Here is a 72,089-nt window from a genome sequence, read left to right as displayed (position 1 = left end):
CAGAGTTTCACTATGTTGGTCAGGCTGGTCTCGAACTCCTGACCTCATGTTCCACCCACCTCGGTCTCTCAAAGTGCTGAGATTACAGGCGTGAGCCACCGTACCCAGCCTCCACATTTGCTTTTGTACAGCACTTGCTTCTCATTAGAGCAACTATCAAAAGCCAAACTATTGACTTCATTTTGTTCTTTTTTTACCTTAACACGAATGATTCCTGTTCAGAATCTTCTTTGCAGAGCTCTAGATGGTTCTTAGCAATGCAAATTAACAGAGTAGCTAATAGGGTGATACTGCAGGTATCAGAGCAATAGGTATGAAAGCAGGTCCACACTGTGTTATTTATTTTATTTGCAAATGGTCATTAAGAGACATGGCATGCATCAAAATATTTGCAAACCAACCCTAAAGGAGATACATACATATCTCCTTTATATGTATATATTCACACACACATCAGTTCAGATGTATCACGCTATATATTAATAATTTTTTATCAATATTGGAAACCATTACATTTTAATGTAATTATTCATCTATATCATATTCAATATGTTTAAATATTTTACTTTGTGATTCTATTGCTTAGATAGAAAAAAAGGGTTATTTAACTAATGGAATAAAATATATGTTGTGTGGGGATCCTGAAGAACAACCTCAGGTTTAATAATTCACTGTAAGGACCCCGAGAACTCAGAGAAGCTTCTATATTCATACTTATGACTTATTGTAGCAAAAAATACATTATAAAAACAGTAAAGGTAAAAGGTGTATGGGTAAAGTTCAGGAGAAACTAAGAACAATTTAGTAGTTTTTAAGAGGCACTGGTTAATTCTCCTAGCAACACATATGAGTAACCAGGGAAGCACACTCAATCATTGGTATCCAGGGTTTTTATTGAGAAACAGTCACATAGGCAGGCAGAGTCCCATGTGACTAACCTTACTACTCAGTCTCCAGGCCTCCGGAGGTCAGGCTGATACAGAGAGGCTCAAATCCTCGAGCTTAAAAAAATAGGCATTCATCATTAATCACATGATTAGCACAAACTGTCAGACTTGCCCAGGGTCTTGGGTATACAAAAACTCTTCTACCAGACAGACAATTCCAAGGGCTTAGAGGTTATCTCCCAAGACCTTACCAAGTTCCATCCTTTTCCTGGGAATGTGCAGAGTTTAAATAACCCTGGCTGGGTGTGGTGGCTCATGCCGGTAATCCCAGCAACTTGGAAGGCTAAGGTGGCTGAATCACTTAAGGCCAGGAGTTCGAGACCAGCCTGGCCAAAATGGCAAAATTCTGTCTCTACTAAAAATGCCAAAAATTACCCAGTTGTGGTGGTACGTGCCTGTCATTCCAGTTACTTGGGAGGCTGAGGCATGAGAATCACTTGAATTGGGAGGCAGAGGTTGCAGTGAGCTGAGATTTCATACCTGCACTCCAGCCTGGGCGGCAGAGAGAAACCCTGTCTCCAAAAAAAAAAAAAAAAAAAAATATATATATATATATATAAATACCAACAACTGTGCTTCACTTCAGATTATTTTTGTCAAATCATTCTTCCTATCCTATTTGTTCACTATTTAATTTTTAATCCCCAGTTTTATATCTCTTCACATTTAAGAGCTTTATTTTACACCTTCTTCCCTCTTTTTGGCATTAGTCAGCTAATTTATACCTTATATACAACATGCTCTTTCAAATTCATCGAAAGTATTGATATATAAAAAACATATCTCATATTGCACATATAACTAGAACTGGAAAAATCAATGAGCTTTTTTTAAAGCCTGTCAATATTGAATTTCAATATGGGCTTAAAACAGGAAGATACTGACTCCTCAAACATATGACTTCCTATTCTATTTTTCTTTCTTACTTGATTGATAAGTGGAATTGTCATCCTTCATATTTTTAATACTAAAAATTACCCACAGTCTGACTGCAGCTGATTTGAAATTGGAGAAGGTGGAGAGCCACCACCACTGCCACCACCAGGAAATTCTGTGTTGAACTCGCTGGAGGCGATGTTTCCATAAATCAAAGAAGAATCAGTGTCAAATTAGAATTATGTACTATCAGGCTTTATAATAATTTCAAGGAGAGAAGAAATGAGGAGGCACACATGAAGTAAAGAGAGGTCAAAGACATCACATATGGCTCCCAGATCCTTCTTTTCTGTATCACACTCTCTGGGCCAGAATAGATGATACTTCAAAGGAGGTTTGCAGGTCCTCTCACAAAAAGAAGAACATTTAGAACATAAAACATGTCCACTCATATCTATATGTACACCCAGACTACACAACATTTGTCAGGAAACCTTACTTCATTAATCCATAGATCTTGGATTTGGTTACCATAAACAATCCTAAGCTAAGGATATCCTGCTCAAAGTATCCTATAGATGAGGACTCCCACACTAGCAAATATCGCTGGTCTATTTACCATAAGATCAGTTAACAGACTATTTACAAAGAGATTAGACCAGCTCACCTGGTCTTCTTTCTTTCTCCAGGAACATCTTTTTCTCCATCCCAATTGTAATCAGTACTTAGGAGAGAATTGAATTACAGTCCTGATGCTTAAACTTCTTCATCTCCATTTTATAATTTCAGAGAAGGATATGGAAGAAAGAATGTTAGGGATTTATTCTGCATTACTATTAATCTACAAATCTAACATTTTTATTTCCTTATGTACCATGTAGTTTTAACAAGCGATAATGAGCATGCATTGCTTATATAACGGAAAAAATCAAAGGAGTATTTTTCTTGTCTCTGTTAACTGAAACTCTTTATGGGCACAGAACAGTGAGAAACTGACTCTTCAAAGACATAACTTCCCATTATAAATTTTATTTCTTACTTGAATTAGCAATGCAATTTGTCAACCTTCAAATTCTAAAAACTATAAATAATCCACTGAAGTTATTAGTAAACTTTTCCTTTAAATTAATTGCTAAATAGCTCATTAACTTTTACATATATAGTATCTGCCAATTTGTTAACTCATTCATTTCCTTTTATAATAACTTACACAAAAAACAAAGAGTAAACAAGATGTGATCCTTCCTTAAAAAATAATGTAGGTTTTTAGAGTTTTTAACATGCTTGTTCTTTTTAATATTCTTTGATTTAGTGCATGACAGTTCATAATTTTTCCACAGATTGAATAAAATGCTTAAAGTTGAAAAGTAATTTATAAGTATTCTTTGTGCAATCTACCTACTTTACATACTAAAAACTAAATGGTTAAGGTAACAGGACTTTACACAGTTCTACAATGTCTGTGTTCTCGGCATCTTTTATGTAGTATCTAGCAACTCAAATAATTCCTGAATTTGCCATTGTGCTCTCCAAATTACGTTCTATTACTTATTCAGTTGCTCCTAAACTCAACTCAACATATTGATTTTAATTTAAATAAGATTTATTTAAAAACCTCTGTGTATTCTCCTCCTTATCCACTGAATGTATCATAAATTATATGCATCATATTAGGCAGTAGAGAGTGACAATGCCTTGCTTTTAAGCAACTCGGGAGATTGATGTAATATGTTTAAAAATATTGCTTTAAATCATCTAAAATTCTCATCTAATTTTTAATTTAGAAATGTCACAAACTGAGAATTCATATAAAATGAAAAGATGATGTGTAATTGAAGTGAAATTTAAATCAGAGAAAGTACAGTTGAATGTAGGGAAATTCTCATTAACTTAAAGCACTTATTAACTTTCTGTTTCCTTTGTATATATACACTGAATACAGAGATGATTAATGCATTATGTGCATCATCTTTCTTGTTAATTATATTCTAATGTAATCTCAAATGACAGTATAATAATGATACTGTATATGTACAAAGTCTATTTTCAGACAGCACTGCCACTTTAGAATCCAATGCATATCCTCAAAACATCAATTTGTTGGATTCTTAAGCACATAAAGTAAGTGGATTTTTATTCCTAAAGCTAGTTGGAATATTTTGGTAAATAAACATAAATTGCCTTATTGGTAGGAGTTATTTTGTAAATATTTTAACTAAATACTTCACTAAAGTATAATTTAGAGAAGTATTTGAAAATTATCCAAATAGATTGAAAAAAGAAAAAATATATATATGTGTAAAATCTGGTTAGATCTAGTTTTGTATTTCTTAATATTGAACTTATTTAATATTTACCAAATATATATTTAGCATCCATCATGTGATAAGCACCACATCAGGGACTGAATACTGCAGAAAACCAAAGTCTTACTCTCAGGGAGTCACTGTCCCAGTGGAAGGAATAGGCTAAAATTCCCAATTTATAGTATAGTAATATAAGACCATATATTGTGTTTATACAGTGGCCTATGAGAACAAAGACAAGGAGAACTGAATTTATCCAAGAGGTTGATATCAAGGTGAATATTATCTAAGGGAATATGAGGGCTCACAACTCATAAACAGAGACATGTATTTTTCTATTATGGAAGTTTCGAATTTAAAATAAGGGCCGACTTAACACTACTATTATCATTTCTATTCAGTGCCTTTTAGCAATACAAACAGACATTAAATGGAAATAAGTGTATATACTGGAACAGAGAAAAAAGTATAAAATAGGTAAATGATCTGATATTACTACTAATAGAGAAGAATATTTTTCTCTGTAGGACTCAAATGAACAAAAAAAGTAAAAAAAGAAACACTGTATCTTGTATTCTATAAAAAATTAAATCTAATCTTTTAAGTAATCACTTTTCCTGTTGGGTATTAGAGGAGAACACTTTGAACTTGAACACTGGAAACTTGAAGTTTTGTCTAGTTTAAAGGCTCTCCTTTGGAAAATTCAGCCTCTGTAAGGTAAATACTACCCAACTCCTCATCTCCAAAAGGCCACCTGGTTGTATTTGTGAGAGCAGGTGGCATCAATAATTCCATGACTGGGAGGAAAAATGGGAGCTACAAGGGTCCATACTATTTTCTGTAGCATGCTGATCTGGTTATTGGACTGGGGATTGCTGCAAACAAGTCCTGATATGCTGTTAGGACCAATGTGTCACTATCTACTACTTATGTATCTATTCCCAGCTGTGTATCTCTGTTTGCAAGAGAAAAGCCCCTTTGTTCCAACTTCAAGCCTCTGTTGGTTCACCAGTTCTCTTAGCAAATTCCTGTCCCCTTACTTGGTATTGTGACTGTTTCCTGATTCTCTATGTGGAATACTAAGACATGTGGAGTGAGAAGTTCTACTTAAGTCTCTGTCTTGCACGTTTCCCTGTGCTGCTATTGTCCAAATTTTCCCAGGCAGGCACCAGTGCTAGTATAAACTACTTTCATTATTTTAGTAATTTTAATGTTAAAATATGACTATGGTGTAAGATATCATCTGTTTCCTTATGTAGAAAAATTCCCATATCTAAACACTAAATGTGTAATTATTCGAATGTTAAAAAACCACCATCCTGTAAGATTCTCTAAAATAAGGATTTTGGTGCTCTCATTTACTATAAAGGCTTCCAAAAATTAGTTGTTCCTTTTTAAGCTAAATAATTTCTACTTTCCCACTGAAACTTCAAAATTTGGGCGACTTTATAGTTACCCTGATTGAAATGCTGACTTTTCTTACAAGGTCACACACATAGAAATAGTTGCCTGAGTTTAAGGCAGATTGCTATTTTTTCAGTGATACATTAACACTTCTAACTCTACAAAGATTGGCTTTAGTGTCAATGCTACGCACATGCATAGTAGCAACTGCCTAGTGATATCTCTATCTTCAAGAATAGTTCTTCTGTATCACTGATGTAGCAATGGAATGTCATTATTAGTTATGATTTTTTAAATAAATTTGTTCAATTTGGAGCTTTATATACTTGTGGAAATAAAATTATACTAAATTAAAATTAAAATATACATATGCAATAACTCAAATATATAGTATACATATATATTTATGAATGAAATATATGTGCTATAAATGATAATTATGATGAACCATCCATTTATACTTGATTTTCTGGTTTCTTTATGTAATTTGTAAAAAAGTTAAAAAAACACTTTTTTAAAGTATGGGTTATAGTAAACTATTATATTGTGACATCATAATTTTATTTTTATTATGATTTGCGACAGGATAATTTAGTAATGGTCTTTGGAGTTTGAAAGTTCTAGTTTAAAGTCTAATTTACAATACGTTGACATAAGTTTCCTCAACCATAAAACTGGGTATCTACCCTGTAAGTTTTCTTTTATTATTATTCCTGAGCATAAATGGTAAATATTAGCTTTAAAATAGTTTGCTAACCCAAGCAACTGCAAGCTCTTCTTTCAAAACTTACATTACTTATATTTGAGTATAAGAAATTTACAGTATGATTTCTAAATCAAAAGACACAACTAGTAAGTTGTTCAGCATTAATGCTCAAAGAACAGCACATTCATCTCACAGTCATAGAAACACAGTCATTTCAACTACTAAATGCAATTAAAATCTAGAATTATTTCTGCTTCTTCGGAAGTAGAGAAAAATCAAATATTAATAAGCTTAACAAGAAAAACTTGGATAATCTATAAAACCATATTTGTTTAATCCATCAGAGAGCTGAGAAAACAAAGCAAATTAATGAAATGAAACCCAAAAGATGTCATGCTTCTCTCCACTGAGATCAGTCATGTAGATTATTTCACCTTGGTAGTGTATGAAAGGAAGAGATAGCCACACAGAGACAAATAAGGAAGAATTTTTAGCATTCTTAAAGATGAAGTGAAGGCTAGTGGCTAGTATGAAAGTCTAAAATCCCTGAGATCCCAGAAACAAGGAGACTGTACCTGCTTACCAACTCTCTTACACAGTCTTCCACAGACTGCTTGGGAGAAGTACTACTAGGGGTATGACAGAAGATCTGAGGGAGACCTCCATCATGACTCAGGCGTGCAAGGGGTGCCTAAATTTCAAGGTAAAGTAAGAGAATATTGTGATGAGCTTGATTATTTGAGTATCTGGGGACAATCAAGGAAAATAAACACAAAATAACATTATCTGACCGAAACTTTGTTGGGAGACTTTTCAGAGATAGTGGAATGGGGCCACCATCGTGAAGGGCAAGTGGGGAGGACAACTCCCAGCGAAGGGGAGACAGGTCATGCCATTCAGCAGCATGGTGGGGAGTCTCTGGATCAGAGAACTCTGAAAGGCAGCAGTGGTTCGGGGTCATTTACAGCTATAGATTTTCTCTAATCTGTGGCCAGCCGATGTTGAGTGCAGTTTCGCAGGTTATAAAAAGCAGACAGGTGCTAAATGGATAAACACATTTTAAATGGGACTATATTTAAAGCAACTAGATGCGTAGGGATTTGATTTTGGTGCTGGCTGGCTATGTGCTCACAGTCTTCAATTGCTGTGGGGAAGTAAACAACATAGGGACTAATATGAATTGGCCATCGTCAGGCCATTTATATAACCAATCTAACGAACGTTGTCTGTACTCTAAGACCTGCATGAATAAAAGTGGTTTGCTATTAATGGAGAATGAATATGCTGTGCCCTGGAGCTTGCTCTGATTTTAGTCAAAAGCTACATGTGGATTTGATAGGTGTCATTTTTAGACAGAAGTTTTCAGGAACCAGTGCATGATTCTTCTGCTCTTTCCAACTTCCATAATGACAGCTGCTGTTTGTGATGACTCAGTTGGCTTCCATGAGTTAGCTTAACATAAAACAGAACACCAACAAAGTCAAAATGAATATTCAGTGTGAGCAAGAAGTATACCCTTGTTCTAGGCTACAAAGATTTGGGACTTGTTTGTGGCCACCACATGAACTACCCTAATATGGTTCAAAAAATGTAAATGGATTTTAGTTCTAATTCTGATTTAGTCATTTGTTAATGAAAATTTAAGTTGCTATTTTACCAAGAAGATGTGATTTGTAAGCAATTGGTCATAACTGAACATTTTTATAACTCCCATTTTGACAATAGAAATAATATTGAGGCAGGGATATTTTTATATGTGCTAGTCTTTTCCACTGACAGCCTCATCATCACTACTTATAGTTTAAAGATATTATGTGAGTCAAGCTTGCTTTAAATTCTCAACTTTGTATAACAAGTGGCATTTTTAGCTCCCAGTCCAGACATAATTTTGCCTTATGCTTACTCTAAATTTTTATCACAAGCCATAAGCTGTTCTGTTGATAAATTTATCACAGGATAATATTTGTGTCTTTAAAATTGTAGTGAAATTACAAATAAAAGATATTGAGATACCCTTTAGAAATATTAAAATACAGAATATATTGTAACTGTTCTTCACTCCAATAATGCAAAAGAAAAGGTTATATTTCTCAATGAGGATTTTGCTGTGTATTGTGAAGAAAATGGCAAACGAGGATAAATTCTATAAATGTTTGTTGACTACCTCGTCAAATATATTAGAGTGTCTTAATATTAATTTACTCATCTTAAAATTCTACAAAGCTTTTTTTCAAATAACTATTAAACTTTTTCTTTTCCTACTCATCTCTACTTCCTTATTCCAAACCCATTATCTTAGACCTGAACCACACAAAAGTTCATGGTTTTCTTAAACATTGCTACCTTTCCAAGGACTTCCTTTTTTTTTGTTTCAACTTCATGCTCAAAAACTTCTAATCGTTACTATAAGACAAAACCCAGTTGGAATCTCTCTCTTCACCCCATCTATCACTAGAATATAATAGCCTATCACTTTCCAAAATGAATTTTCTTTTCCAGAAAATTTCAATTCCCTTCTCTCACCATTCTTTCAAAATACTCTCCATCTGATAAACTTGTAAGCTCCATGAGGCTGGGGAGTCTGGTTTTAGCAGCATAGTGTTTTATAGGTCACGGATGCACATATGTATTTGTTAGATCTCTCTATTTGGAATACCCTGAATTTATCAATAACTTTGTTTCATCTGATTTTAGAATACCAATTGCCCTTCTGGGTTCAGTGCAGAAATGACATCGTATGCTGCTGATGAAATGATTAAATCACACCTAGATGCTACTCAATTTATAACCAAATTAAATACATTTTATATGGTTAATTCTGTCTGTTTATCAGAACTTTACTTATAGAGGGGGCCAATTTGAGTCATATTTAAAGCCACCGTTCAGAATATCTTTAAGTACTAATAATCTTGAGAAAGAAAAGCATCTGCTTCATCTTGAAGCCAGTCACATTTACAGTTTTAAATATAGCATGAATTTCGTAGAAAGGCTCTTGCTTTACCATTGCATAAATTTCAGATACATGAAAACACAGTTCTAATTAAAGGATAAACCCTGCATTTCCATCAATAAGAGGACTGTTGAAAGAAACTGATTATTATGGTAGAGCCAAAGAAAATATGAGCTTACTTTGAGGTATAAGAAGTAATATATAATGCGAATCAAAAATTCAGAACAAATAAAAAATAAAACATATGAATTAAAAAATAAAGTTGCTAAACAAATTTTGAAGATAATATATTTTTCAGCCAAGTAGATCATAACTAAAATATTGATTAAATGTTTTACTTTTTTGAGACGGAGTCTCGCTCTGTCGCTCAGGCTGGAGTGCAGTGGCCGGATCTCAGCTCACTGCAAGCTCTGCCTCTCGGGTTTAAGCCTTTCTCCTGCCTCAGCCTCCCAAGTAGCTGGGACTACAGGCGCCCGCCACATCGCCCGGCTAGTTTTTTTTTTGTATTTTTTAGTAGAGACGGGGTTTCACCGTGTTCGCCAGGATGGTCTCGATCTCTTGACCTCGTGATCCGCCCGTCTCGGCCTCCCAAAGTGCTGGGATTACAGGCTTGAGCCACCGCGCCCGGCCAAATGTTTTATTTTTATAACCAAAACTTTTAAGACTTTTTTTTTTTACATTTTAACATCTCTATAAATGGTAGAATTCTTATATTGATGATTCTTATATAATAGATATATTTATCATTCTTTTTAATACATAAAAGAATGGCTTTTCTTATAGACTGCAACTTAGATTTCACAAAATATCATAAATATGTTAAATATTTTAGGGTTTGTAGTGATAATTTTATAGCATATTATAGGTTTCATGCAGGATAACTTAATTTCTAAAACATTTAACTTAAAATTGTATAACAAAATGTGTATAATTTATATGATCAAGGAGAATTCTCAATAATCTATTTAAAGCACTAGTTCTATATCTGTAGTGAGCATTCCAGGAAATATTAGCACCAAAGCATTTCTGAAGCATCTTTAAAAAAAACAAAATAGTTGTGTGAAATGAGGCAGTTTAAATATTTTACTTTGATATTATGAAATATTAATGTTCAAACACCCACAAATGGAAAGAATAAGGTCAGCAAAAGTTGTGAAAGACAAAAGCCTCACTTATAAACCTATCTTTGAAAATAGAATGTAAGGATTTACCTCCAATAAACAAACAAACAAGCAAACAAATAAATAAAGTATATAAATTCATTCTGTAATTTAAGATTTAAATATTGAAATTTGCCTAAAAATATTCATGGATATTGTTTTCAGTTTAGAGGACTATATTCCAAAAGCAGTGAAAATTAACTTAAAAATATGTTTTAAAACTTCTCATGTTTTTACATATATAAATGACAGCCAGATTTTTCTTCTTCATCCCACCTAGCATTTTTTTCTACTAATTACTTGAGTCATATTCTAAGGTTGTTGTGAATTTTTTTATGATTACATTGGAATTTTCTTTGACTTGAAGGCTTATATTTCTAAAATACATTGGCAAAAAAGCTCAACTATAACCCAATAGCAAAAATCCAAGACTTTTAAATTATTTTTATTGCATATATTGATAATTGCCATCAATGTTTAATTACATTTAATGCTATGTTATAAATATAATCAGAAATGATGAGGGAGATATTACCACTGACACACAGAAATATGAACAACCAACAGAGAATATTATGAACACCTATATGCACACAAACTAAAAAACCTAGAAGAAATGATAAATTTCTGGACACATACAGCTTCCCGTGATTGAACCAGAAAGAAATTGAATCCTTCAATAGACCAAAAATAAGTTCTGAAACTGAGGCACTAATAAATAGCCTACCAACCAAAAAAGGCCCAGGGCCACATGGATTGAGAGTTGAATTCTACCAGATGTACAAAGAAGAGCTGATACCATTCCTACTGAAAGTATTCAAAAAAATTGAGGAGAAGGAACTCCTTCCTAACTCATTCTGTGAGGCTAGGATTGTTCTGATACCCAAATCTGGCAGAGATACAACAAAAAAAGAAAACTTTAGGCAAATATCCTTTATGAACATCTATGCAAAAACCCTCAACCAAATACTGGCAAGCCAAATCCAGAAAAACATCAAAAAGCTTATCCACCATGATCAAGTAGGCTCTAGCCCCAGGACGCAAGGCTGGTTCAACGTACTTAAATCAATAAATGTGATTCAGCACATAAACAGAACTGAAGACAAAAATCACATGATTTTCTCAATAGTTACAGAGAAGCCGTTTGATAAAATTCAATATTCATCCATTTTAAAAACCTCAATGAATGAGATATTGAAGGAACACACCTCAAAATAATAAGAGCCATCAATGATAAACCCACAGCCAACATTATACTGAATGGGCAAAAGCTGGAAGCATACCACTTGAAGACCAGAACATGACAAGAATGGCCTCTCTCACCACTCCTATTCAACATAGTGTTGGAAGTTTTGACTAGGGGAATTAGGCAAAACGATAAATAAAGGGAATTCAAATAGAAAGAGGGAGTCAAACTATCTCTGTTTGCAAATGGTATGGTATTCTATGTATAAAACCACATAGTCTCAGCACAAAATCTTCTTCTATTTTTTTTTTTTTTTTTTTGAGACGCAGTCTCGCTCTGTCATCCAGGCTGGAGTGCAGTGTCGCAATCTCGGCTCACTGCATCCTCTGCCCTCCTGGGTTCAAGCGATTCCCCTGCCTCAGCTTCCCAAGAGGCTGGGATTACCGGTACCTGCCACCATGACCGGCTAATTTTTTGCATTTTTAGTAGAGACAGGGTTTCACCGTATTAGCCAGGATGGTCTGGATATCCTGACCTCGTGATCCGCCTGTCTCTGCCTCCCAAAGTGCTGGGATTACAAGCGTGAGCCACCATGCCCAGCTCCAAAAGCTTCTTAAACTGATAAATTCAGCAAAGTCTCAAGATACAAAATTGATTTGCACAAATTACTAGCATTCCTATACACCAATATTAGTAAACCCGAGAGTCAAATCAGGAATGAACTCCCATTAACAATTGCCACAAAAAAGAATAAATACCTTGGAATGCAGCTAACTTGAGACATGAAAGATCTCTACAAGGAGAACTACAAACCAGTGCTCAAAGAAATCAGAGATGACACAAAGAAATGGAAAAAAATCCATGCTCATGGATAGGAATAATCAATATCATTAAAATGACTATACTGCCCCAAACAATTTACAGATTCAATGCTATTCCCATTAAACTACCATTGACATTTTTCACAGAACTGGAACACACTATTTTAAAATTCTTGTGGAACCAAAACTCCATGGTACAAGAACAGACACATAAAACCAATGGAAGAGAATAGAGAACCCAGGAATAAGATTGCACACCTACACTATCTGATCTTCAATAAATCTGACAAAAGCAAGCAATGGCGAAAGAGTTCCCTATTTAATAAATGGTGCTGGGATAACTGACTAGCCATATACAGAAGACTGAAGTTGTGCCATATACAAAACCCCCTTATGCCATGTGCAAAACCCAACTCTAGATGTATTAAAGAAATAAATATAAAACTTAAAACTATAAAAATGCTGGAAGACAACCTAGGCAATACCATTCAGGACATAGGCATGGGCAACGATTTCATGATGAAGACACTGCAATTGCAATAAAAGAAAAAATTGACAAATGGGATCTAGTTAAACTAAAGAGCTTCTGCACAGCAAAAGAACTATCAACATGGTAAAAGACAACCTACAGAATGGAAGAAAATTTTTGCAAACTATTCATCCAACAAAGGTCTAATATCCAGAATCTGTAAGAAACTTAAACATATTTATAAGAAAAAACAACCCCATTAAAAAGTGGGCAAGAGACATGAACATACTTTTTAAAAGAAGATAAATGTATGGCCAAAAAACATATGAAACAAAGCACAACATCACTGATCACTGGAGAAACGCAAATCAAAACCACAATGTGATGCCATTTCATGGCTTTTAATTAAAACTCAAAAAATAATAGTTGCTGGTGAGGCTGTGGAGAAAAAGAAACACTTGTACACTGTTGGAGAGAGTGCAAATTAGTTCAGCCATTGTAGAAGACAATGTGGGAATTCCTCACAGAACTAAAGACATAACTACCATTGGACCCAGCAATCCCATTACCGGGTATATATCTAAAGGAATAGAAATCATTGTAGCATAAAGACAAATGCCCATATATGTTCATGGCAGCACTATTCACAATAGCAAAGACATGTAATCAACCTAAATTCCCATCAGTGATAGACTGGATAAAGAAAATGTGATACTTTTACACCATGGAATACTATGTAGCCATAAAAAAGAACAAGATCATGCCCTTTGCAGGAATGTGGATGGAGCTGGAGGCCATTTTCCTCAGCAAACTAATACAGGAACAGAAAACCAAATACTGCATGTTCTTGCTTTAGGTGGGAGCTAAATGATGAGAACACATAGATGGGAACAACACACAACATGGCCTTTTGTAGGATGGAGGGTGGGAGGAGGGAAATGATCCAGAAAAACAACTTATAGGTGTTAGGCTTAATACCTGGCTGGTAAGATAGTCTGCACAACAAACCCTCATGACACAGGTTTACCTACATAACAAACCTACACTTGGCCCCTGTACTTAAAATAAAAATCAAAATAAAATATTACAGTGGCAGGATGATTTCCCACCCTGTAGAGTCAGGATTTTTAGCCTATATTCATGTGGAACTTTACCAAATTTAATAATTGTGAGTAGTAATTAGTGTTAGAATAAAAGTCTTTGTAAGACTTTCATTGAAAGGTCACCTAAAGTTATACAAAATGTCATACCAATATTTATCTGACAATCATTCTTTTATTTCTCCATGGCAATATTCCAAAGAATATTGGTTTTTGAAATACATTAATACAGTCTTTATAGTTTCAAATTCAGGCAGTCATTGTGACTTATAAAATATAAAATTTCCACTTTCATACATTTCAGTATTATAGCTGACAAGCAAATACAGCATTGGCATTTAATGAAGTCAGCCAGAAAAAACATTATAACTCTCAACTTAAAAAAAATTAACTTACAAATTAAATCAAATCAAATATATAGTTTTGCCTCAATTAAACTATATATGTTATAGGATAAAATCAATTTGTTCATTTTCACAATCCATAAACGCATTTACAAAAGATGTATATTTTATGTATTCATTTAAGTCTTTTTTCATAACAGCAGACAATGAGGTAAACAGAAAAAAATTTTAAAATATAGTATAGCATACATAAATTATCATCAATTGAAGTAACATATATAAAGATAGCTGTATATTTTTCATTTTAAAAAATTATTTGCTTAAAGTTCCATTTCTATATAATAAGAGTGAATCTATTGTTTTCTAAAGTCTCTTGCTTCACCTCACCTTCAAATTGTCCATGTACTTGCTTATTTTCAAATTAGAAAATCCATGGCTAAATGTGAAGAGGACAAAAACCTAATCTACTGTAGCATGATCTGCTAGTCATTGCCACTGTTTCCATGGGGGCCACATAGAGTTGCTGGTGAAAATTGGTCCTAGACAGCCTAATGCATTCACGTTTACTGCTGAAATGATGAATTAGAACTGCAGTGATGTACCGAGTTAATAACATTACTTTAATGCAGATCACACAAAATACTAATTGGTGTGGTTGGATAAGGTAAGTGACCCAAGGAATGTCAATGCAGGCATTGGGTTCAGTTTCCAGAATGTTAGAACCGTGAGCAAAAGCCGGTTTATTAGAAAATACATGTTTTTTTGCCAGCTGGATGTATGTGTCTTTGCTGTTTGTGTTTTCCCATTCTATACTTTCACTGTTGTAAAACAGAAACCACAGTGAAGAAGAGTAAAATTTTGATTTGCTAATGTCAAAGCATGGAAGGAAATATGTCCAGCATTGCTATTGCATTTCACTTATCTGCCTTTCTTAATGTAGTCACCTCTCTTTTTATTTCTCTTTTGTGCCTTTTGATAATGAATTAATATTATTTCTCCACATAATTTGTTATCAATCTGTAACAGTTAAGTCATACTGTGCTAATACATCAATGAGTTTTCTAAAATTTTGTTCTGAATTATGCTGTAGATCCACCCTAGAGATAGACTTTTCCTCTGAATCTTCTAGATCTGCAAACATTTTCTGTTAAGGTCTAAAAATTATACATTTTTGGTTTTGCAGATCGTACACTCTATCTCAACTACTCAACTCTGCTGTTTTAACTCAAAAGCGACCACAGACAATAAGTAAACAAATGAAAGTGGTTACATCCTCAGAAAACTTTATTAATTGACACTAAACTTTGAATTTCTTATAACGTTTATGTGTCCCTGAAATAGTCTTTTCCCCCTCAATACTTTAAAGTTTTAAAAAATATTCTTAGCTTAAGAGCTGTGCAAAAACAGATGATAAGATCTATCTGGCCCAACAAATTGTAGTTTGCTGACCTCTGTTCCAGCTCTGGAGTTCTCCATCCTAGCTGCATATTGGAAGTAGGTCCTAAACCAGATTAATTAAATCATAATCCCTGCCCACAACTCTGTGTTTTGTTATATTTTTAAAACTTCCTGGGTGACTTCAGTGCTAATATGCTAATCTTTTCTGAAAACATCATTTTTTAAAATTTAGTGTTTTATTTTTCTCCTCTCTCTATTGTTAACTAATATGAATCCAAGCTCAATAGGTATGTGTCAGAAAAGTGTGAGAGTATTGCAGATTCCTCTGTTTATACATCACTCAGTGGGTAGGTCAGTACCTCTTTTAGAGCTACACTTTGAAATCAGGTTGAAGTACACATATCTTAGTCTAATTATCTTCTTCTAGTAAAACATATTAGAGTTGTATTTTCATCCTATCCCTGAGCTCTTGTTCGTTTGATGCTCTAAGACAATGTTAATACATGAAAACCTGTACTTTCAAGCATATGTAAACTGCTACACTGGTTATTTTTCTAACCAACAGTCCCTACTGTACTTGACCCACTCACAAAATCTAAAACCACGTAATGTATTGATCCAACCCCTCAAAATTCTTATTTCTTGTGTACTTTTATTCTAGGATTTACAGTCTCCATCTTGGTGGAGTAAGATGCTAGCACAGCTTAGAGTAAGGAGAAGGCTGTCAAATATTGACACTACCACCCCCACAAAAATTCACCAGAAAAATACATTGATCACACAAAACTAAGTTTATTAGACCTACTGCAATGAAAGAGAACACTATATTGACTGAATCTTAGTAGTGGCTGACAGGGGCAAGGTCAGGGGAGTATACTTCTGGGATCTTAAGGACTGGAGTGAAGGACTTTATGGTGGATTTTGCAAGGTATAAAACTGGTTAACATTAAGAAATTTACAAGATGTTAGTTTTAACCTAGTGGATACGGCAAGGTGAGTGTTGAAGCAAGTCTTGAGGATGAGCAAGTTATTGGTCTTAAAAAAATGCTATTTTAATTTTCCCAGTCTTCTAATAACAAGAGTTTTTTAAAGCAAATTGCTAAGTTGCTTTTGCCTGGTAATAGTAGTGTTTAAAACAGGGACAGAAAAGTATGTTGCTACCAGTTTTAAAGGCAACTAGAATGAAGTAAATAGTACTCTACTTTATAAAGCTACTCTTCAAAAAAGTTGGTGGGCAATCTAGTTTTAAATTTGTGTAGGACCTAAAGATTGGAATCACAGGGCTAATGATGGATAATGATAAAGCTCATTTTGCATTGTAGGTGGTCTTTATTTTATATTATAAAGTACACGTTTCAGGAGTTATCTCTCCCTCTCTGGCTTTTGATAGAAAGATAGAGATAGATCTGTATCTATCTGTATATATAGAATAAATCTATCTCATAGTTAACTATGAATTATCTGTGGTTCTATAATTTGTTTGCCTATTACTGCTTTTAGTGGTGTAAAACCGTCTTATGTCTATTCATGGCTATTTTATGAGAATTTAGGTAAGTCTTCTTCATTGTGGATCATTTGAGAAGAAATTGCTTAATAGCCTTTAAGACTATATAGATATAGAGCATGAACAACCCAGTATAAGTAGCACAAAGTCACTGGTATAGTAAGTATGATAGTTTTCTAAATAATCTATTATGAACAAGAAATAGTGAAGTAACTGGAGGTTTTCAAGAGAAGAGCTGCTGTGAAGCAGCAAAGGAGGGCTCAGTGTTTAGTTCCTGGTAAGAATAGCTGTGTTGAGGGGGCTGTTAACATCCAACCCACATGACCTGGCAAGGAGGAAGGAATGAGAAATAAATATCCCAACATTACTTGCTTTTCTACTTTTAAACTCGTGATTTCATTAGCTAAAATGAATCAGAAATCAGTCACAGTTAGAAGCAGTCCATTCCAGTCACCCTCCTGTGGTACAGAATGGGTAGAGAAGGGTCAAGAGAGGATCTGGGGCCAGAGGTGGTAGCTCAGGCCTGTAATTCCAGCACTTTGGGAGGCTGAGGCAGCAGATCACTTGAGCCCAGAAGTTTGAGACCAGCCTGGTCAACGTGGTGAAATCCCAACTAAAAAATGGAAAAATCAGCCAGGTGTGGTGGCGCATGCCTGTAGTCCCAGCTATTTGGGAGGCTGAGATGGGAGAATTGCTTGAACCCAGGAGGCGGAGGTTGCAGTGAGCCAAGATTGTGCCACTGCACTCCAGTCTGGATGACAGAGTGAGACTCTTTCTCCAAAAATATAAAAAATAAAAAGGGAGCGGGAATCTGGAAGAGCAAAAGAGCAAGTGGATGATATGCAGTACATATCATCCTACAAGGTATATGGGCATGATGCTTGTATGATTTGTATGATGTTCTGTGTGGGCAGAGTAGAAGATGTCATAAACACCCTGATAATGACACAGTGAACAGACAAAATACTCTGGGACTATGATGACGAAGTTGAGCTGCAGAGTCAAACCTAGAACCATGTATCTTTAAGCCATCTGAGTGAAAAATAATCAATGTCTATGTTAGTTAAACCACCATTCTGTTATTGGTAATTGAAAGTATCCTCACTGATATACTGTTTTGTGAGGCAACTACTGTTTTCAACCCCAGTATCCAGATGAGAAAATATGATCATAAAGGAAATTGGCAACATAACTAAGGTCACATAGTAGTTCTATTATGCTGGTTTGCTTGAAGAGATACATATGCTTTTTCCTACTTTGTGAATGTGACTTCACTGAGCTTCATTTTCTTTATCTGTAAAAGAAAGCAATAAAAAAAAAAAAACAATGCCAGTCACACAGGCACAGTGGTTATGTTACTAAAATGCGATAATTTGCTGAAAATATTATGATGCAGTAAATAACTCTATTAACATACAAATCATTAATCATATTAATATTTTCATTAATATTTCATTAATTAATATCTTATTAACTGAAAATATTATCCAGTATATTTTCTGAAAATATACATTAGAAAGTTGCAATTTTTACAGTAGAAAAGCTGCAAACAGTGGTACTTTTTATAATGTATATTTTGAGTGTTCATATATATCTACATCTACTTTTTTTATTAATCCCTCAATAGATTTCTCAGACAAAAGTAATCTCTATCCAGTTCTACAAACATTTTATCAGTAGCCCTTTCTTGTTGCTTTTCCATTGTTCCTTGTCAGTTGTAATTTAATGTAAGCTCTTGAAGCTGAGTATTATGATTTGATAGCTTTTTATCCCCTCAGATCCCTGACTCATAAAGTCATATATATAATAGATGTTTGACAAATATTATTGAATGAACATTATGGTATTTTATTTTTTCACATCCAGCATGTATGTTTATATGATATCCCATGAAGTATAAGATAATGCTTATCTCCAATGCTAAATAAAAACACAATATCAACAAAAGGTAATATGTCATTCTATAGCTCAGGTTAGTAGAAATGCTTTCACTTGTTATTCTTACTGAACAAAGCAAACCCACCAGAAATGTCATTTCTGAATTCACTTCAATTGGCTCAGATTTTTGGAAGAGTTGAAAAGTTTGTAATAAAAAGAATCTTACTGAGGATCAATAAGGTTTCATTTCCACTTACAGCTTTTTTCGAACATTTTTTTTTCTTCCCACATACCTATACAACTACTCATGATTCACAGACACTGAGAGCATAAGCGTACCTGAAAGAATTCTAAAAATGCAGTTGGAAGCACAGATTTCTTTCTTGTTCTTACAATTGTCATTGCTAGAATGCATCTTCTACTATAGAATTCTGAGGGTCTTAACAAAGTAAATTCCATTAAATGTATCATATATTTGAATTATACCATTAAATGCATCATATATTTGAACTATACTTACCCTAAAAAATGAAAAAAAAAAAACCAGACACTTGATATATATGAACTTTTAAATATGTTACTACCACTTAATACAGAGGAGAAAATCAAATCAAATAGAGAGATGATTTAAATAGCTTTTAATTTTTGAACAAATATTAGAATACATCATACATAGGCCTATGCTTACTACCCAACTGCAAACTATACATAATCAGGAATAATTTCTATTAAATACTTAACTATATAGCATAAAACAGTGACTACTTAAGCTATATGAATACAGTGTTTGTTTTTTCTTTCAGCTTTTATTTCAGGTTCAAGGGATACATGTGTGGGTCTATTATGTAGGTAAATTGTGTGTTTTAGGGGTTTGGTGTACAGATTATTTCATCACTCAGGTAATAAGCATAGTAACAAATAGGTGGTTTTTTTTAATCCTTGTCCTCCTTTCTACCTCCACCCGCAAGTAGTCCCTGGTGTCTGTTGTTCCCTTCTCTGTGTCCATGTGCTCTCAGTGTTTAGCCCCCACTTACAAGTGAGGAGATGTGGTGTTTGGTTTTCTGTTTCTGCATTTATTCATGTAGGATAATGACCTCCAGCTCCATCCAAAGTGCTTCAAATGACATGATCCCGTTCCTTTTAGGGATGCTTAGTATTCCATGGTGTATATCTGCCAGATTTTCTTTATCCAGTCTATCACTGATGGGCATTTAGGTTGATTCTATTTCTGTGCTACTGTCAAGAGTGCTGCAGTGAACACATGTGTGCATATGTCTTTATGGTAAGATGAATTACATTCCTTGAGTATATACACAATAATTGGATTTCTGGGTCAAATAGTATCTCTGTTTTTAGATCTTTAAGAAATCTCCAAACTTCTTTCCACAGTGGCTGAATTAGTTTACATTCCCACTATTGGTGTAAGCATTCTCTTTTCCCTGCAACCTTATCAGCATCTATTATGTTTTGACATTTTAATAGTAGCCATTCTAATTTGTGTGAGATGGTATTTCATTGTAGTTTTTATTTGCACTTCTCTAATGATTAGTGTTGTTCAGTATTTTTTCATACTCTTCTTGGTTGAGTGTATGTCTTCTTTAGAGAAGTGACTGTTCATGCTTTTTGCTCACTTTTTAATGAGGTTGTTTGATTTTTGCTTGTTAATTTGTTTGAGTTCCTTACAGATTCTGGATACTAAGCCTTTGTTGGATCCATAAATTGCAAATATTTTCTCCCAGTCTGTAGCTTGCCTGCTTACTCTGTTGATAGTTTATTTTGCTGTGCAGAAGCTCTTTAGTTTAATTAGATCCCATTTATCAAATTGTATTTTCATTGCAGTTGCTTTTGCCTTCATTCTCATAAAATCTTTGTCACACCTTACGTCCAGAATGGTATTTCATATGTTATCTTCTAGGGTTTTTAATGTACAAAAAAATAAGTAGCTTTTCTGTAGACCAACAATATCCAAGCTGAGAGCCAATTAAGAGCATAGTCCCATTAACAATAGCCACACATAAAAAAAACATAAAATACCTAGAAATACAGCTAGCGAGGGTGGTAAAAGACCTCTGTAACAAAAATGTTAAAATACGACTGAAAAACATCAGAGACAACAAACATATGGAAAAATATTCCATGTTCATGGATAGGAAGAATAAGCATCAATAAAATGGCCATACTGCCCAAAGGAATTTACAGATTCAATGCTATTCCTAGTAAACTACCAATGACATTTTTCACAGAATTAGGAAAAAAAAAATTCTAAAATTTATATGGAACCAAAAAAGAGCCCAAATAACCAAACCGATCTTAAGCAAAAAGAATAAAGGTAGAAGCACCACACTACCCAACTTCAAACTATACTACAGGGCTACAGTAACCAAAACATCATGATGCTGGTACAAAAGCAGAAACATAGACCAATGAAACAGGAAAATAAAGCTGCTCATCTATAATCACCTGAGCATCAACAAAGTCAACAAAAACAAGCAATGGAGAAAGGACTTCTTATCCAGTAAATGTTGCTAGGATAACTGAGTAGCCATATACAGAGGATTGAAACTAGGCTCCTTCCTTTCACCATATACAAAAATCAACTGGAGATAAACTTAACTGTAAAACCTAAAGCTAAAATGAATATTTTTAATGTAAATATTTTTATGCACTTACTGCAAATCACATAATACATTAAGAGCTTTAACATTATCATTTTATTTATTTTAATAACAATCCTGTTGCATAGTTAAAATGTTGCCAATTTTACAGAGTAGAAACCTGGAATTCTGGGACAATGTTATATAACCTCATTTCAAAGGCTTTGGCAGAACTTCATAAAATGCACAGGCATCCTGGTTTACTACTCAAACAACAATCAATGTCTTTCTTCTATCAGTCAATCATTGTGTAGCTTTAAACAATTCACAATTTTTCTGTGCCATTCTATCTTAGAACAAATAATTCATGCTTTCTTCTTTTTCTTTCATTTATTCATTGATTCATTTATTCAATAAATATTTATCAAGTGTATAATATGTACCAGGCTTAGCACATAATATGTACCAGCCTTAGTACTATCTCTCAAGATTTAGGAATATAAAATGTAAGCCTTGCCTTAAGAGGCTTTGAGTGTACTGAAAAAGATACAATTTAAAAGCCTAATTACAATACAGAGCATTAAGTATTATAATAGTGGCATGTGCTTGGCTTTAATTAGGAAGGTGCATTTAATTGAGGCCTTGTATTTTATCTGGGAAACATTCCCACAGAAAGTAGCATTTGAGGCTGGGAGCAGTGGCTCACACCTGTAATCCCTGCACTCTGGGAGGCCGAGGCAGGTGGATCACCTGAGGTCAGGAGTTTGAGAACAGCCTGACCAACATGAGGAAAGCCTGTCTCTACTAAAAATACAAAAAAATAGCTGGGCGTGGTGGCAGGCACCTGTAATCCCAGCTACTCAGGAGGCTGAGGCAGGAGAATTGCTTGAACCTGGGAGGTGGAGGTTGCAGTCAGCCAAGATCTTGTTACTGAACTCCAGCCTGGGCAACAAGAGCAACACTCAGTCTAAAAAAAAAAAAAAAAGAAAAAAAGAAAAAAGAAAATAAAGAAAGAAAGAAGCATTTGAACTGAATATTTGTGGTACAATGTGCTCAGACTAGTATCTAATCCCTAAAGTAAACTCAGTACTTCTAGCACTCAGTAAGTTTCTTTTTTTTCTTTATTATTTTCATTGGCTGTGTCACTTAAAAGGCTTTTTTTTTTTTTTTTTTTTTTTTTTTTCTGAAATACGGTCTAAGCCTCACTGCCTCTCCCTTCGGTTTTAGACATAGGGGACTCCATAGAGAAGAAATCAGGCATACGTATCCTTCTGGCGATTAGTGAATGCATAAAGGAATACCATTGATACTAGACCAGAATGTGAGTTATCAACGAGTAGGAGTCTCTTAAATGTTCTGAAATTTAGATCGCTAATGGTCCCATCATTCCCTGTCCTAAACTCTATCTTCACTGGCTGATTTCGTATAATCAGAGAGAGGAAACAATTGGAGATTGGTCAGTTCCTCATGCTTATGAGATTGAAGACAATTCCAGATGGGCTGTCCACAGTTATCTATCTTTTTCCAAGTCGAAACATGGAGTTGTCAGGTTCTCAGCTTTCTTCAGTCCCTGGTATTGCAAGTGGCTTAACATGACTTCTACACCTGAGGCATCCTATTGTGTATTTCAGGAAAGAGAAAAGAGGATTAAAAAATAAATGGAAAAAAAAAAAAAAAAGCTGTCTTTCTTGCTCAGTCAAGTACCCTTTAGATAGGCTTTATGGAATTCCCACACAATACTTCTATTTACATATTACATGATGTCCTCTAGTTGCAAGGGAAATAGTAGTAGTAGTAGTAGTAGTAGTAGTAGTAGTAGTAGTAGTACTACTCATGATCTCTTTAACTTAGTTTGAACTCAGAATATGTTTTGGGAGCAGAATCAACATAATTTGCTAATGTGCATATGAGATTTGAAGAAAGCAAGGCATAAGGATGACTCCTTGATTTTGAACTTGAAAAAAGAATAGACACAGGCACCATGGCTCATGCCAGTAATACCAGCACTTTGCAAGGCCGAGGCAGGCGGATCGCTTGAGGTCAGGATTTCTAGTCCAGCCTGGGCAACATGGTGAAACCCCGTCTCTACTAAAAATACAAAAATTAGCCAGGCTTGGTGGTGCATGCTTGTAATTCCAGTTACTCAGGAGACTGAAACACGAGAATTGCTTGAACCTGGGAAGCAGAGGTTGCAGTGAGCTGAGATTGCATCACTGTTCTCCAGCCTGGGTGACAGAGCAAGATTCTGTCTCAAAAAAAAAAAAAAAAAAAAGAGAGAGAAAGAAAGCAGAAATAGTGGCTATAGATGATATTCATTGAGAAAACAAAAAGGAGGAAGGAAGAGATTTTTGACAGAAAGAAAGTCCAATATTTCTGTTTTGATATTATTCAGTTTGCAGTTCTTCTTTTTTAAAAAACTTCTAAGTTCAGGGCTACATGTGTAGATTTGTTATATGGATAAACTTGTGTCATGGAGATTTGTTGTACAGATTATCTTATAATACAAGTATTAAGCCTAGAGCCTACTAATTATTTTTCCTGATCTCTTCCCTTCTCTCAGCCTCCTCCTTCCAACAGGCCCTGGAGCATGTTGTCCCCACTATGTGTCCATGTGTTTGCATCATTTAGCCGCATTTGGTTTTCTGTTCCTGTGTTATTTTGTTAAGAATAACGACCTCCAACTCCATCCATGTTCCTGCAAAGGACACAATCTTTTCTTTATGATTGCATAGTATTCCTTGGTGTATATGTACCACATTTTCTTTATCTAGTTTATCATTGATGGGCATTTAGGTTGATTCCATGTCTTTGCTATTGTGAATAGTACTACAGTGAATATTTATGTGCATATGTCTTTGTGCTAGAATGATTTCTATTCCTTTGGGTATGTACCCAGTAATGGGATTCCTGAATCCGATGGCAGTTCTGTTTTTAAGTCTTTGAGAAATTCCTTCACTGTTTTTCACAATGGTTGAACTAATTTACACTCCCACCAACAACGTATAAACATTCTCTTTTCTCAACAACCTCACCAGCACCTGTTATTTTTTTAACTTTTAGTAGTACCAATTCTCACTAGTGTGAGATGGCATTTCATTGTGGTTTTGATTTGTATTTCTCTAATGATCAGTGAGGTTGAACGATTTTCATGTGCTTGTTGGCTGCATGTATGTCTTCTGTTGAAAAGTGTCCATGTCTTTGCCCAGTTTTTAATGGAAGTTTTTTTCTTATAAATTCATTAAAGTTTCTTATATGTTCTGGCTATTAGACCTTTGTTTGATGCATAGTTTGCAAAACATTTTTCTCCCATTCTGTAGGTTGTCTGTTTAGTCTGCTGATTGTTTCTTTTGTTGTGTGGAAGCCCTTTAGTTTAATTAGATCTCGTTTGTCAATTTTTGCTTTTGTTGCAATTGCTTTTGGCGCCTGTGTTATAAAATATTTGCTCATTCCTATGTCCAGAATGGTATTGCCTAGTTATATTTAAGGTTTTTTATAGTTTGGGTTTTACATTTATATCTTTAACCTACCTTCAGTTGATTTTTGTATATGGTGTTAGGAAAGGGTCCTTGTAGTTCTTAAAAGATATTTAAGGACTTTTTGAATTTTACATAAATTTTGAAAAGGAGTTAGTATTAGGGTAATCAATTTTGAATCATTCACATAATGATGATATTGAAAACCATGGAAGACAATGTGTTGGGAAAGAATTCTCCATGGCATGTCTGAATTTTTTGTTTGTGACTATATTTTCAAAGGTATTTGCATAGCAAATTGCCTTAGGCAATAAAGATCTTGTGTGTACCCAGATAGGAGGTTAGATTTGTTTCCTGACTAGGTTAATAATGATAATTACTTCTTGCAGTGCAAAGACTAAGCAGATTTGCTAGTAGCCATTTTAAAAAATGACTCAGTTTTATTCTTCTGAATATCGTTATTGTTTTCCCAGCACCATTTATTGAAGAGACTGTTTTGTGTTTTGTTTTTCCCCTAATGTATTTTTTTGGTGCATTTGTTAAAAATAAGTTGACTATAAGTGCTTGGATTCATTTCTGAGTTCTCTGTTCTGTTCCATTGTTCTGTGTGTTTGTTTTTATACTGGTACCACACTGTTTCAGTTACAATAGCTTAGTAGTATAATTTAAAGTTTGGTAATTTGATTCCTTTAGCCATTTTCTTTTTGCTAAGAATTGCTTTAGTTATTAATTTTAAGATTGTGTTTTTATGTTTCTGTGAAGAATGGAATTCATGTTTCCTTTTTTTTTCTTTTTTTAAATAAAAGTATAGAGTTTATTTGGGCCAACCTTGAGGATTGTAACCCAGGAGCATTGATTCAAGTTTCCCTGATATACTCTTCTATTAACAGCAGTTACCAGTGGAATTTTTTTTTTTTTTTAATTTTCAATAGTTATTGGGGCACAGGTGGTTTTTGGTTGCATGGATAAGTTCTTTAGTGCTGATTTCTGAGATTTTGGTGCACCCATCACCCAAGCAGTGTACATTATAATCAATATGTAGTCTTTTATCCCTTACTTGCCTTTCAACCTTTCCCTGCAAGTCCCCAAAGTCCATTATATCACTGTTATGCCTTTGCATCCTCAGAGCTTAGCTATCACTTTTAAATGAGAATATATAATATTTGGTTTTTCATTCTTGAGTTACTTCATTTAGAATAATGGCTTCCAGTTCCATCCAAATTGCTGCAAAATACATGATTTCATTCCTTTTAATAAGTAAGTAATATTCCATGGTGTATATATACCACATTTTCTAAACCACTTGTTGGTCGATGGGCACTTAAGTTCGTCCCATGTCTTTACAATTGCAAATTGGGCTGCTATAAACATGCATGTGCATGTCTGTTTTGCATGACTTCTTTTAATAATGACATTTTATATAAGGACTTATTTTCCTTTGGGTAGATACCCAACAGTGGGATTGCTGGATCAAATTATAGTTTTACTTTTAGTTTTTTAAAGAAATCTCCATACTGTTTTCCAAGTGGTTGTATTAATTTACATTTCCACCAACAGTGTAAAAGTGTTCCCTTTTTACCATATTCATGCCAATAGCTATTGTTTTTTTGACTTTTTATTTATAGCCATTCTTGTAGGAGTAAGGTGGTATCATTTTCATTTTATTTTGCAGTTCTCTGATGATAACTTATGTTGAAAAATTTTTCATATGTTTCTTGCCATTTTTATGTCTTCTTTTGAGAATAGTCTATTCATGTCTTTTGCCCACTTTGTGATGGGATTCTTTTCTCTTGCTGATTTGATTGAGTTCCTTGTAGATTCTGAATACTCATCCTTTGTCAGATGCATAGTTTCCAAATATTTTCTCCCATTCAATTATTTGTCTGTTTACTCTGTGGATCTTTTTTTCTGTATAGGAGCTTTTTAGTTTAATTAGGTTTCATTTATTGTTGTTTTTGTTGCATTAGCTTTTGGGGTCTTAGTCATGGATTCTTTGCCTAAGCCAATATCCAGAAGAGTTTTTCTGATGTTACCTTCTAGAATTTTTATGGGTTCAGGTCTTAGATTTAAGTCTTTGATTCATCTTGAGTTGAATTTTCTATAAGGTGAGAATTTATTCCTCTACATGTGACTTACCCCGAAGCATTTATTAAATAGGGTGTTCTTTCCCTAATTTATATTATTGTTTGTTTAGTAGAAGATCAGTTGGCTGTATTTGGCTTTATTTCTAAGTTCTCTATTCTTTTCCATTGGCCTACATGTATATTTTTATATCAGTACCATGCTGTTTTGGTAACTACAGCCTTGTAGTATAATTTGAAGTTAGATAATGTGATGCCTCCAGATTTGTTCTTTTTGCTTACTATTGTGTTAGCTATAAGGGCTCTTTTCTGGTTCCATATGAATTTGAAGATTAGTATTCCTAGTTCTGTGAGGAATGATGATAGTATTTTTATGAGAATTTCATTGAATCAGTACATTGCTTTGTGTAGTACGGTCATTTTCACAATATTGATTCTTCCCATACATGAGCATGTTTTCACTGGTTTGTGTAATCTGGTTTTTTTTTTTTTTTTTTCAGTTATGTTTTCTCATTTTCCTTGTAGAGATCTTTAACCTACTTGGATAAGTATGTTCCTAAGTACTTTATTTATTATCAATATTATTTTTTGAAGCTGCTGTAAAAGGGATTGAGTTCTTGATTCTTAGCTTGGTCATTGCTTGTGTATAGCAGTGCTACTGATTTGCATACATTGATTTCATAACCTGAGACTTTACTGAATTCATGTATCAGATCTAGGAGTTTTTTGGATGAGTCTTTAGGGTTTTCTACATATACAATCATATTACTCATGAACAGTGACAGTTTGACTTCCTCATTTCCAATTTGAATGTCCTTTATTTCTTTCTCTTGTCTGAGTGCCCTGGCTAGGCCTTCCAATACTGTGTTGAATAGAGGTGGTGAAAGTGGGCATCCATGTTTTCTTCCAGTTCTCAGGGGGAATGCTTTCAACTTGTTCCCATTCAGAATGATATTGGCTGTGGGTTTTTCATATACAGCTTTTATTACTTTGAGGTAAGTCTTTTCTATGCCTATTTTGTTGGGGGCTTTTATCATAAAGGGATGCTAGATTTCATCAAATGACTTTTCTTCTGTGTCTATTGAGATTATCACATTGTTTTGGTTTTTAATTTTATGTGATATATCATATTTACTTGCTCATATATGTTAAACCATCCCTGTATTCCTTGGATGAAATACACTCACTCGATGTATTATCTTTTTAATGTGCTTTTGGATTCAGTTAGCTAGTATTTTGGTGAGGATTTTTACATCTATGTTCATCTGGGATATTGGCCTGTAGTTTTCTTTTTTATTGTGTCCCTTCCTGGTTTTGGTATTAGGGTGATACTGCCATTAGCATTTTAATAGAGATTGCATTGAATCCACAGATCATTTTGGGTAACATGAACATTTTAACAAAATTGATTCTCCCAATCTATGAACATGGAATATCTTTCCCTTTTGTTGTGTTCTCTTCAATTTCTTTCACAAATGTTTTATACTATTTATTGTAGAGATCTTTTACTTCTTTGATTAAGTTTACTCTTATTTTTTGTGCCTATTGTAAGTGACATTGCTTTCTTGATTTCTTTTTCAGACTGTTTGTTATTGGCACATATAAATGCTACTGATTTTCATATGTTGATTTTGTATCCTGCAATTTTACTGTATTCATTTACTAGTCTAAATAGTTTTTGGTTGTTTTTCTAAATATAAGATCATATTTTCTGCAGACAAGAACAATTTGATTACTTCCTCTTCAATTTAGGTACCCTTTATTTCTTTCTCTTACCTAATTGCCCTTGCTATGATTTTTAGTATTTTGTTAAATAACAGTGATGAAAACGGGTATTTTTGTCCATTCCAGATCTTCGAGGAAAGGCTGTCAATTTTTCCCTATTCAATGTAATGTTAGCTGTGGGTTTGTTATAGATTCTCTTTATTGTTTTGAGGTATGTTCTTTCTATATCCACTTTGTGGAGAATTGTTATTGTGAAGCCACTAGGAATATGAGAAAGTGCTCAACATCACTGATCATCAGAGAAATGCAATTCAAAACCACAGTGAGATATCAACTAACCCCAGCTAAAATGACTATTATCAAAAAGAAAGAATATAGCAATGTTAGTGAGAATACAGAGAAAATGGAACACTTACACAATGTTGGTGGGAATGTAAACTAGTACAGCTACTATTAAAAACAGTATGTATGTGTATTAGTCTGTTCTCATTCTGTTATGAAGAAATACCTGAAACTGGGTAATTTGTAAAGAAAAGGAGTAGACTCACAGTTCCACATGACTGGGGAGGCTTCACAATCATAGTGGAAAGTGAAGGAAAGTTAAGGAGGAACAAAGGCACGTCTTATGTGGCGGCAGACAAGAGAGTGTGTGCAGGGGAACTACCCTTTATAAAACCATCAGATCTTGTGAAACTTATTCACTATCGTGAGAACAGCTTGGCAATAAAACACCCCCATAATTCACTTGCTTCCCACTGGTTTCTTTCCACAGTACATGGGGATTATGGGAGCTAGAATTCAAGACGAGATTTGGGGGAGAACATAGCCAAACCATATCAGTATGTTCCTAAAAAAAATTACAGAACTACCATATAAGTCAGCAATTCCACTGCTGGGTATATATCCCCCCAAAAAAGAAACCAGTATGTCACTCCTGTGTTTATTGCAGCACTGTTCACAATAACTCAGATAGGAAATCAACCTAAGTGTCCATCAAACGATGAATGGATAAAGAAAATGTGGTATACATACACAATGAAATGTCATTCCACCATGAAAAAGAATGAAATCCTGTCATTTGCAACAACATGGAAGGAACTAGAAGACATTATGTTAAGTGAAAATGCCAGGCACAGAAATATAAGTGGCTCATGCTTTCATTCATATGTGACAGCTAAAGAATTGATCTCATGGAGGAAGTGAACAGCAAGGTGATTTTCAGAGGCAGGGAAGAGTAGTGGTTGGGGAAAGAAGACGACTTTATTAATGGGTACAAATTACAGTTAGATAAAAAGAATAAGCTATATTACTTAGTAGCACAATAGGACAACTATTGAATAATCCAAAATAGCCAGAAAAGTAGATTTTGAATGTTCCCAATGCAAAGTAATGATAAATGTTTGAGGGGATGGATGTTCCTACTACTCAGATTTAATCATTATACATTGAATATTTGTATCAAAATATGTACCCCATAAATATATGTAATTCTTATATATGCATAAATATCTTTAATTTTAAAAGGCAGATTTGTGCCATAGCATCCATCAATCACTTCACATCATCTCTGTGGGTCTTGGGGGAAATAATGAAAATAATGTAAACATGAAGCTCATGCTACCTGTTGTGGCTTGAACAATAAAGTTTTTTGTCTCTGACTGAGGAGCCTCTGCCAGCGTCTTCTGGCAGCATCTACAGAACTATGGCAGGGTAACTATTAGCTTTCAAGTAAAGTAGAAGTTCAGAACCTTCACAGTTCTTAACAATGCGAATGAAGAAGAGAAAGAAAAAAAAGAGCAACACCTTCGACTAGCCAACATGTACAGGTCAGGAGAAATGGAAGATCCAGAAAAGGAGAAGAAGAAGAAATAGACATTGAGATGGGAGCACAACTAGAAGAATTAATTTTACTTTTTAAAATGAAATCCTATATTTAAAATATATGTTTTACATAAAAGGTCTTTATTGCTCTTTTGCTATCCAAGTGTTTAGATAAGTAATTAGCCACTAGATCCAACAAGATATAGAAACTATAGGAAATTTAACTAGACTTAAATGAAGTAGTGAGGATTTATCCTTAGAGATTAATAATTCATTTGCACTGAACACAACTAATATATCTGTGAAAAAATGCAATCTCTTTAATAAAAAGATACTGCTGATTTCATACAAACAATACAAATATTGATGGATATCTGGGAAGATTTTTTTTAAATATTTTACTTTATTTTAAAATAATTATAGATTAAAATACAGGTATATGTAATGATATAATGAGATCCTGTGTACCCTACACTCACTTTTCTTTCACAGTAACATCTTGCATAACTATAGTAAAAGCACAGCCAAAAAATTGGCATTGATAAAACCCACTTACGTTATTCACATTCACCAGTTTTACATTCATTTATGTGTGTGAATATATTTGCTTAGATGCAATTGTACCCTATGTGCCAATTCATGTGATCGCTACCACGTTCAAGATACAAAACAGTTCCTTTACAAGGATACCTTTTGTCACCCTTTTTAAGCCACAGTCACCTCCTTCCTTTCCCAAATAAGAATTATCCAAGTGAAAGGGAGAGAGGGGTGTGGGCAGGAAAAGATGTGCAAAATTTATGTGACATGAGAAAGTGTGTCAAACTGAAAAAAAAAATTTTCACCCTATTGCTAATTTATTTTATGTAGTTTTTATATGTATACTTATAAACTGCTTTGTTTGTTGGGGGGATAACAATTTGTATGATAGAGCAAATGTTTTTTTTTTTTTTTTTTTTTTTTGTTTGTTTTTTGAGACAGAGTTTCACTCTTGTCACCCAGGCTGGAGTGCAGTGGTGTGTGGTGTGATCTCGGTTCACTGCAACCTCTAACTCCAGTTCAAGTGATCAAGTGATTCTCCTGCCTCAGCCTCCCAAGTAGTTGGGATTATAGGGGCTCACCACCATGCCCGGCTAATTTTTGTATTTTTAGTGTAGACGGGGTTTCACCATGTTGGGCAGGCTGATCTTGAACTCCTGACCTCAGATGATCCACCCACCTCAGCCTCCCAAAGTCCTGGGATTACAGGCATGAGCCACAGCGCCCAGTCAATAGAGTACATTTAAAAATAAAATAAAAAAGTATTCCTTTTATTTTATCACTGGTAGTCAATTCTCAGCAATTTACTAAACAAATGTTATCAGATGTCTTCCATTTATTTTAAATGTCTAAATTATGATAAAATAAGACTATATAATCAAAGAAAATAATATCCTATACATTCTCAGATTCCTAGTTGTAAATCATGATATGGCAATCATTTGTATATTTACCACTATTATAACAATACACTTCTTTTATAAGTTAAAAAGTGATACATGCCATGTGGGTTCAAAGAAAAAAGGAGAAGGAGATAGATTCTTGCTAGAAGATTGTGGAGTCTTTAAAATATAGAATCCATAAACTCTTACCTCCAGTGTTTTTGTTTGTTTGTTTGTTTGTTTGTTTGCTTTTCTCTCCTGGCCAAGGAAAGTTCCCATTGGCATATGGCATGAAAATAAAGTTTAACTGTGCTTCTCTTCTTAGGTTAAACTATCTAGTAATACTCACTTGCTAATGATGCCAAATTCTCTGGAATCAACCTTCCTGTACTTCTGCTCACCAACCAGAACTCAGATTCATAGACAGTTGCTTTTCTACCAGAATCAGTGAGCAGATCAGCTGAGGTTTTCCCACCCTATTCTTTTCTGTCCCTTCAGTGTCCAATGAGATAGTCAAATCAACTTGTGAAGAAAAATGTAACAATTCCATAAGGGAAGTACAATATCAAAATGAAACATTAGTCTCTCATAATTGTGGAATGAACTCTAGATCTCCAAGGGAAGAGACCTTTGGAAGTTTTTTCAATATGCCTGCTTCTCCCATCTCTACCAAGGTTCTACTTCCTCAGCCTTGCTTTTTCTTTCCAAGGCAGTCTTATTTTCAGGTCTTTTCATTAGTATCTCCAGTTACATTCCTGGAAACATAACTTATCCTATGGACAAGTGGAAATCTTTTCCCTTGAGTCTCTCTATTCCCTGATATCCTCTCCTTCTTTGCCAGTCCTGAGTTGTTGGAACCCCTGAACTTGATCAGTGTTATCTTTTGCTTCCCCAGTTTGAAGATGAACCAGGAACTCTAGAACCTCTTTTCTAAGGACGATATGTATCACCTGGTCAGGATCTCTTTTTAAAAAAAAAAAATTCTCACCCATATGAGGTAGAGATATGCCAGTTCTCTTCAGTAAAGATCCTGTTCAGTTAAACCTATGCATGTTTCTAAGCACAAATATTAACTATCATAGATAATACACTTTACCTCTTTACTAATAAAGAATTTATCAATTAGTGAAGCAGCTGATCCATTTTCTAAAGTCATTAGGTTCATGTAATTCAAGATTAACTTCAAAAGTTTCTGCCTTTGCAGGTAATGTTGCTCTGGTGAGGTGAGGTTGCAGTGGGGAAGGGGGTGGCCAGTTTTCCCTTTACAATGCCATATGTGTTGATGGGATGTAGAAATAGGAGCAATGAATGCCCATATATAAAATCAGAAAGTTGTAGGGAGTACAGGGAAGCAGTCAATAATTTGCTTGTGCAAATACTAGTGGTGTGGAATTACCTCAAAGCCTAGGAAACAGATAAAATTATAGAACATTTTCACAGAAAGGACAAGATTCTAATTAGTCTTTAGAAAACCAAATGATGCAACATGCCTGGAAAGGTATAAAAAGAGAAAGGTATAAAAAGGGTTAAAGTGGAGTGAAAAACTGAGCACAGTGAGACTATTAAAGTAATCCCGGTGAGACAGCACTAAAATAACTTTCATTCATATTGCCTCCAAGACTACAAATGTCTCCCCTGCGTAGAATACTATGAAAATGAATGAATTTTGTAACCAGATTCTGAAAAAATGACCTAGTAAACAAAATAAAACAGACTGAGAGATAGGAATTTTGCAAACTGTTAACTTTCTCAAAACATCAAAATATAATATTTTACTCTGTTATATTAAAAACACCTGAAATATTTTTCTTCATTTTCAGACAGCACTTTGGCCTTGAGAAAATATGGTAGGAGCATGCTAATCATTTTGCATAAATTTGGTAAATATGTTTTGATTCCTCTGATTTTTCTAATATTAGTGCTATATTAGACTGTAGTAACTGATACACAAGTCTACTACAGTGATGTATTATTGAGTTATAAATTTTATTTTCCATACCTCCATAAATATGATCATTTTATAAAATACCTAATCTTGTGATGCAATCTGAGATAATACAATTATAATCGAAGTAGCTAAAATGTGATATGCATAATCATTTAACATTAAAGCAAGGAGTTACTCTTGTTCAATTTTACAGGTAAGGAGAATGAGACTTGCAGAAGCTTCGTAAATTTTCTAGTAAGTTGTAGAGCTGATATTTCAAAATGGTTCTGTCTCCAAACATATTGCTAAAGCGTATAAGAAAAAATACGTACCAAAATTGTCACTGAAAAAATGTTAATTCTAAGACTCATTCAAAATGTCGGCTTACTGATTCTCCAAAGCCAGGACCCAACTGTTATTAAAACAGAGGTTGCAGTGAGCCGAGATCGCACCACTGCACTCCACCTTGGGCAACAGAGCAGGATGCTGTCTAAGAAAAACAAACAGCTGGGAGTGGTGCCTCATACCTATAATCCTGGCACTTTGGGAGGCCGAGGTGCGCAGATCACCTGAGGCCAGGAGTTCGAGACCAGTCTGGCCAACATGATGAAACCCTGTCTCTACTATAAATACAAAAAATCACTAGATGTGGTGGCACACGCCTGTAATCCCAGCTACTGGTAGGCTGAGGCAGGAGAATAGCTTGAACCCGGGAGGCAGAGGTTGCAGTGAGCCAAGATCATGCCACTGCACTCCAGCCTGGGCGACAGAGTGAGACTGTCAAAAAAAAAAAAATTCCATGAAGCTCTTCTAAAGAATTATGAACAAGAATAGACTTTCTTTCTTTAGAGTGTATTTGATTTGGTTCTGAAAGATATTTTAGCCAATCGAGAAAGGAGCTTGTGTTACACGGTCTCCTGCTGGCAAATGTGTAGCATTGTTGCTGCTTCTTATTCCAAACTTGCCTTGCGTTTAAATCTGGTGCTCAATAAAACAATAAATTCTTTTGGTAGGACAAGTCTGGAAACTAAGAATTAGAGTTTTCTCTTTAAACTACTCTCTTTTTCAGGTTAATTACTGAATAGCATCAAGAGGTTTTTCTCATTTTTCTCTCCCTTCCTAAGAGCCATTTGTTCTAATTTCTCAAGAACTGAAGCAATATTGCCTTTCTATAATGAGAGCTCTAGGAAACACTGAAACGTCAGCAGGCATTTTCCATAATCAACATCCAACTCATAGCTTACGATACCAGGGTCTTCTCATGCACCCCCTCATCCTTACTTGTCAACAGCAAAACTTCATTTCAATGGAGTACCTAATTAGCACAAATGCAGTAAGGTATAAAGAATATATTGTTTGCATCTTAATGGAGGATAAAAGCTGCAGGCCGCAAAAAAAGAATCTCAATGATAGAATTTAGGCCTTGAAAAGATGGGGGAACTCTTTGGGAAAGTAAACTCATGATCTCCTCTCATTCCATCTAAAATCACCAACCTATGCAGCCAATTATATATCTCTTAAAAGCAATGAAATGAGTTTGATTCCAAGGTGCTGACCTAGACCATTCTTGTTAAAACAAACTTTGATGACACATAGAACACTAAGCTATGAAAATTACACTTTTAAAACCTTAATCCACGTATTCATTAGCCATCCCGATAATCAGTAAAACACTAGAAAATGAGCTTTAGGAGACAGCTGTCTCACTGAAATGCTGATAACAGAAACAGAATTTTAATTTTACAAACGAAGAAAATGATACAAGTTAACTAGCTCAGTGATGTACCTTGAATTAGCTTTCCCTCCTTCTCTGTTTCATTCTTTCTAGTACTTCCTTTCTTATTCCTGGCCAGGAAGATAGTTGCACGCGAGGCCCCGTCTCTGCATCTGAGACAGCTGGTTCCAAGAATGGTCCTAATAACATCAAAAGAACTGGCTACCTGGCCAGGGGCCTGCAACTATGGGTGGAAGTGTGAGAGTGGGCAAAAGTATGATCATCTTGAATCACATATGTGAGTTTTAACCAGGGAACATCTACGCTGAAAGAGACAATAAATTCACAATGTATAAGAATTACATATATAAATATATGTATATCAGAAATATTTAACAAACATTCCCACAGAGAGGATCATCCTTTTCCTTACCTTAGAGCATGGTTTAGTGGATATACGAATCCATAGCTATCAGCACACCTGACATTTAAACATCTGCAAGTGTTCCCAAAGGGAAATAAATTCTGTTATGAAAATTATGACTGCTCTCTTGTTCTGCTTTGGGCTTTAATTGTTGTTATGCTTGATGTCAATCATTCAAAAGTTTTAGAGGCATGAAATATATATACCTTTCTACACTCACCCATGCACATTTACAATGTTAAAGTACCTTGAATGAGAAGAATACACAAGCAACATAGAATCACATGTGAGAAAATCTGTTCAGGTTACACACATTTAAGATTTTCATAGAAATAAAATAACTTTATTGGGGTAAGGTTAGAAATGAATTTAAAATTGACTTTTTTTGCAAAAAGGAAGAATTTGATATGGCAAGGAGCAAGAGCAAAGTTAATGTTACACAAGAATGGAAATAACATGTGTGGTGGAAAAGAATTGCTGATAATTATTTCATCATTTCTGTGAGGCAGGTTGTGTCTGGCTACTTTCCAGGTGTTAACAGTCATCCCCAGACCATGCATACCTCTCCTCATTAAACATCCTACTCTTTGCCCTGATCTCTTACATCTTACTAAATGTCAAGTCTATTCTTATAGGTACTCAGGTAAAACATCTTGGGGCCATCTTTAAACAAATCATATGAGCTCTGTTTCAACATATGTTCAGGATCCAGCACTTATCACCTCTACTTCCAGCAGCTTAGTCTAAGCTACAATTATGTCCCTCCTGGGCCATTCCTATTGTTTCCTACTTGATCCTGCTGCACCTAACCTTGCTCTCCTATAGTTCCTGCCACAAGCAACCAAAAGAACAGTTCCTTAAAATCTCAGGGCAAACCATGTTACCTTTCTACAGTAAAATTCTTAAAGACTTCCCTTCTTGATGCCGAGTAAAATGAAAAATCCGTATTATGGCTTTGCACTTTCCCCTACTACCTTGCTTATATAATCGCCAACCACTTTCTCTTTGCCAACTCTGATACCTCCACTTTTGCCTCCTTGCTAATTTTTTTTTTTTTTTTTTTTTTTTTTTTTTTTTGAGACAGAGGTTCGCTCTGTTGCCCAGGCTGGAGTGGGCTGGAGTGCTGTGGCGCGATCTCGTCTCACTGCAAGCTCCGCCTCCCAGGTCCACGGCATTCTCCTGCCTCAGCCTCCTGAGTAACTGGGACTACAGGCGCCTACCACCACGCCGGCTAATTTTTTCGTATCTTTAGTAGAGACGGGTTTTTACCGTGTTATCCAGGATGGTCTGTATCTCCTGACCTCATGATCCGCCCGCCTCGGCCTCCCAAAGAGCTGGGATTACAGGTGTGAGCCACCGCGCCCGGCCGCCTTCTTGCTAATCTTTAAATATATTAAGCACACTCCTGCGTCAAGACATTTGCACTTACTTTCTGGTCTCTTTTTGACCAGAAAAAGACATGACCGTTTCCGTATGATAACCATTTGGCTGGTTTCACCTTTTTGGGGGTCTCTGTTTAAATATCACCTCCTGAGGAAGATGTTCCATGGTAACTGCATCTAAACTAGCAGCCCCTTTTAGTTTTGGTCCCTTCACCTTGCTTTATTCTTTGTTACAGCATGTATCAGTAGCTTGGATGCTACGTATGTATTTATCATTTATCTATTTTCACGATTATTTCAACTCTGTAAGAGTAGGGATTATCTATTTTTTTATGGGCATATATCTAGGATCTAAAATAGGGCTTGGCATATAGTAAGCAGGTTGTAATTGGGTACTGACTATATGAATTTATCTTTGAAAACTCTATAAGATATGTTTTAATCCTCATTGTAATAAAAGAAAATTGCTGACAGAAATCTTAAATAGCTCTTCCTCCATCAGTAACTAATAAGAATTCCAATTCAGGGCTGGGTGTGGTGGCTCAGGCTTGTAATCCCAACAGTTTGGGAGGCCAAGGCAGGTGGATCACAAGGTCAGGAGTTTGAGACCAGCATGGCAAACATGGTGAAACTCTGACTCTACTAAAAAAATACAAAAAAATTAGCCTGGTGTAGTGGTGCCCATCTATAATCCCAGCTACTCAGGAGGATGAGGCAGGATAATCGCTTGAACCCGGAAGGCGGAGGTTGCAGTGAGCCGAGATGGAGCCACTGCACTTCAGCCTGGGCAACAGAGCCAGACTCCATCTCCAGACTCCGAAAGAAAGAAAGAAAGAAAGAAAAAAGAAAGAAAAAAAGAAAAAAAAAGAAAGAAAGAAAGAAAGAAAGAAAGAAAGAAAAAAGAAAGAAGAAAAAGAAAAAGAAAAGAAAAAAAAAGATAAAAAAGAATTACAATTCAGATTTGTACCTGGACTCAGAGTCTACATTTCAAGTAAGTATTCCATACCCTCTTTCCATGATAGGACTGTGAGAAGCAGGGTAAAAATGAGCAGAAGATGCATGATAAGGAAAAATAAGAGGTAGGTTTGATAGGTTGTATTTTTATACTAAGATGTAACATAAAATCCACTACATTTAAATTCTTCATTTATCTATACTTGACTCAGAGATTACAGGAAGTTTATTCCAGCTCATAAATATAAATTTAAAAGGAATTGAAGATAATTATTACTGAGATCTTAAGTGGCATATATTATTATTTTATTAAAATAATATAAAATACATTAATATCTTGAACACATCTTCCATTAAATAACTCCACGTATTCAAGTGCTATTTGAAAATTTTGTAGTTTCTCAGAGGAAAAAATATAGCAATAATAGACTGAGTTATTGCAAAAAACATTTTTTTAAATGTCATTTAGAAACTACTGTTTGCTAATGGCTATAGCTTAGAACAGCATGAGTAAGAAAATGTGTTAGTTTCCTGAGTTATCATGAAACACTTTAAAATAATGTCAATGAACCTGATGAAGACTGGGATTATAATCTCACCCTCAGTGTGACACATCACTAGGGATACTGAGAAAAATCATCTCTAAATATTTAATACTGAATGATACTCCAAAATTGTCCTACTATAGCTGAGATATGTCATCTGAAAATGCTAGCATGCATATAAGTGTTAAATCAAGAACAAATTATTTATTTTAAATTCTAAATCATGTGTTAGGCAAAGTCATAACAATTAGAAAACTAGAAGCTTGCTTCAGCTACACCAGTAACTGTTTGTAAAGTATTTGTTGTCAGTGTTTGGATTTGTAAAAGAAGATAATTTAATTAAATGCCTTAAACTTTTGTTCTGGCTTTATGTGCTACATGCTTACCTAGACTCCAAAGAATATTATTTATTTCCTTGACCTGGTTTTAAAAGCCATTTTTTAATCTCTGAATTTGATCAAAAACATTTTTTTTTTCTATTTGTTTCAAGAAGGTTAGCTTCATTTCTCCAAGTACATGATAAGCTTCACTGGGGCATAAATGCTGTTTTACCTTTCTTTGTAACTTCAAGAACACCAAGTTTAGTAGTTTGTGATCCATTAAAAAATTAAAGATGTAAATATTAGCTTTTCTTAACTTCCACTCTACAAAAAAAAAATAATCAAATGTGATTTAATTTAATTAACACCCATGGAAAAAGGCAAAATGTATCCTGATTAGAATACAATAAAGTGATACGCATATCTTTAAAATGGATATACCAATTGAAAGACAAGGCTTTTGGGACAAAAAATATATAATGTGACCATGATTATCCAGAGTAATTACAAATGGTATTATACGGGTTATCTTTCCTGACAGGTAGTTTGGAAGTAATCATTCTTATCTTCATAACAATAAAAAGACTAAACACACTGGAAAACAATAACTTTTCTTAGATCTACCAGAGAACTGAGGTCATAGGACAAACAGTTATCCCCAAATCTCAAGAGACAAGATAGTCAGACATTAACAGCTGGGATCTGCTTACCTAGAACAGAACTTCTAGAACAATAAACACGTTGAAGCACTTAAATGGTAATTTTCCAAAACTGCTGAAGACTGACTGCAGACTAGCATTAGAATGAGAAATTCCTGCAGATCACTATTTAAGGGGGGTGCCCAACACTTTGGTTAGTTTTATCTCCAAGAACCCTATCAGGTTCCTTATTGTGAAGAACCAAGAAAACTCTCCTTATGGCATTGGAAGGGGGAAGGGAAGAATAGTCATTGTGAAATATACCCACAGCTTTTCCCAAAACAAGATTTTACTCTGGGAAAGAGGGTTAGGGAGATTTTATCAGAGCCTTATCCCACCTGAGATGAAGGCATTTCTCTTAGTCTCCAGAACCCTCTATTCTTCCTGTATCACCTTTAGGAGTGGGAAAGCTGAGAAATAGTTGGAAAGGCCATAGTCCAGAGAAACAGGCTCACATAAACACTGAGATATAATTATAAGTTTACGACATGGTCTCTCTCCCCCGTATCTTACCACATCCACGAGGGGAATCAATTATTAGCAGTGGATTATAACTGAAAGAGCTGTAAGACACAGACTCTATCTAAGAAGGAGTACTTCGGGAAGCATAAAGACATCAGAGAAGACAAAAACAGATACACTTAGGTGTTTTCAATGACTTTACTATTGTAAGTAGTGCTGTGTGTGATAAACATAAAAATGCAGGTGTCTTTTTTTAAATGATTTATTTTCCTTTGAATAGCCACCCAGTAGTGGAATTACTGGGTCAAATTGTAGTTCAGTTTTTAGTTCTTTGAGGTATCTCCATACTGTTTTCCATAGAGGTGGTAGTAATCTACATTCCCACCAATAGTGTATGAGCATTCTCTTTTCCCCACATCTATGCCAAAATCTGTTGTTTTTATTACTTTTTAATAAAAGTCATTCTGACGTATTAATAAGATGATATCTCAGTGTGGTTTTCATTTGCATTTCACTGATGATTGATTATGTTGATCATTTTAAATGTGTTTGTTGGCTGCTTTTGAGAAATGTCTGTTCACAACCTTTGTCCAGTTTTTACTGGGGTTGTTTGATTTTTTCTTCTTGAGTTCCCTGTATATTCTAGATATTATTCATTTGTCAGAGGTATAATTTGTAAATATTTTCTCCCATTCTCATGAGTACACTATAAGCCCAACCCTCACCACCACACAAGTAATATCCATGTAACAAATAAATATGTATACCCCCAAATCTATAAAAGAAATGCAAAAAACAAAAATACCAAGAAGATTCTTAAAACTTCTGGAATCTACAACTACATCAAATGTTATGTATAGCAATTTGGCAATTTCTCAAAGAACTTAAAGCAGAATTACCATTTGGCCCAGTAATCCCAATATTGAGTATATACTGTAAGAAATATAAGTTGTTCTACCATAAAAACATAGGCACACATGTTCATTGCAGCACTATCCACAATAACAAAGACATGGAATCAACCTAAATGCCCATCAAGAGTAGACTGGATATAAAAATTATGGTAAGTATAAAACATGGACTATTATGCAGCCATAAAAAAGAATAAAATCATGTTATTTGCAGCAGCATGGGTGGAGCCAGAGGCCATTATCCTAACTCATGAACAGAAAACCAAATATTGCATGTTCTTACTTATACGGGTGAGCTAAACATCGAGTACACATGGACACAAACAAGGGAGCAATATACACTGGGGCCTACTTTAGGGTGGAGGATGAGAGGAAGATGATGATCAAAAAACTACCTATCTGGTACTATGCTTATTACCTGAGTGGATAAATAATCTGAATTTAAAAAAACCCATATTCTAGACCAGCTTGGTCCAATAAAATATAATGTGAGCCATATGTGAAAATTTTAATTTCCAAGAAGCCACATTTTAAAAAAGTAAAAAGTCATAGGTAAAATTAATTTTATTATTATATGTTACCTAATATAATCATTTACATATATTTAACATAAATTTTGTTAATGACATATTTACATTATTTTTATTTTAGTAAGTCTTAACATTTAGTGTGCATTTTATACTTAATGCACATTTCAATTCAGATGCTAAATTTTCCTTGGAAACACTTGATCTGTATAAAGATTTCAGGAAATTAGAGTTGAAAAAGTATATTGTTCTAAACAATGTATTTATGCTGTTGTTCTAAATATAAGTTTTTCAGTAACTACATTGAATATTGGTTTTTAATTTTTGATTTAAGTTAAGCAACCTTAAAATTCTAATGTAAGATTAGAAATCTAAAATTAAAATTAAAAATATTGTTCCTTAGTTGCTAGCCACATTTCAATTGTTTGATACTTAATATATGGCTAGAGGCTGTCATACTAAACAGTTAAATTCTAGAGCTTTCTGGAATATAGAATCAAAACCACTGGGTTAGTCAAAATGCTTCTCAAGACTATCATTCAGGAGACTACTGCCATGATCGCCAAGAAGCATTCAGCTTAGTATTTAGCATCTGGGTATACTGATAAAATCCTGCTCCTGGACCTACAAGGTGGAGTTTCAGACTATGGACCTACTTAAATTCAGTGATATAATAACATTCTATGAAGGATCTGGGAAGCGAGCTAGCTAGGCAGAATTTCCCTAGCAGCCCTCTCTTTCAACGTGTACTTTGCTTTCAAAAAGTCAACATAACATCACTCTGAGATTTGCTCATCTGACAGATGGCAAAGTCAGCTTTTTAAATTAAGCAGGCTAACCTGGAAGCCATAATAAGTATGAAATAGATTAGGCAGGAGTTATTCCCCAAAGTCTTGTCAATTCACCAGCTTAAAGCAATGCTGATCACTGCTCTAATATTTGCAGGTAGTTGCTGAGGATAGTCAAATAACTCCCAGATGGACTGTTGAAAGGAGGAAGAACTACATCAGTGAAAGCGTAATCACAAAGTGAATTATAATTTCAAGCAATGTGGCTTAATTGTGGGCAATAGAGGGTATAGTAATATGAGGTGATGCAATCAAACAAAATTAATGCTGTCTTAACTTAGGCTACTCTAGTTTCTGAACTGTGAAAAGTAACTCTTCAAGGAATACTAATTATTCAAAATGGTAGAAGTCTTTATCAAGGATGGCCTTCAACTGGAATTTCATCTGTCAAAATTCTGAATACTTGAAATGGACCTCTGAGTAAAGGAATAGATGGAATTCATTATGTAACACTTCTCTCGCTTTGCTGTTCTTTCCTATCTTGGTCTTTCTATCACCCTAGAGGGTACAAATGAACACAGCCATGGTGCCTTACCTTAAATTTGTTGTACTTGAGCCCACTCTACCCAGCACCCTTCCCATAAAGGAAATTTGGTTTGACTGTGTTTTACGTAAGTTTATTCCTAATGTGAACAGAAGCTCTATTCAGTAGAATTAGGAACAGTACAGACTAAACACACAAAGATCCAGAATGGATTTCAAAAAATCACACTGGACGGTATCTTTTTGATTCAACTGCTCTATTTTAATTATAATGTTCTCCTAGCCAAACTGGACACATATAAAATATCAAGTTCATATACCACCTTACCACTTATTTTTAAAATTATAGCATTTAATCATTTCACCCACTTCTCATAAAAAAAAAAAAAAGTTAAAGCCTCCCAGAGGCATCATAGCCAAGATTCTTCACAGTATGTTCCAAATCTTTCTTTTCATTTATATTTTCCACTCTAATTGATGTACCCAGGGGATTAAATTCAAAATACATCAGAACCATTATGTTAAGTTCACCGACGGATAAATATTAACACTAGAAAACTTGGTCTGAAGAGGGTTCCTTGAGGTGCTTGCTGTACCTTTTTTTCATTGTTAGATCCTAGAGAGATAGTGAAACCTGAGGAAGCTTCCAGAGTGGACACAGCAAAGGGACATATTTGAAGGACTAAGGACTATGATGATTTACCAAGCACAGTCACAGCATTTCAATATTTTAATGCTCAGAATGGCTATATCAGTGTGTACAAACTGAATGTCAGTCCAAATGCATACTGCATTATAAATTTCAGACTTTTAACTATGCCTCATGCACAGGATCAAACAAGTAAGTATATTTTGAATTGAATACAATTAAAATATGCTATGCATTTTTATACCTTTAAATGTTTCCCCATAAAATTTCTTTTATATTCCTCTAGTTTTTCATTATATACCTTCAATTCATTTTTTGTGAATTGGCTGCAACACTAGCTCTGCTCTTCAGGCTTCTCAGAACCTTAACAGTCAGAATTAATGGCTGCCTTCTCCTCAGGAAAGTAACAATCAATATATATTCCTAACAGTGGCCACTATAGGAAGATTTTAATTATGGTTGCTTCTAAACTTGTTTAGAATAGGGTTTCAAATTTCATCACTTCGTAAATTTGTAATGAAAGCCAAAGGGAGTGCCTTTCCCTATATTGCTCAGTAAATGCCAAATAAAGAAACTTAAGAAGCAGCCATGAATGCTGGATGAGTAATCATATTGAAAAGGGATACCCATTTGAGTGCTGTAAACACTCTTTTATGTATGTGAAACCCACAGAGTTTATTCTCTTGGAAGAAGATAAGCAGTTGTGAGCACAAAGGAGGGAAACAAGAACTAGAGCTGCTATTTTAAGGTGAGAGCTATATGCTAGTACAAAACCCCGTTTTTACGCTTTTATGTTTCAATCTCATATTACTTTAGTAACTCAGAGTGCTTTAATTTCTTTTAATAGTTGAATAAATATTATAATGACCTTTTTACTAAACAGGAAAAAAAAATATAATTTTTCCACATTGTAACACTGAGTATATTTTTCTCAACTTGCTGCTGAATAGGTCATCCAAGGGCAAGATAAGATAACTTCTTGATATCTATCTTTGTTAGTACAATGATGTCAACTTGCAAGAAAAGTGTTAAGTCTCATTATTCTTTCTTTTTTTTTTCTTAGACACAGTCTCGCTCTATCGCCAGGCTGGAGTGCAGTGAAGCCATTTTGGCTTACTGCAACCTCCTCCTCCCTGGTTCGAGCAATTCTCCCGCCTCAGCTTCCAGGGTAGCTGGGAAGCTGGGACTACAGGCCAGCACGCCACCAGGCTCAGCTAACTTTTGAATTTTTAGTAGAGACAGGGTTTCACCATGTTGGCCAGGTTGGTCTCAATCTCTTGACCTCATGATCTGCCCACCTCGGTCTCCCAGAGTTTTGAGATTACAGGTGTGAACCACCATGCCCGGCCTATTTTTTCTTTTTAAGATGACCTTCCTGTAATTCCCATTTTCCTTTTATATTTTCTCATATATTATGTGTAAAGATTCACTGAATACCATAAAGATTATTCCAAATTTAGAGCAAAATTGCTCCTTTAGCTGTATAAACAGAACATAGCGTGCTTACATCCATTGCAGGCTTGCTCTCCGACTCTCCTTCACGATAATTCACTGTATTAAAAATTAGAACTAACTTTTGAATAAAGTCCATAACAGGCAGTACACAGTTTCTGTTCTATCCTGTATATCCTCAGCTTATTTATTTGCCTCTCAGACAGAATACGGTAATTTGTTAAAAAGTGCTCCATCTTTTCTTTTTCATTGACTTTTCATTTGCTTCCAGTCTTGAGCTTCCCAACTTTGTGCTATAAATGTCTAAAGGAACTGTAAATAATGAATCTCCTATTGCTTTTTTCCATTTTGTAATTTTTGACCTTTCATTTCCATGTAAACCCTTCTAATAAGGACTATTATAAGCTGCATGTGGTTTCCATCAGCACAGGTATTAGAAATGACTTACAGTGTTAGTTCTATTATATAAAACACTGATTTTCTCTTAGGCTTATGGTAAGTAGATGACTAAGAAATTTATTTTCTTTATCTTTGTCTCTCACTTTTACCTCTGATGCCTACATATACCAAATGAGAGAAGAAATAATGATCCCTCAAAAAGTTTCGGACATCTCATTCTATTTTGTCAATCTTTTTATTTCAGTGCAGAGTTTTGTTAATAAAATCGTTGTGGAGACATATAAGCTAGTGAATCTTTTCTAAGGTTGGTACATATATTTGCTTTAGTTTTTAATTCTTATTTTCACCAAGAGTCAGTGAGTGAATTCATGACTTATTTGGTACATTTTTGTAGCTCATTTCATGTATACTTTATGTTTTCAATGATTATTTTTATTTTTTTTCTCTGGGGCATATAGAAAACAAAGTGAGAATGGTTGTGGGAGGGAGTATCTTATAATAATGGGTTTGTATTCAGGGAGCAGTGGAGGAAATAAAAGGCTTTTTTGTGTTTAACGCATGTTCTTTTTTCTGCAAGTTAAGTCTTTCTCCTTTTGTGCGTTAAGATAAAAATAATTTACGTTATTCTCTAAAGGCAAGTGCCAATGTAGAACACATTAAAAGTCTTACTGAAACACATATATTTTCTTACATATTCCATCTCCTGTACTTTCCAGGTACTTTATCCTGAAATGTGACAGGAAAGTAATATAAAATAGATTTAAAAATTATTTGTAACTAGTTAGTGCACTAAAACAAATAATTACTTTCTAAATCTTGGTCTTGAGATTTATGAACCAGTATAAAATTAATTGATATAGATACGGCTATAATTACAGATTACAAATCTCAAAAATTTACTAGTCCCTGACTCTTTCTTATAACCAAATGTGATGCATTACAATCTTTGTTTTTAGCCAACAACTAGAAATTTCAAAAATTATCCTTGCTTAAGTTTTTCAGTGGTTTGTAATCCAAGTAAGAAAAAAATAATTGTTATGACTAACACAAATTCCTCCTGTTGCAATTTAAACTTTTAGTTTCTTGCTTGTTATTGAGACAGAGACAATCATCATCCTCTTGTAAGTTTCCATTAGATGCTTAGAGAAAATAAAACTATTACCTAAGCCTTTTGTTTGTTTTATCCTTATGGACCTGTTCATATTTTGACAGCAATCCTCTGGACACTCTCTCACTCACTTTTTGATTTCAAACTTCCTGACTGCATACTGATTCAGGAATAAAGTCAGATTTTCTTTTTAAAAGATTTGTGAGTGTTTTGTTTTGTTTCTTTTCTGTGTGTGTATTTGTTTTGTTGTTTGTTTCTTTGTTTTGAGGTTTTACTAGCTGAAGGCATCTCATCTCACTGGAATCAGTTTATTAGTAAACATATTTTAGTTGTGTCTTCCCCTTTGTTCTCACCCATATTAACCCTTATACCCTCTCCCCTTGCAGCAAATTAAGAAGAAGACATTTAGAGAAATACCTTTTCTTTATGTAAGCAAAGAAAAGGAAACAAATTACAGATAGATAATGTCATTTCCTAAAGGCAGTTCTGGTCCAATCAAGACTTTTAGCTGCCAGGTAACATTTAAGGCTCTCTATATCTTGTTTTCAATATTTAAAAACAAGGTATATCTGATCAGGATCCAGCCCATGGAACATAAACTGATACTGAAATTCAATCTACAGTAGACCTCGGTGTCTTAAATCTCTGTACTATTTTTAAATTTGCCTACATTACTTAATTTTTCTCAGAGATAAAAAAATTCTATGATTTGGTTTTGCACTAAAATTAAAAAATATACAATTTATTCATAATATTCAATTTATAGAGCAAGAATACAAAAACACAGACTATGCCTTTCATTTATATGATACCAGTTGAATTTTTCAAGTTGACAAGGGAAATTAACATTTTTACCTGCTATGTAAAATGGAAGTGATAAAGTCAAAAAGATAGCTCCCATCACTAAATAATTTTGTTTAAATTATAAATTGTCATTAGTCTTTCAACAAATTGGGAAAAACAATATGGAATCCATGTTAAGCCCTATCTTTTGTTTTGGTAACATCTATAATCTTTCAAGTATTTCTTGTTTTTCTTACACCCTAGTTCTTTTCTCATTTGGCAGAGGACAAGTGTTATAGAACAAGGCACCTTTATTCTGTCACTATAGAGAATGTGTTAGTACGAGGATGACTGCAGTGTACTATAATTCTTCTCCCCAGTGAGTAAAACAAATAATGTATATAAATATCTGTGAACTGCAAAGTTTATTTAGTCAACAAATATTTGTTAAGGGTCTGTTATCTACCAAGTCATATGTGTTGCTATAAGTACAATCTACAAGAAACACTGAGGTTAGGAATATGACTATTGGGTGAGATATTTTGGCGTGAGAGAATATTGTAATATCTTTAAAATGTATTACAATTGTTAATTCTTAATTATGCAAAATCTATGTAAAACACACATCTGTATAGTTTGTAACTAAAGGAAGTTTTTTCTTATTATATCGCAACTAAGTATCACAGAATTTTAGGCTAAAAGAGGCATAGATACTACAAGCTCTTATGACCTAACACAATAAAACACCGTATAGAAAAGGTAAACACTACACAACCAATTATGAAAATAATTGGAGCACAATCTCAGATCTTTTGCTCCTCAACCCAACTCTCTTTCAAAACTAAGAAACACAATGCTTTCTTGTAAGCTATTTTATGATACTACATATTATTTCCTGATAACAATGTAAATTATTTACAGAGACTTTCTTTTACATAACTCTCAAAAGTGCAAAATGATTTTATCACCATTACCTTGGTGACAACAAACATCAAAATTTGGGCTAAAATGAAACTTTGAGTAGAGTTCAATGAATATATTACACATTTTTAAGACATATTATCTTTACTAATTTCAATAAGTTCAAATTTTACACAAACCTGAAGTGTAAGTATACTCTTCTGATATTAATGTAGAAGTTTTCAATATGATTTACAAGGTAAAGAATACATGAGATGTCCTTTTCATCACTCATTTATTTCCCAGCTATGTTGAAAAAAGGTTTAGGTATTATTCTATTTTATAAGCTAAGAGTCAATTAGTCATATTTCCTATTTAGTACAAAAAGAAGAGCACTGACCTTACCTCTGCCATGTTCACATTGTATGGTCCAGTTGAGAATCCTGCCTGAGAGTTGACTGTGTAAACATAGATCAGCAGAGAAGAGTCACCACTCTCCATCATATGAGAAGGCATGGGTCTGATGGCTACATCCCATTTTTCCCTATTTGGGAACAGTCCTCTGTGCTGAGTGGTCTTCCTGCCACTTGGGTCAATAAAGTATTTCCAACCAAGGAAATCACCGAGACTCTTCAATAACCATAAAGTAAGTTTCATCTGCTATCAAAATTAAACCATATATATTTGTTATTTAAAATTAATTTCTACTGGAATTATAAAAAATATTGTTGATGGCACTATGTATCCAGCAATCTTTACCTTTTAAGGCCACCTAAGCAAGCAAAAATATCTAAGAATTAGATTCTTCATGTAATGAAAAATTAAGTTCCCAATTTCACAAAATTAATTTGTCTCAATACTGAAAATTCTAGATTTGGATGTAAAAATCTGAGATTATTAAGATTATTATATACAAGAAAAGAGCTAATACTAATATTTTGGGACATTTAGGTAAAGCAAAATGTGACTAAAATTTACGTTAATAAAATTTAAATTCAAAATGGAATCAGAAGAGCTTGAAACATAATGGCATAATTTAATGGATTACAAAAACCAAAATGTATCTATTTTCTCAGATACCATTACAGTAATAAAAATGAAATATTACTCCATTGGCAATCACATCTTGATTACTATGTAATGCTAGAAGTTTGATTTGCTCAATTAATCTCATTGTACTTTATGACATAAGTTTCTAAGTACTGTCAAGAGATTTAAAATAATTTTTATAAAATATTCACCAAAATGTACAGAATGTTATCATGTGAAATGTATTGGCTTAAAAATATTAAAAATATACAAGCTGTTAAAAGGAAAATAGCCTGCACATGGTGGCTTATGCCTGTAATGCCAGCACTTTGGGAGGCCAAGGAAGGTGGATCGTGAGGTCAGGAGTTCAAGACCAGCCTGGCCAATATGGTGAAACCTCGTCTCTACTAAAAAAATACAAAAATTAGCCCAGCATGGTGGTGCGCACCTGTAATCCCAGCTACTCAGGAGGCTGAGGCAAGAGAATCGCTCGAACCCGGGAAGCAGAGGTTGCAGTGAGCCGAGATCGCACCACTGCACTCCAGTCTGGATGACAGAGTGAGACTGTTTCAAAGAAAAAAAGAAAGGAAAATGAATATTTTCATTGATGTTATATAATATTCATAAGAAAATAAGTTAATTATGATAAAGGGAAAATATTGGCTATTAAGATATACTTGTTAATAAATATAAACTAGTAAATTAAGAGAAAAATGTATAAGTCAGCAGAAATTTTTAGATATATGAAAATAAGGAGCACAGCTCCACTATAAACATGAACAATCAAGGACCCATCTTGGACCTTGGCTTTAGAGTATCCAGATCTTACCTTGTCTGACCCTGCCACTCCCTCCTATTTAAGGAGTCAATGGAGCCAACGAGATGTGTCCTTATTAAGCCTTTCACTAACTCTAGGCAATGCTGTGGATCCCAAGACACTAAAACAGCTGCTGAAACTGGCTGAGTTCACTTTAGAGACTGTGTAACTCTCTTCCTGATTCTGTCTTCTTGAAGGATAATAAAAGTATTTGTATGCCTACCTATATAGGTTGTACCTGACCTTTTTTGGAATACACAGGTTCTATCAGATGCAATTGCAGATTGGTAGACGAAAAGAGGAAGGTATAAAATGAACATGGATGGCACAGATATTTTACAATGTATGGCCCTTATCTTCTCTACGAGGAGACAAAATAAGAATCCCTCTCTTTCCCTCAATGGTATCTGCTATCATAAAAATCTGATGAATAGTTTATTAATTGCCTTAATGTATGACCTGCTACCCTTTTCTAAGAACATACTTTTATTTTAATAAAAGTTTCCAAGATCTAACTCGGAATTTTATTATGTGAAATAATCTGTAAGGTCAGAGAAGTTTCAATAGCCACTCACATGAGACTAAATATTGTTGTCTTTGTAGACACCCAGAAAGCTCTAGGACTACTATCTGCTAGGCTGCACTGCTTTAACAGTGCAATAGTCTGTGCTCTCTTTCTGCATGCCAAATTCTTTAAAAGACTTAACTTTCTGAGTATGAAGGTCCTTATGAATTCCTGGGTTTTTATATTAGGCTTTCTTTTTGCCCACAAAATTAAATCCACTTGTATTAGATGTCACCCTTAAAAGTCCTTGTATTTTTTGAGTTGATCAAAGAATCATATTAACGAATATTTCCCACTGTTCTAAGTTCTACCGCCTGACGATTGACCACAGTGGGAGTTACGCACAATGGCTATCAATTCAAGAGCAATTAATGAGCAGTGAAGCTTATAGAGAAAGCCACATGGGCTGGAAGAAAGTGCTTTTAGATCAATAATACCTTTAAAATCTTCTAAATTTTAGGAGAGAAAAAGAATCCCTGATGAACAGAGAATGCTTATCCACTTATAAACATTCTCATCACAATAATAAGACTGTTTCATGATGCTGGCACAGGAAAAAGTTCTGATTTTATTTTGGAAAGGTTATGTTTATAATCATGTACAATCTTTTAGATAATATTTGCTTTATAAGACAAGAGAACATAATAGTCGACCTCTAATGACCACAAGTAGTTTATATAATCAAAGTTTTCATCCTTTGGGCCTATTCAGAAGAGTTCCAAGTTCAAGGAGTATTCAATGGTAGAACTTCCATCTTGTGTCATCAACAGAATTTCTATTACAGCTTAACCTAGAAACGAAAAAGGAGAAATGGGAGCTGAAGGTGTAATTATAGATTGAATTCAATCAATTTAAAGCATTTTAAAAGTGTAAGTATGATGTTTTTCCTAAAAATGACTGCAATTTTTGTATATTAATTTAAAGGTATTTATCTAGACATATAAATTAGCAATGTCTAAGGCATAAATATTTCAAAATAAAGGATTATTCCAGTGTAGACATATTTCAATACATACTAAGATTCTTTTTATTGATGATAATTTTCAGTAAATCGTTAGTATTTTTAAATAAAATTGAGTATAATAAAATAAATTCTCTTGACTGTACTTTTATTTCCTATAAGATTGAATAAAATAATCTTAAATTCAGGAAAAATATTATTTGAGAGTATTAGAGACTTTTCTATTATGCAATCTAAACCACAAGTGCAGCACAAGTACTCCTTGACTGATATGGCAAACTGTTACAATACTATAAAAGTTCAAATGATGAGAAAATCTTTTAAGATTTATCATTCCTCACATCATGAACATGTTCAAGTATATCCACATTTGGGTCTCTTTTTCAAAATATCAATTTGGAATTAGGTCAAGTATCTGAAGAATGCTTCTATAGATTATATTAAAATTACCTTAGAAGGAGAATGGTCACAAAAGTCTCTTTTGAGTTATGCAAAGATAAGAAAATATTCATAACCACTGTATTATTTAATAATTATAGAGGATATTATAGCTTCTATAGTGCTTTCATGCTGGTTAAAATACAGGTGAAAAATTACAAATTGAGATAATATAAACAGGATATTTTTTCTCCCTCTTAAATTATTTGCAAACTGTAGTCACAGAGTGTGGTAGGCAGGATTATAAAATGGCCCTGATATTTTTAGCTCCTGATATCCACACCTGTCTGTAATCCCTCCCTCTTGAGTATGGGCAGGACTAACAACTTGCTTTTAACCAATAGAATAGAAAAGAGGAAAAGTATTTTGAAGATGCAGTTAAGGTCTCTAATCAGTCAAACTTATGTTAAACAAAAAGGAAATTAACTAACTGGACCTGACCTAATGAGGTTAGCCTATTAGAGTAGAGATAAAAGAGATATTCCTCCTGTGCATGTGTTCACTGCAGCACCATATAGCAAAGTCACGGAATCAATCTAAATGCCCATCAACAGTAGACTGGATAAAGAAAATGTGGACGTATACACTATAAGATATTACACAGCCATAAAAATGAATGAGACCATATTCTTGGCAGCAACATGGATAGACTGGAGGCCATGTTCCTAAGTGAAGTAGTGCAGGAACAGAAATCCCAATACCACATGTTCTCATTTATAAGTGGGTACTAAACGCTGAGTACACATGGACACAAAGATAGGAACAAACAGACAGTGGGACCTACGTGAAGGTAGAGGGCACAAGGAGGATGAGGCTCAAAAAACTACCTATTGAGTACTATGCTTATGACCTGCATGATGAAATAATCTGCACATCAAATCCCTGTGGTATGCTATTTATGAATACAACAAACCTGCACATGTACCCATGAAATTAAATATTAAAAAATTAAAATTTTAAAAGTCATACAAAGAAAACATGACTGACAAAAGATCAGACTCTATAGGATTAAAAAATAAAATAACATACAGTACGTCAATGCAAAGATACGCACATAAACAAAAACACACACTCTTTCTTTTTTCTCTCTCTCCCACCCACATGCACATATTTAATGTGCCATGAAAGTTCTCTATGACCACAAATCTTTCTCACATTTGTGATACTCTTCCGGTTATATGACACACAGGAATTTCAAAGGAAATTCAGTTGAGCTCCCAAAGCGATTCTGATATAAAATGCTAACTTACTGCAAAGACACACCAGAGAATTAAAGAGTATTTTGCTTTCTATTGAAAAATACTTTTATTTAACATATATTTATATACAGCACATAATATGTATATAGGTATATACACATTATGATATGTATTTTAGATTTATATATGTAGTTATGATAATATGCTCAGTTTTGTTTACCTTCATAAGTGGAAAATAGCAATATTAAGAGTAATTTCAAAACATTTTCCCCATAGTTATTTAAGATTGTGTTTTCCTGATATCATATTTGATGTGAATTACTGAAATTTAGAAGATTTGCATGCTGCTACAAAAATAAGCACCTCTAAAGAAACCTTGGATCTATTAAATGAAAACTCTTGCTGTTTTTAATTTTTTCAAATTCATGAGAGCAACAATCAAGGGTCAAGAAATAAAAATCTTCTGTGTACAGGCAATGTCTACTTCTGACCACACTTAAAACCTTCCTCAAATTGCTTTAAAAATGACAGTATTTAATATTTTAAAGGTAATCCTTCAATTCAAATTGTCTTATTCTGAGTCAAACAAATAATTTGTAGAAATGCATTGCAGGCTCCAATGAAATATACTACTTCTAGTGATTTACAAGTGATGGTAAAATATATGTGAATAAAACAAGGGCTAAAATATTTCTACTTTAAATAAGAGGGAGGAAAGCATTCATTCATGTAAGAAATATTTACTGTGTCTCTATGCACTGAGGGGTTACAGAATATGGTGTAATAACTCTGTCCTAATATTTCCCAGTGTTGGAGAGAATAGCTACACAAATCAATTATCATAGTCAAGTGTGGAAATCTAAATTAAAATGAATAATAGAGTCATTAGTTTGGACAACTGCAGAATAGTTATAATAAATAATTAATACATATATATTCACACCATACACAAATACCCCTATACATTTATTTTATTTACATACATACACATTTTTGTATGTGAGTACAGGTATATATATACATATGCACATATACATATATGCAGGAACTCTATATAAAAGGTATAATATATTAGATAAGTATATACAATTAATATTGAATAATCAGGGGGTTTGCACCACATTCGGAATTGGGAAAACAATATAATAAAGTGTGAATTGTCTTTCAGTGAATCTATTTCAAGTGAATTTAGTGGAAATTGTTTTACATCTTGACAAATATTTCTCAGGGTAGTAATAACTTAAAAACTCCATAAAACTCAAGAATAACCGAAGTTTTTTTACTAAGAAAGTAATAGAAAGTGAAATATTAATTTTAAAAATGAAAACATTTAAAAATACAATAGTTTTGATGATTTTTTATAGTAAAAGAGAAAACAAAATAGAAATTCAAGGAACAAAATTTGTACTACATACAGATTCAGTATGTGCTCAGAGAAACATTTGTTATCAAGGTGCAAAAGTAAATTATTCAAAAATAGTCTTGGTACCATAAGTCTTCCAAATTAAAAAAAACTTAAATAACCTACTCATGACATATATCATTAATCAAAAAGAGTAGAACAATTAAAAATTAAGAAATAAAATCATGTAGTAGATAGGAGAAAATGCAAGCACTTCATCATACTGGTTAAGTACATGGAATATGGAGTTGGACTGCCTTATTGAAATGTGGCTCTGCAATTTACATACTATTGTGACTTTGGTGAAATCATTTACTATTTCTGTTTCTAGGTTTAGTCATCTGTAAAACATCATCAACAAAAATAGGAGCTTAATACAGATATTTTGTGAGGATTAGGGGAGTCAACATATTATAATGAACAGTAACACATAAGAAGCTTCATATAAATCTAACAGAGGTGGTAAACAAATTCTAAGTATTATATCAGCAGAAAGAAACCATACAAGAGTGATTAACAAATTCATTTTTTAAAAAGCGAAGCACTACTTCAAAAGAGACTGTAAATAGAACTCAAAGAGGAATAACAAACAGAAAAATGATCACAACATAAATGTAAAGAATAGGATCCTTGATGTAAAATTGTAAATAGAAAAGAGATGAATGAAGCCACAGGGAAAATTGGGCAAAAACAGGTACTTCACCAAATAGTAATATAAATGACTCATCAATTTACAAAGTGTGCTTAAACTAGCCACTTAGAAAATGACAACCTCATAAATAACTGTTAGATAAAAGTAAAACTTAAAATAGCAACAATAAGAGATTTTTTAAAGTCAGGCATTTTCACCTCACACAAGGTACCAGTAAGAATGTTGGCACAATCTCTCTGGATGGCAATTTGACACTTTAAGTCAAGATCTTTAAGTATATTCAAGTTCTTTGACCCAGAAGTTACATATCTACTATTCCCCATATCACAAATCTAAGGATGTATACAAAGATTCATGCAAAAATACATTTATCAAAGCATTTTATATACAATAGTAAAAATGTTAAAGCAATACGAATGTCAAAAAATAGAAAAATATTAAGTTATGGCATGATATATTCAAACCAAAATTACATTACAAAAAATATTTTGGGATTTGAGAAAATATCTACAATATAGTATTTTGAGGAAAAATGTTACAATACCACTTAGGTAGCACTATCCTAATGTTGTATAAAATAGAAAAACAGAAAGAGAATATATTCAAATATTGTCAATAGTAAGTATCAGTATCATTAGCTTTTATTAATTTAACTTTTTCTACTTATATTTTCTATGTTTTTCTATGTTTATTTTGAATGTGTTTAATAATTAAAACATAATTTATGTGTTTAATAATTAAAACATAATTTATGTTTTTAATATGATCTCACTCTCTGCTGAGGCAAAAAAATAAGAATCTCTAAGTGGGCATTTAGAAATTTAATTTTTTCATAGTGATTTCTTTCAAAAAATTAAGGCACTTTCAGTTTGCATTTTTCTTTGTATGATAACTTGGATTCAGTAACAGACATAAGACATAATTTTAATGTTAAGATTGAAACTAATCACGTTTCCAAACTGACTATTGAAATTGGACTTATGATGTATTCACCACCAGTATTACATCTTTATCTTTCACTCAGGCAGCTGGCTCAGTGTCCCTTGTGGTAAAGGCAAGGCTTCAGCACATCTTACATATGCCTCCACGGCAAGATCCACAGCAGCTCTGTTGCACACATTCAACCCTCCACCTCCAAACCAATGGAGGCAGTGGTTCTTCCCACTGTGCTGTAAGGCATGAGATCTGGCTTCCCTAATACTTCTTGAAAGGTCTGAGAATATAATTGACATAACAAATCTTTTCTTTTCTAGTGGCAGTTTTTACGAGAGGAATATTTCTCAAGAAGTTATGTAGATTAAAATATTTCAATCACTTTTGAAACTATTTTTGTACACCTTTCCCGCCAATTTCAAGGTGTATGTTAAAAGTCTGTTGACGGTAGTATCTAATTTTCACATGAACTCTTCTAAATACTTACTATAATATGATCAACAAATAAGACTAAATTCCTACTCTCTCTTAGTCTATAATTCAGGTCACAGATGGAGAAAGGCAATTAGAAAAGCAGTAAAAATGCATGTAGCATAATTCTCATTATAAGAGGAACCAATCCAAATGCCCAACAATGATAGACTGGATAAAGAAAATGTGACACATATACACCATGGAATACTATGCAGCCATAAAAAAGGATGAGTTCATGTCCTTTGCAGGAACATGGATGAAGCTAGAAACCATCATTCTCAGCAAAAGAACACGGGAACAGAAATCCAAACACGGCATGTTCTCACTCATAAGTGGGAGTTGGACAATGAGAACACATGGATACAGGGAGGAGAATGTCACACCCTGGAGCTTGTCACAGGGTAGGGGGTGGGGGGAGGGATAACATGAGGAGAAATACATAATGTAGATAACGGGTTGATGAGTGCAGCAAACCACCATGGCACATGTATACCTATGTAATAAGCCTGCACATTCTGCACATGTACCCCAGTACTTAAAGTATAATAAAAAAAATTGTTTTTAAAAAGAAAAGCACACCACAGTGAAACCTGGTCATGCGAATTTAGGTAAGACTTGCAGGAAAAAGTGACAAATATACTGAATGCTAAAGGAAAATTAATATTTTCGGCTGCCTTGGGTTCCGCCTCACACATTTTATTTGGTTCCCACCTTTTCACTAAATGCACATTTTCAAAGGTAACAGTTATCTTCACATTGCCAAATTCAATGGCCAATCTTCATTATCAAATCACATGGTTCTTTTAGTAGCATTTCTCAAAATCGCCATTTCTTCTTGTTGACACCCATTCTTGTTGACAGAAGCGTTCCACTCATTAGTTGACAGAAGCAAAGTGACAGAAAGTTTCCATTTATTCATTGTTTTACCTAGCAAGTATATATACCCACGATTTACCATGTATTTTTCTAAGCACTGGAGATGCATCAGTGAACAAAGGAAAAAGAAAAGAGGGGGCGGAGCAAGATGGCCAAATAGGAACAGCTCCAGTCTCCAACTCCCAGCGCGAGCGACACAGAAGACTGGTGATTCCTGCGTTTTCAACGGAGACTCCACCTCTGGGGACAGGGCACAGCTAAACAACAACAACAACAACAACAACAACAAAAAGCAGGAGAAACCTCTGCAGACGCAAACGACTCTGTCTAACAGCTTTGAAGAGAGCAGTGGATCTCCCAACACGGAGGCTGAGATCTGAGAAGGGACAGACTGCCTGCTCAAGTGGGTCCCTGACCCCTGAGTAGCCTAACGAGGAGACATCCCCCACTAGGGGCAGTCTGACACCCCACACCTCACAGAGAGGAGTACACCCCTGAGAGGAAGCTTCCAAAGTAAGAATCAGACAGGTACACTTGCTGTTCGGCAATATTCTATCTTCTGCAGCCTCTGCTGCTGATATCCAGGCAAACAGGGTCTGGAGTGGACCTCAAGCAATCTCCAACAGACCTACAGCTGAGGGTCCTGACTGTTAGAAGGAAAACTATCAAACAGGAAGGACACCTACACCAAAACCCCATCAGTACATCACCATCATCAAAGACCAGAGGCAGATAAAACCACAAAGATGGGGAAAAAGCAGGGCAGAAAAGCTGGAAATTCAAAAAGTAAGAGCACATCTTCCCCTGCAAAGGAGCACAGCTCATCACCAGCAATGGATCAAAGCTTGATGGAGAATGACTTTGACGAGATGAGAGAAGAAGGCTTCAGTCCATCAAACTTCTCAGAGGTAAAGGAGGAATTACGAACCCAGCACAAAGAAACTAAAAATCTTGAAAAAAGAGTGGAAGAATTGATAGCTAGAGTAATTAATGCAGAAAAGGTCATAAACGAAATGAAAGGGATGAAAACCATGACACGAGAAATACGTGACAAATGCACAAACTTCAGTAACCGACTCGATCAACTGGAAGAAAGAGTATCAGCGATTGAGGATCAAACGAATGAAATGAAGCGAGAAGAGAAACAAAAAGAAAAAAGAAGAAAAAGAAATGAACAAAGCCTGCAAGAAGTATGGGATTATGTAAAAAGACCAAATCTACGTCTGATTGGGGTACCTGAAAGTGAGGGGGAAAACGGAACCAAGTTGGAAAACACTCTTCAGGATATCATCCAGGAGAACTTCCCCAACCTAGTAGGGCAGGCCAACATTCAAATCCAGGAAATACAGAGAACGCCACAAAGATACTCCTCGAGAAGAGCAACTCCAAGACACATAATTGCCAGATTCACCAAAGTTGAAATGAAGGAAAAAATCTTAAGGGCAGCCAGAGAGAAAGGTCGGGTTACCCACAAAGGGAAGCCCATCAGACTAACAGAAGATCTCTCAGCAGAAACTCTACAAGCCAGAAGAGAGTGGGGGCCAATATTCAACATTCTTAAAGAAAAGAATTTTAAACCCAGAATTTCATATCCAGCCAAACTAAGTTTCATAAGTGAAGGAGAAATAAAATCCTTTACAGATAAGCAAATGCTTAGAGATTTTGTCACCACCAGGCCTGCCTTACAAGAGACCCTGAAGGAAGCACTAAACATGGAAAGGAACAACCGATACCAGCCATTGCAAAAACATGCCAAAATGTAAAGATCATCAAGGCTAGGAAGAAACTGCATCAACTAACGAGCAAAATAACCAGTTAATATCATAATGGCAGGATCAAGTTCACACATAACAATATTAACCTTAAATGTAAATGGACTAAATGCTCCAATTAAAAGACACAGACTGGCAAACTGGATGAAGAGTCAAGACCCGTCAGTCTGCTGTATTCAGGAGACCCATCTCACATGCAGAGACATACATAGGCTCAAAATAAAGGGATGGAGGAAGATCTACCAAGCAAATGGAGAACAAAAAAAAGCAGGAGTTGCAATACTAGTCTCTGATAAAACAGACTTTAAACCATCAAAGATCAAAAGAGACAAAGAAGGCCATTACATAATGGTAAAGGGATCAATTCAACAGGAATACCTAACTGTCCTAAATATATATGCACCCAATACAGGAGCACCCAGATTCATCAAGCAAGTCCTTAGAGACTTACAAAGAGACTTAGACTCCCATACAATAATAATGGGAGACTTCAACACTCCACTGTCAACATTAGACAGATCAACGAGACAGAAAGTTAACAAGGATATCCAGGAATTGAACTCATCTCTGCAGCAAGCAGACCTAATAGACATCTATACAACTCTCCACCCCAAATCAACAGAATATACATTCTTCTCAGCACCACATCGCACTTATTCCAAAATTGACCACATAGTTGGAAGTAAAGCACTCCTCAGCAAATGTACAAGAACAGAAATTATAACAAACTGTCTCTCAGACCACAGTGCAATCAAACTAGAAATCAGGACTAAGAAACTCATTCAAAACCGCTCAACTACATGGAAACTGAACAACCTGCTCATGAATGACTACTGGGTACATAATGAAATGAAGGCAGAAATAAAGATGTTCTTTGTAACCAATGAGAACAAAGATACAACATACCAGAATCTCTGGGACACATTTAAAGCAGTGTGTAGAGGGAAATTTATAGCACTAAATGCCCACAAGAGAAAGCAGGAAAGATCTAAAATTGACACTCTAACATCGCAATTAAAAGAACTAGAGAAGCAAGAGCAAACACATTCGAAAGCTAGCAGAAGGCAAGAAATAACTAAGATCAGGCCAGAACTGAAGGAGATAGAGACACAAAAAACCCTCCAAAAAATCAATGAATCTAGGAGTTGGTTTTTTGAAAAGATCAACAAAATTGACAGACCACTAGCAAGACTAATAAAGAAGAAAAGAGAGAAGAATCAAATAGGTGCAATAAAAAATGATAAAGGGGATATCACCACTGACCCCACAGAAATACAAACTACCATCAGAGAATACTATAAACACCTCTACGCAAATAAACTAGAAAATCTAGAAGAAATGGATGATTTCCTGGACACTTACACTCTTCCAAGACTAAATCAGGAAGAAGTTGAATCCCTGAATAGACCAATAGCAGGCTCTGAAATTGAGGCAATAATTAATAGCCTACCAACCAAAAAAACTCCAGGACCAGATGGATTCACAGCTGAATTCTACCAGAGGTACAAGGAGGAGCTGGTACCATTCCTTCTGAAACTATTCCAATCAATAAAAAAAGAGGGAATCCTCCCTAACTCATTTTATGAGGCCAACATCATCCTGATACCAAAGCCTGGCAGAGACACAACAAAAAAAGAGAATTTTAGACCAATATCCCTGATGAACATCGATGCAAAAATCCTCAATAAAATACTGGCAAACCGGATTCAGCAACACATCAAAAAGCTTATCCACCATGATCAAGTGGGCTTCATCTCTGGGATGCAAGGCTGGTTCAACATTCGCAAATCAATAAACATAATCCAGCATATAAACAGAACCAAAGACAAGAACCACATGATTATCTCAATAGATGCAGAAAAGGCTTTTGACAAAATTCAACAGCCCTTCATGCTAAAAAACGCTCAATAAATTCGGTATTGATGGAACGTACCTCAAAATAATAAGAGCTATTTATGACAAACCCACAGCCAATATCATACTGAATGGGCAAAAACTGGAAAAATTCCCTTTGAAAACTGGCACAAGACAGGGATGCCCTCTCTCACCACTCCTATTCAACACAGTGTTGGAAGTTCTGTACAGGGCAATCAGGCAAGAGAAAGAAATCAATGGTATTCAGTTAGGAAAAGAAGAAGTCAAATTGTTCCTCTTTGCAGATGACATGATTGTATATTTAGAAAACCCCATTGTCTTAGTCCAAAATCTCCTTAAGCTGATAAGCAACTTCAGCAAAGTCTCAGGATACAAAATTAATGTGCAAAAATCACACGCATTCTTATACACCAGTAACAGACAAACAGAGAGCCAAATCATGAATGAACTTCCATTCACCATTGCTTCAAAGAGAATAAAATACCTAGGAATCCAACTTACAAGGGATGTAAAGGACCTCTTCAAGGAGAACTACATACCACTGCTCAGTGAAATAAAAGAGGACACAAACAAATGGAAGAACATATCATGCTCATGGATAGGAATAATCAATATCGTGAAAATGGCCATACTGCCCAAAGTTATTTATAGATTCAATGCCATCCCCATCAAGCTACCAATGAGTTTCTTCACAGAATTGGAAAAAACTGCTTTAAAGTTCATATGGAACCAAAAAAGAGCCCGCATCTCCAAGACAATCCTAAGTCAAAAGAACAAAGCTGGAGGCATCATGCTACCTGACTTCAAACTATACTACAAGGCTACAGTAACCAAAACAGCATGGTACTGGTACCAAAACAGAGCTATAGACCAATGGAACAGAACAGAGTCCTCAGAAATAATACCACACATCTACAGCCATCTGATCTTTGACAAACCTGACAAAAACAAGAAACGGGGAAAGGATTCCCTATTTAATAAATGGTGTTGGGAAAATTGGCTACCCATAAGTAGAAAGCTGAAACTGGATCCTTTCCTTACTCCTTATACGAAAATTAATTCAAGATGGATTAGAGACTTAAATTTTAGACTTAATACCATAAAGACCCCAGAAGAAAACCTAGGTAGTACCATTCAGGACATAGGCATGGGCAAAGACTTCATGTCTAAAACACCAAGAGCAACGGCAGCAAAAGCCAAAATTGACAAATGGGATCTAATTAAACTAAAGAGCTTCTGCACTGCAAAAGAAACTACCATCAGAGTGAACAGGCAACCTACAGAATGGGAGAAAATTTTTGCAATCTACTCATCTGACAAAGGGCTAATATCCAGAACCTACAAAGAACTCAAACAAATTTACAAGAAAAAACAAACAACCCCATCAAAAAGTGGGCAAAGGATACGAACAGACATTTCTCAAAAGAAGACATTCATACAGCCAACAGACACATGAAAAAATGCTCATCATCACTGGCCATCAGAGAAATGCAAATCAAAACCACCATGAGATACCATCTCACACCAGTTAGAATGGCAATCATTAAAAAGTCAGGAAACAGCAGGTGCTGGAGAGGTTGTGGAGAAATAGGAACACTTTTACACTGTTGGTGGGATTGTAAACTAGTTCAACCATTATGGAAAACAGTATGGCGATTCCTCAAGGATCTAGAACTAGATGTACCATATGACCCAGCCATCCCATTACTGGGGATATACCCAAAGGATTACAAATCATGCTGCTATAAAAACACATGCACAGGTATGTTTATTGCGGCACTATTCACAATAGCAAAGACTTGGAATCAACCCAAATGTCCATCAGTGACAGACTGGATTAAGAAAATGTGGCACATATACACCATGGAATACTATGCGGCCATAAAAAAGGATGAGTTTGTGTCCTTTGTAGGGACATGGATGCAGCTGGAAACCATCATTCTTAGCAAACTATCACAAGAACAGAAAACCAAACACCGCATGTTCTCACTCATAGGTGGGAACTGAACAATGAGATCACTTGGACTCGGGAAGGGTAACATCACACACCGGGGCCTATCATGGGGAGGGGGGAGCGGGGAGGGATTGCATTGGGAGTTATACCTGATATAAATGACGAGTTGATGGGTGCTGACGAGTTGATGGGTGCAGCACACCAACATGGTACAAGTATACATATGTAACAAACCTGCACGTTATGCACATGTACCCTAGAACTTAAAGTATAATAATAATAATAAATAAATAAAAAATAAAATAAAGAAAAAGAAAAGAATACCTTGTCTCGTACCATTTGCATTCTATTGTGTGGACATAGAAATTAAAAATAAGTAAATAAAATGCAGCATGAATTAGGTTTTAAAAGTTATGAAGAAAAATAAAACAGGACAGGTATACTGTTAAATGCAAAGGTGAAAGTGATGAGCCACTTTCTAACTTCTAAGTAAATAAATTAGCTAGAACACATCTTACTGGGAGAGTAATATTTGAACAAGCGTTTGAGGCAGGTGAGGAACAAAACCATTAAGATCTCTGTTGGAGAGACATTCTAGGCAGAAGAAATGACAATTGTCAAGTTCCAAAGTTAGGAGTATTCCTAACAAACCTCCAGTACAAGCATAAAAGCTAGTAGAGAGAAACAGGACAAGGAAAGAATACTAGGAAATAAGGGAAGGGAAGAAACAAGGGGATAAGTCATCTGGGGTAGGAGAAAATAAAAAATTTCAATCTGTGAGAGTAAGATCACCAAGGTTTGAATATAGAAAGAGAAAAAGAGAGGCACAAGGATTGTAACTAAATTGATTCCTTTGTCACTCCCTCCAGAAAGATGGAGAACACTTTACAAAGGAGTCTGATAGACCAGGTAGATGTAAGGAATATTGAGAAAGTCCGTGTTTCTATTAGCCAATCAAGAACGTGATTCGACAAGAAGAAATAGCAATTTTGAGAAATCATATTAAAAGACACATGTGATTTGATATGAGGATTGACTATTGAATTTAGCAACATGAAGATCACTGGTAACTAAAAAGACTGCATTTCATGAAAAGGTGGGAACCAAGTAAAATGTATGAAAAAGAACTAGAGACGGCTTTGTAGGAGAGATTTGATATAAAGGGGAGCAGGTAACTGGGAAGTAACTGAAGGATCTATCTAATTTATAGATCTTTGACTAAAATGTCTTGATTCATTATTAGCATAAAATCAGCTTCAGTGTTCAAGTTCGATAGCTAATAGCAAAGATTTAGTAAAAAGGAAAAATTGGTGATTAATTAGATCATGAGGATATTTGCTAAAGGAAAGTCCTCGAATAAAGGAAAAGTGATGAGCCCTAATAAACAAGTAGTGATTTTGACTCAGTATTGAAAAAAAATGAATGAGTTATGACCAGGAGATCTAAGTTTCTCTTGGTGGCTAACATGCATAAAAATTATCTGTACAATAAGGGTAGTAGTGATGGTCCAGAGCAGATAGTAATAGCAAAGATGTAAATGTTGGAAGGTATAACAGTATATGCAAATCCCTGACTTCTCATTACTGAGAACAGGAAAGGCAGATTCATATGCTCTCTTTAAAGATGTTAACAGTAAGTCCTATTAAATATTTAATGTGTGCACATTCCCAGGGTTCTTCTTTTGTTGATGAAAGACAAAGAGAAATTAGTCATTTCTTTTGAACAAACACGTATCTTAACTGACATGACACTAGCACTTTGTCAGCTGAAGATTTTGTTCCAAAACATGTTCCTAACTAATGTGTTTGTGTGTGTATGGAGAGGAGAGAGAGAGAGAGAGAGAGAGAGAGAGAGAGAGAGAGAGAGAGAAAGAGAGACATATATCTCCTTTGAGGCCTTTAATCTATCATAAGAGAGTTGGTCAGAAAGTTTTCTTTTAAGGTTATGCTTGAACAAGCAATGGCAATGACCAAAAAAAAGAAGAAGGAGGAGGAGGAGGAGAAGGAGGAGGAGGAGGAGGAGAAGGAGAAGGAGAAGAAGAAGTAGTGGAGGAGGAGGAGGAGGAAGAGGAGGAGGAGAAGGGATCCCTATATACCATGGAACACTACTCAGCCATAAAAAAGGAATGAAATCTGGCCTTTGCCGCAACATGAACGCAGCTGGAGGCCATTATTCTAAATGAACAAATACAGGAGTGGAAACCTAAATACTGCATGTTCTCATACACATGTAACAAACCTGCACAGGTACCCCCAAACTTAAATGAAAATAAAACAAAAGTTAAAAGATAAAAACAAAAGTTTTTGGGGGATTGTTGAGAAGGAATGATTGGTTTTGAAATGTGAGGACATGAGATTTGGGAGGGGCTAGGGTGAAATTGCATAGTTTGGCTCTATCTCTGCCCAAATATCATCTTCAATTACAGGAATTCCCATATGTCAAAGGTAGGCCCAGGTGGTGATAATTGAATCATGGGGGCAGTTTCCTTCCTACTGGTCTTGTGGTAGTAAAGAAGTCTCACAAGATCTGATGGTTTGATAAATGGGAGTTCCCTGCACAAGCTATCTTGCCTGCCACCATGTAAGACATGGCTTTGCTTCTCATTCACCTTCTGCCATGATTGTGAGGCCTCCCCAGCCATATGGAAATGTGAGTCAATTAATTCTCTTTGCTTTATAAATTACCTAATCTTGGGTATGTGTTTATTAGCAGCATAAGAACAGACAAATACATGAAGTAAAGAGAGTAATAAAAAGAAAGAGAAAGAAAGAGAGAGAGAAGAGGAAAGAAGGAAGGAAGGAAGGAAGGAAGGAAGGAAGGAAGGAAGGAAGGAAGGAAGGGGAAAGAAAAGAAAGAAAGAAAAAGAAAGAAAAAGAAAGAAAAAGAAAGAAAGAAAAGAAAAAGGAAAGAAAGAAAGAGGAGAAAGAGAAATAAGAAAGAAAGAAAGAGAGAAAGAAGAAAGAGAAAGAAGAAAAGAGAGAAAGAAGAAAGAAAAAACAGAAAGAAGGAAAGAAAGAAGAAGAAAGAAAGAAAAGAAAAAAGAAAAAAGGAAGAGAGAGAGAAGGAAGGGAAGGAAGGGAAGTTGAAGGAGGAAAGAAGGAAGGAAGGAGGGAGGGAGGGAGGAAGGAATGAAGGAAGGAAGGGGGGGGGGAGGGGAGGGAGGGAGGAAGGAAGGAAGGGGCAAGCTCCTGTTTCCCAGTCTCTGTGGGAAGGTGGGAGGCTAACTTTCATAAGCACAATAAGCAAACGCAGATAACCTAATCACATTGAACAACCTCTTGTCTCCCCATATTCTTTAGTATTTTCCCAGTAGTTCACTCTAGCACTTAGAAACTCTCCTGCCTTTTGTTTCAGCAGAGTTTATTTCAATCTCTCCACTCTATTACAATAGTCTTGATCTATATTGCAATAGTCTTGCCTATTTAACTCCATTTAGTGCAGTTTTTCTTTGACACAGATTAAGATACACATTTTCCAAAAGAAATCTGAGAAAGCATATTATAGTTGAAAAATCCCTCATCTACCAGAATATAGGGATGCTATGTGTTGTATAAAGTTAGTTTAAAAATTATTTGAAGATAGCTGCACCATGACTCTTGTTAAGGCTCACTTATAATGTCTGGAACTAGACCAGACCAGAGAGAGTGGCAATGGGCATTGTGGAGAGAGAGGAGGGCTGAAATACAAAGGTGCTTGTGCAAACTTTAGAGGGTGATACTCGCTATCTTGACCATGGTTATGATTTCACAATTGTAGACATATGTCACACTTCATCAAATTGTACATACTAAACAAGAGTAATTTACTATACATTGAGAACATAAAAGAAAAGGAATGAAAAGAAAGAAAATAAAGTGCATAGCTTCAAAGAGACAGAATCACCATGTCAGCCAATCTGGCACTAAGATAAGCAGGAAAATAACTAATTAGTTTATGTGTTTGTTTACTTTTGTTTTCTTCATTGTTGCTTTTAGAACTACATGCCTGAAGAAAGTAGAAAGAATAATTTAGAGAGTGAGGAAAATAGAGTTGCATTGGGTCAAACAAGATGATGACATTACAGAACTAAGGGAGAGAAGAGAGAAGTGTGAAAAGGAATTTTGATGAATGCTTACTAAATTTGGAAACTACAGAATTAATGCAAATGGAGAAGGAGAAATCTGAGCTCTAAGTGTTAGGAAAGCCAATCTTGAACTCAGAAAACCTTGAACGTGCATTCTTATTGATTTAATAGCCACGTAATCTTCAGTTAACTTTTCCTTCTAATCTTCAGTTTCCTACATTATAAAATGAGAACTAGTTTTCCAACTTCATAAGGCATGTAGAAAAAAAATTTGTTTGTGTATATATATATACTGCTATTTTATACAAGACAGTTATAGGTAGTTTACACATACAGAGTTTATATAGTTTATATATATATATAACCCTTCAACTGTTATATTAAAAGTTTATATATATATAACAGTATAAATAAGAGTTTATCTATATAAACTCCATAACACTGTCTTATACAAAAAAAGTGCACAAAAGTGGATTAGTTTTATTATAATCCTCTATTTTCCCCCACTTCTTAAAATCAATCAAAATATTTTCACCATTGTTTTTATTTATGACTTTGTAACTGGTTGTTTATGTTCATAAACTGATTTTAATATGATATGAATAAAAATCAAAATGTGACTATGAATACATAAAAAGAATGACTTTAAATTATGGAAAACAACTGACATTTAAAGCTTATAAAAGTCCTTTTTTATATTTTAGGAGAAAATATTTTGGATTAAAATATGCTTTAATCTCTATTTTTTCATAACTACACAGTAAAAGCATATTTTCAGGCAATAGCATCTTGTAATTTCATTTTTCTCAGAGATATTCAATGTTTTCATTAATGTCTTCTGAACAAAAATAAGTTCTGAAGTGGTAAAATTATAAATGTATCTTTTTGCACATATTTGGCACCTCAGACAATTGTTTCAGTGCTGCCAACAAAGTCCCCTAGTATTTTGAAAGGAAGGTGACTTCTTTGTATGGCATTTTTTCTTTTCAATCATTGTACCACAGTTTTGCCATTACATAAGTCACTGTCGTCTTGACTCCTATGAAGATCCTAACTGTGCACAAGTTTCATATTCATCAGTATTATTTCCTTACTATTTCATCTTTTAAAGAATAAAAATTCAGAATCACAATAAGTAACTTAAAGGTAAAGTTATATTTATTAATTCAGGAATAAATATTTTTATTTGTATCGTTCAATAGAAGAGCCTCACATCTCAGGAAACACCTATCATATGAAGGAAAATAGTCCTTTTTTGCATATGAAAGGAGTAAATATTCAGTTGAGATGTAATTACACACAGATCTATAAGGATAAATAATTGTTGTTATAAACGACTACATTTTGGGGTTTTAAAAATATTCTTGTGGCAATGGCTAACTGATACATACTCCAGAATGTAAACTTCCTTGAGTCTCCAAAGCTAAGCATACTTCTTTTCAATGTCAGTATTCATGTTTGTAGTCACAAGGAGGAACTTAGGAGTTGGCTTGCCTGAGACCAGATTCTAGATCTACTCTTTACTGTGTGGGCTTTGAATAAGTTAAATAAAATATATGTTTCAATTGTTTCATCTATAAAATTGTACTAATAGAATGGTATTAATAGAACTTCTGTGATTATTAAATTTTAAAAATAGACAAAATATTTGTTTATCTGGTACCTATGTTACCTGTCTTTATTGTTTATTCAATCTTTATTACACATCACTATAATTTTGTCCATTTATGTAACATTATTGAACACTATTTAAAATATACTTATGTAACATGACAAAATTCAGTGAGAAAAACAAAGTAAGAGGCAATATAGGAAAGCAAGATGACAACAAAAATGAGTTTAGTAAATTCATATCATAAAGTCATATCATAAAGTCCTATTTATGTACTAGAGATTGATCACAAATTTAATTTTAAGCTGTCAAGAAACATTGTGAATAGGGAAAATATCATTTATAAGATCACATACCAATCAAGTAAAATAAATGTATTACATAGAATTACAATTACCTTAATCATAAAACTAGAAACATTTCTCTCAAAGATTTTCATAGGAAATGTGGTTTCTGAATCCTGGCATATGCTCCTTGACTTCAAAGATACCACAGAACAAAATTTAAAATACCGTGAATCCAAATTAATTGTATTTATTAAGTGTTATGCTTGAACACAGATCAAACAAATTCATCATGACAAACAGATACACCATCTCAATACTATTTGCAATATATTTTGAAATTATAGTCTTATTAAAAGCAACATTTTTACATAATAAATTTTATTCACCATATTAAGTATCTATTTTTCATGAATTGTTTATAAATACTATTGAAGACTAGCCTTTAATCATATGGAACCACATGAAAATAATTTAACTTGTATAAACTCTTACCAAATAATTCTGTAACAGCAAGAGATTTCAGAACCCATAATTTTGTTAGGGTTTCAAATCAACTCTAAACACACACAGAAAAAAGTCTCTACTTTGAGGACTTTTTAAAAAGTAATAAACTTTACATAATATGAAGCATTCTTCATTTTAAGAACAAATTTTATAGCTATCTGGGATTGACGTAAACATGTGCTAGTGGATTTATCAAAGGGAAGTTGTATATGTTTTGTATGTTTTTAATGAACACAATTTACTCAAATAAATATCACTGACAATTTTTTAAAATTTTCCAATTTTCTTATATCTATTTAATCTGGAAGTAAGGGATTGGCTATAAAACTGTCAAAAATTATTTTCATTAAGAACTTTCTGAAATAAGAAAAATAAAACATTTAAAGCTCTTATTAGAATAAATAAAATTATGTTTTCTCCACATGGTTAAAAAAAGAAAAGAATTTGTCTTGTTGCCGTGTAAAATTCTGATTTTATTCTGCCTCTTCATGAAGCTATTAGATAGCATGAAAAAAAGGGTTATTTATTAGCAGTGTTTGAGGGGGATAGTATTGTGGCCAGAAAGTGACCACTTGGGTAATTTAAATGGATTCTATAGCTTCCATATATTTTAATTCATTATGATTAAACATACCACAAAATGTCTCAATTTGATAAATTATACAGAAATAATATTAATATATATCATTACAGTTAATCTTGGGTTTTACCCCTCACAGTATTCATTTTTTGATTCTTAAATGAATAGCTTATTTACTGGTAAGCCTACAAAATAAGGTTTTTGTAATTAATCATTTTATTTCAATATTGTATATGTGCTATAAAATGCAATCAAGTATTTTTTATACAAGTAAATGAGTAATATCCTGAAAATTAGGATTTGTTCTATTGAGTAATTCTTAGTAATAACCTAGTTATAAAGTTGCTTCAAAAGATACAAAGCACTATACAAATAAAAAGTATTATAATGGAAATTTTTGCAGGGTAATTAATAATAAAGTATTATACAACTCATATGCAAATAATTAAAAGTATCTTCATTATACCGGTAATAAATATTCATTTTAATGAAGTGAACTATATAATACATGATTTAAATATAAAATAGTGTTTATTGGGTTAGTTAAATTTCTTCACTGTTTTATTTACTTTATAGAAACTTTGCTTTTCTTAAATAATTTGAGCTTATTTGTAAGTTAAACATAATTAATTATAGTATATTATGTATAATTAATTATAGTGTAATTAATAATGCAAATAATAGAGCTTCTGCTGGATATTTTCCATTTTCCATAGTGCCTTTATACCTACAATCTGTTCTCCATTCTGCTCTCTGGAGGCAGACTTGTATAGGCTTTTTCAAAGCATTCACTCCTCCTTGTGTTTTGATTGGGTGTGGGGAACAAAGGATTGGAGTATCAGATATGGAAGGAGAATCTGGTTAGGTAGTGAACCTAGGAAAAGTACATGCTTCCCACTTATTGGTTTCCCTAAATTCTGCTCACACCTTGGAAAGCAACTTTTAACATGATCTTCAGTTAAGCAGTTTGAGAGTGCTTCGTTCTACTGCTGGGACCCCAATGGCTACAGAGATCATCAACATTATCAAAGGAAATAGATACTAGTAAGTCTCAGTGAGTTAATTACTGTACTTTACAAATATAAATGCCTGTAAATCAATTAACTGAACAGATAAAATGGGATATGTGATATAATTTGCTTTATTTCTTTTAATTATTATTATACTTTAAGTTCTGGGATACATGTGCAAAACTTGCAGGTTTGTTACATAGGGATACACGTGCCATAGTGGTTTGCTGCACTCATCAATCCGTCATCTACATTAGGTATTTCTCCTAATGCTATCCCTCCCCTTAACCCCCACCCCCTGACAGGCCCCGACGTGTGATGTGCCCCTTCCTGTGTCTATATGTTCTCATTGTTCAACTCCCACTTATGAGTGAGAATGTGCAGTGTTTTGTTTTTCTGTTCCTGCGTTAGTGTGCTGAGAATGATGGTTTGCAGCTTC

Source organism: Macaca thibetana, chromosome 7, assembly GCF_024542745.1.
Source record: "Macaca thibetana thibetana isolate TM-01 chromosome 7, ASM2454274v1, whole genome shotgun sequence".
Classification (NCBI taxonomy): domain Eukaryota; kingdom Metazoa; phylum Chordata; class Mammalia; order Primates; family Cercopithecidae; genus Macaca; species Macaca thibetana.
The sequence above is the reverse complement of the archived record's forward strand: the minus strand, read 5'-3'. Positions refer to the sequence as shown.